A 60,948-nucleotide genomic window follows, 5' to 3' on the forward strand; every position below is an offset into this window, starting at 1 on the left:
CGTTGCTATATCAATCATGTTTGTCAATGTTAGTGATCAAAACTATAAGTCTTTATTTCTAGTCTATTATAGCTAAGTCTCGGACTAGGATAGTAAGTATAGTTGAGCTCAAGGACTTCATGGAGATTCATCATACAAGTGGAAGAACTACTCAAGGAACCGGTGGAATTTCTCGACAAAAAGGTATGTAAAGACTTGAACTTATCTGTCACTCAAAAGTCTATCCATTCTATCTCCTACTTCTTGAGACAAAAGTCGTATGCTATATACATATACTTAGATTATACACATTTGGTATTTCGAGCCGAGTATACCTCGCCTATCTATATCTCGAAATATGTGTTGGTAAGCGTTTCTCTTTGACCATGTTTTTCTTTACCTAGTGACGCAAGTCATGTATGTTTCGATCATCTTGAAAATTTCTTTGACAAGAAATAGTGTAACAACTGTATAACGTCCTCTAAGAATGTTTCAATGATTGTAATGAGAGTTTAGATTACATAACCATAGTGGACATAAGTATGTTGTGGAAACACATATGTGCATAAGTCCCATGCTGGAAATCGGCTAGTAGCCAAGTTCGCGACCTCAGTCCGCGAACTGCCGAAGTTCTCAAACCCGAGAATTTCTGATGAGTTATCAAACTATTATGCGTGAGCCAAGTCCGCGAACCAGCGAAGCACTCTAACCCAAGAATTTCTGCTGGAGTTTGAAAACTCTTTCCAGTACTTCAAGTCCGCGAACCTAGTCCGCGAACTTGTATAGGTTATATATCTAAAGATGATTTTTGAACTTAACTCATAAAGACTAAGGAATGATTTTTCAAACCGTGGCTATAAAGTTCATGAACCGATTCATGTGAATCAAATCATCTTTGCTTAAATTGTGTCTTGTGTAGTACATGAGATTTCCTTGCAATTGAACAACTCTCTAACTAGTTCACATGAGTTATTTTCTTGTATTATATTTTGTTTAATATAATAGAAATAATACAGGTTGTGCGTTTTATCTAATCAATTGGAAATCCGACCTTTAGTTGTTGATTGATATTGATTGATCCTTGGACATTGGTCTTTGGTATCGTCCAAGTTATTCCTTGTATTTGATTAGTACTCACAGTTTCTGTTTGAGGAAATCAAATAAGGATAGAGATATAAACTCGTTGATATACTTTTAATTGATTGAGTCTTGTTGATTCTCTTAAAAGTGTATTCGAGTTTGTCCATACAGATTCCTAAGCGAAATATTGGGTGGTGTTGTTAGACCCCCGCTTTTTCAGCACTTACAGACTGCATCATTAAGAGCGCTTCTTCGCGTTGATCAATAGCAATAGCCAATGCATAATCGACCTCATTAGTCAATTCGGCGAGTCTTTTTATTTCGCCGGGAGACTTCGATTTACAAGCAGCGGCTAGCATTTCCTCTCGATCATGATAGATCGTGCGCATTTTATCCGCGTGCACTACTCGCAAAGCCAACAACATATCTATCTCCCCTCTCAGAATGAGCAAGCGCCTCAATTCACCGGGAATATCAAAAGAGCGAACAAGCACGGAAACTGCCGCGAGGGTTATGCGTAAGTGAGGAAAGGCCTTCTAAGATATGGACAGACGACGGTCATCTATGGATTTATCTACACTCTCCATCATAAAAACAGATTCCTCAAAGTGCTGATGCGCAGCTTGACGAATCTCAACCGTCTCATTCAATGCGCGCCGAATCTGGACATACACGCGCCCGCTCGCCCGAACCCTTACGGCCATTTGGTATGTATCGTATTGATCAGAAAATTGGGCTCGTTTAGCATCCCGGTCGATCTCCCTCCGCGACTTAAGCGCTTCACTCTCTGGTTGTACCAACAATAGCCTCGTGAGTTCCTCCTCCTTGTACCGTAGGTCAACCAGCGAGGGTATTGGCGCTAACGAAAGAACGTAACCATGAAGAAGATATGTCATTAAGAACGAAAGAAAGAAACAGACAAGTTGGAACTCAAAGAAGCCAATATTGCATATATTTATAGAGAATCATGAAAGTACAAAATGATTATAGCGATCACAGAGACCATGGCTGACACGTAGACAGCATAAAAGGGAACCATATCCCGAGAAACCATGTCTTCGGAAAACCAGATACCTTCAGGATTTCAAACCCCAAAACTCTAAGAGAAATACTAAAAAAAAAACAGAATTATCATATGAAGAGTGAAGCAACGCTCGTTACAAACAACGAGTAATACATAGGAAAATTCAGTCCGCTAACAATGAACGACAACGAGAAATATCCACATCCAGAGCCTCCACCATCAAGTGATTGTCGTTGACTTGCGCGTCGGACAGGCGTAAGTCTTGATCAGCTTCATGAGCTAGTTTAGTAACGGCGTGAATGATCTTGTCCTCAGCCCAAGCCCCTTGGGCGAGTGAAAGAGTGTCCTCATGCTCATCATACTCTCTGCAGATTTTGTTCTAGTGGAACGAACGAAGAGTCCATAACATTCCCACCTCCTCTTTTATAAATAGCAGGCGAGCCAGATCGTCCTCAATATAAGGATGAGGTACGAAAAAAATGGTCGCAGCTAAGATTAAGATGTGATCGAGGAGTGGCCGCATCGCCTGGTTGGAAATCCAGAGGCGAAAATCCGAAATATCCCGATCTATAACAGCTATCATCACCAAGGAATCTGCATACAATTGATTAGCCGCGCCATGTGCGGTGGTAGCATCATCGAGGGCGCGTTGAATCTCTAACGACACACGACCTGATCGTTCCGTCTCTTGAGCGGCTTGATAGGCTTCTAACGCCTCCCTAAATTTAGTGTTCGCGTCATGCTTGTTGGTAACTCTTCGCTCCCGCAGCGCCTCGACTTAAGCCTTTACGAGCAGCAGACGTTTCAGTTCATCATGATTGAATATCACAGAGGTTAATACGGGAATAGGCGTTAGGGATAGCACATACCCATGAAGAGAGTCAGCCATGAGATTCAAGTAACTCACAAGGGGAAAAGGGAGAAAAGAAGAAAAGCCAAGAAACGAAATGAGAAGGCATAAGTTGTACACATATATGTATACGGAAGAGGGACACCATTTACGAGGCATTGACCGATGGTATTCTCCATGCGTAATGGAACGCGTGTATCGACTCGATCATGTAAGTATGACTATAAGGTTATCTTACGATTAACCTCATAGTCAGGGGACTAATGTTGATACATGAAAAATAGTTTCCTTAACTAGACTAGGGTGCCTCAAAGAGGGGAAAGGCCACACACAAAACATGGGGACTTGGGCCCAAATCCACTAAGGAAGTATCCATAAGATGGAAGGGATGATAAAGGAGTTAACAAGAAAGAAGAAGGTTATATTAGAGAAATGATGGCATTAGTAGTAATTAAGGAGGTTTAGGACACATGGCAAGATGCCATGAAAAGAAGGGGCTTTTGGAAAGCCTATATAAGAAAGGACAAGGTACAATGGAAAGACAACTCTCTCTAAAACTATTCTAAGAAAAATAAGGTCATCTTGGTGCACTAGGACGGGTAGGACCTAACGAGAATTCAGGTATTAACAGTAACTTAAATCAACATGAATAATAACAGAGATTCACCTAATACCCATTCTAAGAAAAAGCGCGATTACATAAACCTCATACTTTGTGGATATATTTTTTTAAGGAGAAATGATGCATTGGTTTCGCAGTGTAACCGGACCCCGTACTCCCAACTGTAGCACAATAATCTGGTGAGGGCACATGTCATCATCATTTTGTCTCCTTCGTCGCACTTGTGTTACATCTTTTGTACTTTAAAATATGTGCACACACAATTGATCACGTGAAATGTGGTGCAAAATACAATTTTCATCGTATATATTTTTTGCGCATAGTGGCTTAAATTAACATGAATAACAACATAGATTTACCTGATTCATATACTTGGCAGAAGCGCGATGATGTAATCATGAACCTCATACTTTGTGCATATATTATTTTTAAGCGAAATGTTGCATCGGTTTCGCAGTGTCACCGCATAGTATTCTCTCAACCGTCGCACAATAATCTGGTGAGGGCACACGTCATCATCATTTTGTAGCCTTCTTCTCCATGGAATTTTGTCAACCAACAGCTCTGGAAAAGACACATCTTGATTGGTACGTACATTTTAGAGTGACGTAAACCACTCATATGAGTGGATGTTTAAATCCTTAGTATATACTAGTCATTCCATATTCATTTATGGATGCATAAATAAGTAGGTGAGTTATTTACATGATGTATCTTAAAAGAAATTAGCCTAGATAGTATTAAAAAAAGGTAAAACGATTAGTAGAATACAACAAGGTCTATAATGAAACTCGAGACTAGATAGTAGTAAAAAGATTTAGTTTTTTGCTTGCTTCTAGCAAACTTCTTCAATATAATTTTTATTTCTAGTAAATAGAGATAGTATTAGTGAACAGAGGGACAAAATAATTTAAAAGGACCCTCAACGACGCTTCTTCTAGTCTTTCTAGACGTACTCATAATCTATAAAAGAAACGAAAATAATTTAAAAGGACCCTCAACGACGCTTCTTCTAGTTCCCCATTGGCTTTCTTCTAGGGATAGAAAGCTTTAGGACTGCCTTCAAATTTATCATTTATAACTTTTCTACATGATGCCTTTTCTTCATTCGCATACCTCCATATCCACTTTTCATGTAACGCTTTGTTCATCAACCTTAGCTTCTTAACTCCTACTACCCCACCTCTTTCTTTAGAAAAGGAAAGCTTGCTCCATCGCACCAATCCTTTCTTTTCCTTGTTAGAAGTACCCCGTAAAAATGCCTCAAAATTGTTTACGAGGAAACTTGCACTTTATTCACTATCATAATATTTCTCGAGTACCTATCATTCTAGCATGTTCGTGAAAAGTTGGAATATATGGGGTAATTTTTGGCATAATTCAGAAACCCGAAGGCAACTGTTAACCTATGCATCAATGCATAAGAAAACGGAGTATTACATGTTCTTGGGTTTCTAATTGTTTTGGAAACATAATTTCTCATCTAAAACAACAATACAAGGAACTAAGAGGGCTTGTGATCATTGTGTTGTTTTTCAAACTAAACAACCTATAACCTTTTGATTGGAGGCTATAGCCAAGAAATATAAATTTCTCACTTGATTAACCAAGCTTTGTTCTCTTCACCTTTGGAATTTGAGAACATTACACACTACCAAAAAATTTGAGATGCCTTACCAATGGTCTTCTCCCACTCCATGCTTCAAAAGGAGTTTTGTCCCATACAATATTTGTTGGACACCTATTCATCAAGTAGACGGCTTTTAAACTTCTTGAAGATACTAAAAACTTTGGACTTTTGTCTCATGAAGTATACTCAAGTCATACGAGTAAAGTCATCAATGAATAAAATGAAGTATCCATTACCTCCAATGAGTTGTGTCTTGATTGGTCCACACACATCGGTATGTACCAAACCAAGAAGTTCCTTTTCTCTCCATGCTACACCTTTTGGGAATGGTTGGTGATGTTGCTTCCTAAGTGCACAACCTTCACACACTCCATCTTTGTGGTTGATATTTTGTGGAAGTCCTTGCACCATGTTCTTTTTGGAAAGTATCTTTAGACTATTGAAATTCAAATGCCCAAGTCTTTTATACCACAACCATGTTTCATTAATGGTTCTCATCCTCATTGCTACATTCTTCTCTTTTTCAAACACAATTGGAAAGCTTCTATTCTTCTCCATCTTGATACTCTTAATTACCTGTCTCTTGTCCTTGTGTTTCTTGTCATAAATGGTGCAATATCCATCTTCAAAATGGACCGCGTACCCAAGATCCACCAGTTGCCCAACACAAAGAAAATTTTGTTCTAAGTCCGGAACATATAACACATCTCTAATGTATTTAGCTACATTCATAGTTTTCACACATATTGTACCTCTTCCGTTAGCTTGAACCATGTTTCCATCACCCATCTTCACAATAGAATTTATGGATGTATCCATATAGACAAACAAGATTTTTTCACCTTACATATAAGTTGTGCAACCATTATCCACAAACCAAAATTCACTTTTGGAAGTTACCATAGCACTTTGACAAGCATAAAACAAATTTTGCTCATCTTCTTTTTCTTCGGCTCCACCGGCTTGTTCTTCATCTTCTTTGTATCTACAATCTTTCTCCTCTTTGTATCAACAATCTTTCTCTAAATGTCCATATTTTTTACAATGTTTATTCCATTGGTTTCGCATTTTAACTGCACCCTATTCTCTTAACGGTCGCACAATTATCTGGTCAGGGCTCACGTCATCATTCTGGAAAAGACACTTCTTGATTGGTACATATATTTAGAGTGACGTAAACTACTTAAGTGAGTGTATGTTTCAAAAGAAAATAATTACACTCCTCGTTGGTTGTGGATATAATCTTTATCATACTAACTATGTAATCGTAAACCTAATTAATACTTCGTGGATATATTTGTTTAAGGAGAAATTATGCATTAGTTTCGCAGTGTAACCAGATCTCGTACTCCGAACTGTCGCAACATAATCTGGTGAGGGCACGTCGTCATCATTTTGTATCATTCGTTACACTTGTGTTACGTATTTTGTACTTTAAAATACGAAAATGATTGATACACCGAAGATGAGTACCGAGTTGAGCACCGTGTGAGAGGGAGGATGGGGCCCACTCCTGCCCCACTCCCTATCTCAATGCTCAGATCCATTCCAGGACCGTCGGATTTCCCTTAAGTGCAATTATCGGTCCTCCTCTTCGGTGTGTGTAGCAAAGTTGTTCAAAATATGGTGCACAGACAATTGATTACGTGAAATGCGGTGCAAAATACAATTTTCACCATATATAATTTTTTCTACACTGTAGTAAATTAAAATAACATAAATAATAAAATTGATTTACCTGATTCATATACTAAGCAGAAGCGTGATGATGTAATCATGAACCTCATACTTTGTGGATATATTTTTTCAAAGCGAAATGATGCTTTGGTCCGCAGTGTAACCACACTTTATTCCCTCAACGGTCGTATAATTATTTGGTGAGGGCATACGTCATCATCATTTTTTTTCTTCCTCCTTCGCGGCATGATTTAAAATTTATCTAGAATATTGCTTGTGTTTCACTTTCTCTAGTTAGTTAGTTCTTATTGATAGTGTCTAAATATAGCCATTGAGGCCTTCAGCACAAAAGGTTTCAGGGATATGATGTGGTGTTTACAAACCATAATCACGCATAAATATCTCCTTCGTCTCACTTGTATTACGTCTTTTACACTTTAAAAAATGGTTCACAAACAATTTATCACGTGAAATGTGGTGCAAACTACAATTTTCACTTTATTCACTTTAAAAACTATGATATTCAGACTTCTTCACAAATACAAAATTATCTTTGCATCCTTTATAAATGTTTTTGTATATATATGTGTATTCTGAATGTAATTAGGGAACTATGCAGAACAAGGTGGATATGTTCTATTTATTTCACTCGCAAAGTATATATATATACACACATCTTATAATGTTGATGTTATCCTAAGCACCACAATTACCAATGAAAGATCGTTTCATCATCTTTTGAAGTGAAGTTACTAAATTTTATTCATTCAACAAACACCATATCTTTTGACAAGCATAAAACAAATTTTGTTCATCTTCTTTTTCTTTGGCTCTACCGGCTTGTTCTTCATCTTCTTTGTATCTACAAACTTTCTCCCCTTTGGATCTACAATCTTTCTCCAAATGTCCATATTTCTTACAATGTTTATTCCACTGATTTCGCATTGTAACCGCACCCTATTCTCTAAACGGTCGCACAATTATATAGTGAGGGCTCACGTCATCATTCTGGAAAAGACACTTCTTGATTGGTACATACTCCCTCTGTCTTTTTTTATCTGTCCTAATTTCTACTTTAGTGTAAGAATGAATGTGTGAGGGGATCACTCCTCTTTTAAGGATAACGGTTAAGGATCGTTTAAGTTCCTTTTGTCCTATATGGATTGGTATAAATCGTGCTAATAAGAGCGTGTACCTACAAAGAGGAAAACTTAACGTGCACATCAGTTATTACGAAAGTACGAAGTGATTAGCTAACATTGGCCATGAAAATACAAAGTGTTATAGGCTTATTTTGCACATTAAACATCAAATACACATGTAAAATTGTAATGTAAGTGTGTATAACATTTCTCTTTCCGCCTTTTCTTTTTTTAACCCTGAAATGATGAACGTGGATCTTCGACTCTCCGAGTTCCAACTTACCATCATCCTTTGCAGCATTTTAAGGCACCGACGGAGGAGGCTTACATAATCATCCGTTATGAAGGATAAGATGTGAAGGCCTTTGATTCTCTCTCTAAAAGTCCGTCAAATCCTAGACGTAGTAGTTATTATCCATGTCCCAGAACCAAATACTACCACCATCTACTGAGGTTGACATCTCAGGGGATCCACTCACTCGGAAGCTGCTCCTAGGAAGTTGAAATCGTAAAAAAAAAGAGGGAAAAAAGCAAATGTCTTTTCTGATGATCATAGGGGGGCAGACTACGACCTCAGAATCTAATAAGTATTATGCTTGGAAGGGTCTTTTCGTGTCATCTAGAGAGAAGAGACCCTAGTATAGACCAGGGGAACGCAGACATCAATCTATGGGTCCAAATCCTTACCATGTCATGATGGATTTCTCACACCACATTGGTTGTTCTGGTTGTACATGTTGGATCTTAACATAATCAAAAGCAGAATTTACGTTGAGGAAACCCAGAATTTACGGAAATTTCAACTTGAAAAATCCATGTATCGAAAAGGAATTGCCTTATTTTATAATTTATCAAAAAGTCGTTACAGACCGAGAGTCATCGTTCTTAGCCCTTGATTCTTGGATTGAGATTAGCAGGGGGTCCCGTTATTATTGGACTTAACCAACAAATGCTTAACACATAGGCATGAGAAAGGAGTGGGGGAAGGGAGTGGGGGATGTGTATCATTTTCGAAAAAACCGCCACACACATTGCACCCCCTACACGTCTCCCGAGGGGCTGGGCTCACTGGGACCCATAAATAAAAACAGAAAAAACAAACCGTGAGAGGCGGTGTTTACCAGGTTTTATTTCTCGGTCTATAGAGAAGCACTGATAATTTATTTGTATGAGCAAATTGGCGCATGCTTATTATGATAAATAACGGAAAACTACATTTCTTGGGAGTACCCTAAATTAATGTAAGCAAAATCACCCATGATGATGAAGATTTTTTTTGTTTCTCACTACAGTAAAACCTCTCCAGAAGAATACTCCATGTAAGAATAAACTCCATATAAGAATAAAAAATTATGGTCCCAATTTGGGCCACCTACATTTAAGAATAAACACAATACTGGAATAAGTCATAAATTTTTCCGGTCCCGTCTTAAGAAACTTATCTTCATATAAGAATATTTGACATTATAATATAAATACTATAAGTATTGTCATGCATCAAAGTTTAAGATGAAGAGCTTCTTGTAACCATTTTACAAAATTATTTGGCTTCAAAGTAGATTCGTTGCTTTTTTTGTGCACGATATAGTTTCATTGGTCAATTTTCAGTACCATCTTTTACTTATATACTTCATTGGTCAATTTTAGGTCTCAAAGTTGAGTCCTTCACAATGTAATTGATCTCAGATTACGGTATGTCTCGGTCCCGAACGAGACACTGGTACAATGTTATTCCGGAAAGATTCCGTTTCCAAACCTCGGTATAATTTCGGTTCCAATTTACATATATAATTTTTATATATGTTAAAGATATAACGAAATGCTGTCAAATTTACCAATAACAAAAAAACAATATCATTAAGAAAACACAAATATGTATTAATAAAACAAATTTTATACTGTACAACAAACACCTGTATCCAATACTCCTTCACAAAGACTCGGTCCCACTTTTACACTGTAGCATCCCTACGAAGAGAGGTTTTTCATTATTCGTTCGATTCCCTCTCGGGAATAATCATGGGATAAACACCGGTAGGTGTAGAACAATTGAGTCCCATGGCGTTCAAATAATTTGTCGGTCTCTTAAATACAGATTTATCGGATCCTCCTGGATATGGTCCGTCCTTGGTTTATTGGGTACGAAATTTATTGATTTTCATAAATGTAGTAGTTAGAATTTTGTTATTTTATTTTGGGAGATTACTGATTCGGCTTTTCCTTTTTTTTTTTTTTCTTACTTCTTAAAATTCGTGGTTGTATGGTTAACCAACTTAACCTGCTTCACGATACGGCCCAGTTTGTTCAGTCAACAAATCGGACGGTCAAATCAACTCCTCCTTGCACTGTTCTGGTTACTATTCACAAAGGCTTGCTATAAATACTAGTTAAAAAAGCTTGTTGTTACTTGTTACTACCTCTCTATCTCTCTCTCTTCTCGATACTGATAAGATTCAAATGTAACGGCTAGTTTTTTAAAAGTTATGACCTTCTATATACTTTCCCCGTTATCTTGAAAAAATTGTACGAACGAAAATCATCCCAACACAAAACACACACAAAATTCTTTTCTCACGAACTAAAGTGTAGAACAACATATCAAGATTTACTTGCGATTGGGGATTCATCATCATTCCTATAAATACCACATTCCTATAAAAATCATATTCCTCTACCATTTTAACTCACACCTTCTTCCTATTTTCTTAGCAATGGCTCAAAACATGTCTATGTCTCATTTCATAGAAGAGCAACATGCGGCCGAAAATCAAAGAGTTGCACTTCGAGCTAGTGTGCAAAATGAAATGGGAAGAGAAAATAGTTGGATATGGGCACATCAGCGCAATTTTAGCACGTTAGAAGATGAATACATCTGCAGGAATGATGTTCACTAATCATCCAATCATTGATGGCGGAGCATTATGGTTAATTCCGTTTTGGGAGAGGGTTTTACTGAAATTTTAAGAAGAAAAAAATAACCTCTACAATCGTGATTCGAGGGTGTTGGGTGCTCGGTTCTCCGTAATTTCCAAGAATGTTAACAAGTATATTGGTATGATAGGGGAAGAGGCTCGAAACATGAGAAGTGGTGAAACCCTGCTGGAGATTGATCAAAGATATCGTGCAAAGTGGCTCCGTGACAACAGAGAGAAGTTCCGGTATGCAAGTTGTTATGAAATCTTAAAAGTGTTGCCCTACTTTAATATAGATTATCAATTCTAAGTTCTCAATTTTAAGTTGTGTAGAAAACTTAAAATGAAGATTATTATTTATCAAACAAAAGTGCAATTACATTAACGATTTACACGATTCATATAAACGACTAAACAAAACTCTCAAACTAACGATTACCACCAAATACATAATCCCCTAAGCCTGTTGGATCTTGTGAAAACTCATTATTTGTACTCTGAGATGGTGGTTGAGTAGCATCAGGTGATTCATAACCTTGAAATGGTACCGGAGCCATTGAAGGTGCTTGAAATCGGTGAAATGCTGAATTTCTTGGGGTATAAATTACGGACTGCCTAAATGCATCCAAATTGACGTGTCCACCACCTGGAGTAAGTACATGACCTTGAGGAATGAAACCAAGAGGAGACTGGAAATTCGTCTCCAAGTTTGCTGCTGTTGGTGGTAGCTAAGTCTCTTCCATATAGTCTCTTCCATCGGAGTGGAAGAAATAAAAATTAAACTATTGAATGGAAGAAATAGAACTTACCACACTCAAAATCCTTGAAATTGAACCCCATTTAGCCCAAGCGGGAGAGATTAGTGTCCTCGTATCAATATTCGTGAATCATAGGCTTCATAGCACACTATTTAACCTTTTTTTTAATGTCTACTAAAAATGCCTTTGAATTTTAGACCGTGGATGTTTACAGCACCGGGATCTGGAATATAGGCACCAACATTTTACACACCCAGGGCCATTTTTCTACTTTATCTAATTTGAGTTTTTGGATATACATAAAAAATATTAATGCAACGGTTCTATCTAACATCTCGGTTACCTATCAGTAACCAATGTTGTCTTCAATAAACACTACCCCTTATAATTATGGCTTGTCAAGTGAAGAGCATAAAATAACGAAACTAAAATATCAAAATAAAAAGCAGACTCATGTCATCATTCTGTAAAAGACACTTCTTGATTGGTACATACATTTTGGAGTGACATAAACTATTTAAGTGAGTGGATGTTTTAAAAGAAAATAATTACACCCCGTGTTGGTTGTGGATATAATCTTTATCATAGTGATTATATAATCGTAAACCTAATACTTCGTGGATATATTTTTGTAAGGAGAAATGATGCATTGGTTTTGCAGTGTAATCAGATCTCCTACTCCCAACTGTCGCACAATTATCTGGAGAGGGAACGTCATCATCATTTTGTCTCATTCGTCACACTTGTGTTACGTATTTTGAACTTCAAAATATGGTGCACAGACAATTGATCACGTGAAATGCGGTGCAAAATATAATTTTCATCATATATAATGTTACATATAGTAACTTAAATTAACATGAATAATAAATAGATTTACCTGATTCACATACTAAGCAGAAGCGAGATGATGTAATCATGAATCTCATTCTTTGTGGATATATTTTTTTAAAGCGAAATGACGCATTGGTTTCGCAGTGTAACCGCACCTTATTCTCTCGACGGTCGCATAAATATTTGGTGAGGGCATACGTCATCATCATTTTCTTACCTCCTCCTTCGCGGCATGACTAGAAATTAACCAATCTAGAATATTGCTTGTGTTTCACTTTCGCTAGTTAGTTAATTCTTATTGATAGTGTCTGAATATAGCCATTGAGGCCTTCAGTACAAAAGGTTTCAGAGATATGATGTGGTGTTTACAAACCACAATCGCACATAAATCTCCATCGTCTCACTTGTATTACGTCTCTTACACTTAAAAATATTGTGCACAAACAATTGATCACGTGTGCAAACTACAATTTTCACTTTATTCACTTTAAAAACTAAAATTATCTTTGCATCCTTTGTAAAAGCTTCTGTATATAGATTCTGAATATAATTAGGGAACTATGCAGAACAAGCTGGATATGTTATTTCTATTTCACTCACAATGTATATACATATATATACACACATCTTATAATGTTGATGTTATCCTAAGCACCACTATTACCAATGATAGCGCGTTTTCATCATCTTCTGAAAGAAACTTACTAAATTCTATTCATACAACAAACATCACATCTTTTGACAAGCATTAGACAAATTTTGTTCATCTTCTTTTTCTTCGGTTCTACCGGCTTGTTCTTCATCTTCTTTTTATCTACAAAATTTCTTCTCTTGGAATCTACAATCTTTCTCCAAATGTCCATATTTCTTACAAAATTTATTCCATTGATTTCTCATTGTAACCGCACCCTATTCTCTCAACGGTCGCACAATTATATGGTTAGGGCTCACGTCATCATTTTGGAAAAAACACTTCTTGATTGGTACATACATTTTAGAGAGACGTAAACTACTTAAGTTAGTGAATGTTTCAAAAGAAAATAATAACACCCCTCGTCGGCTGTGGATATAATCTTTATCATAGTGATTATATAATCGTAAACCTAATACTTCGTGGATATATTTTTTTAAGTAGAAATGATGCATTGGTTTTTCAGTGTAATCAGATCTCGTACTCCCAACCGTCGCACAATAATCTGGAGAGGGCACGTCATCGTCATTTTGTCTCCTTCGTCACACTTGTGTTACGTCTTTTGTACTATAAAATATGGTGCACAAACAATTGATCACGTGAAATGCGGTGCAAAATACAATTTTCACCATATATAATTTTGTGTATAATAACTTAAATTAACATGAATAATGATACTCCCTGATTCATATGCTAAGCAGAAGTACGATGATGTAATCATGAACCTCATACTTTGTGGATATATTTTTTTAAAGAGAAATGATGCATTGGTTTCGCAGTGTAACCGCACCTTATTCTCTCGACGGTTGCATAAATACTTGGTGAGGGCATACGTCATCATCATTTTCTTGCCTCCTACTTCGCGGCATGATTAGAAATTAACCGATCTAGAATATTGCTTGTTTTTCACTTTCGCTAGTTTGTTAATTCTTATTGATAGTGTCTGAATATATCCATTGAGGCCTTCAGCATAAAAGGTTTCAAAGATATGATGTGGTGTTTACAAACCACAATCGCACATAAATATCTCCTTCGTCTCAATTGTATTACCTCTTTTACACTTTAAAATATGGTGCACAAACAATTGATCACGTCAAATGTGGTGCGAATTAAAATTTTCACTTTAAAAACTAAGATATTCAGACCCATGGTTTTTTTTTTTTTTTTTTTTGCTAGGTCAAACAGACCCATGGCCAAGGTTTTCAAATCGTAAATCGAATCGTGACTTGTTTTTTTAAATTTGTGAATCGAATCATATGTTAATTCATGAATGAAGATTCATGGTTGATTATTAAATCGTAAACGTATGCCTATAAATATTATTGAACCATACAAAATATTACTAAGGTTTGATTTTTGACTAATAATTAGTATAAATATAAAATGTATTGATTTTTAACACTAACAACCAAGTTGGAACAATGGCTTAAGTGTTGCTTTGCCAGTTTTTGTCTTTTGAACAAAGTAAATAATAAAGAAAGTAAAAGAAATTGATTTGGAACAATAACAAGAAAGACGATTAAGGAATACTTTGCTGTCACTGAATAGAAACTTAATTAAAATACCCTTGTTCAATTTATATATTGTCACCAATCGTAGAATAGCGATATAAGCTCTGCTTTCACCAAGCGTAGAACAGTCAGTATGCATTCCAAGTTTGTCTTTCGCATCTTCTTTGTTCCTTCATCTCGAGCTTCCCCGAAACCCCTTGCTGCAGATCTTCCATAGGCTCAAAAACGGGAGTTAAGTGCAACTTAGGGGTGGCCTCCGCCCACCCTATTTTTTGTTAATTCATTAAACATCTCTTGATGTTTTTATTACTTGGACGAATAGATCCTAATCAACCCCCTCCCCCTAAAATATGTATTTTGTAATCTAGCTTCCCTTGGAAAAAATTTCTGGCTCCGTCCCCGCTTAGGTAGATTAATCTTCCCCTTTAATCATTTTCAACTCTTCGGTTACCTTTAGAATTGTGATTATACTACCTTTCCATTCTGCATATCAATTTCCTGACACGTGTTTTCCTTTAAATGAATCACTTTGTCGTCTTGTCTTCGCTTCCCTTATTTTATGATTATATTACCTTCTTCTGCTCAATCTCTTTTCTTCTTCCTTCCTCTAAATTTTAATATGGTTCGTCTTCCCGAAGGTCATTCAGTAATCCTGGGACAGTCCAGGGTCTAGTAATTACGAGTGATTTGGCGAAGGAAGCTCGTCGCTTACAACGGGTCCGGGAAGAAGTAGAATGTTTGGTTGCTCATCGCCTTTCTCTTCAGGCTCGACTCAGCACTCAGTGGGTGGAACAGTCAGAAACCTATGAGACGGCGCTTCAATCAAAGGCTAGATCTAGCATAGTAGATCGCACCTATCAACTTCTTTCTGAGACAGATATCGAATGTGCAGCTTCGCAGCGATCTTTGGATGAGGCTCGTGCTTTCTTAGAGGAGGTGGATCGTGCTATATATCGATGCCGTGACGACTAGCCCTTTAATTTTAACTTCAATTTTCCTTTTTAACCCGGTAGATTGTCATAATTAGGCCAATATTTTAGCTTCAATGTTTGAAGACATCAAACCAAATGAGCAGCAATTCAAAATCAGAATTAAGAAGATGGTGTTTGAAGGTGGATATAGAATGAAAGGTAACAAGTGGAAACCATTTAAGTCAGGTGATTGGAGTTTCATCTGGAGGTATAGGAATTGAGTACTACAGATTCTTCTAGGGAGGATTTAGCTTTCCTTTAAGTAGCCTTTACTTTAGTTGATTAATTGCAAAAATGTAATCTTTTCTGAATGTTGGGCCTGAGAAATTGGGCTCTTTATTGGGTTTTTCTTTTTAGAGCTGTGAATCTGTGATAACTTTTTCAATCTTAATAAAATCAATGTGATTGAAAAATAAAATAATTGCGGTTTGGTTTTAATTATTAGCCATTTGAAGCTAACATTTTGGAATATGCTTATCTTACCAAGTTCTACGTGCCTAACAAAAATGAGCACGTTCCGAAATATAAAATCTCACAATCTACCACGTTCCGAAATATAAAATATCACAATCTACCGGTCATAATTTCAATGGCTAAGAATCCATTAATCCTTAACGGCTCATTTTCATAGTAGTAAGTGATGTTGTTACACGTTTTGGAATGTCATTTTTCATAGTAGTAAGTGATGTTGTTACACGTTTCGGAATGTCATTTTTGGTACGCATGTATAACTTGTTAAGATGAACATATACCTAAATCATTAGATTCAAATTCTCCACAATTTGGTTTTTAATCATAAAAATTATGTTAACATGTAAGATAGTGTAAGAATAAATGCGTGAGGGGATCACTCCTAGGGATAACGGTTAAGGATCGCTTAAGATCCTTTTGTCGTATATGGATTGGTATGAATCGTGATAATAAGAGCCTATACCTACACAGAGGAAAACTTAACGTGCACATCAGTTATTACGAAAGTACGAAGTGATTAGCTAACATTGGCCATGAAAATACAAAGTGTTATAGGCTTATTTTTTGCACATTAAACATCAAATACACATGTAAAATTGTAATGTAAGTGTGTATAACATTTCTATTTCTGACCTTTCTTTTTTTAACCTTGAAATGATGAACGTGGATCTCCAACTCACCGAGTTCTAACTTCCCATCATCCTTTGCAACATTTTAAGGAACCGATGGAGGAGGCTTACATAATCATCCCTTAAGAATGCAGAGGATAAGATGTGAAGGCCTTTGATTCTCTCTAAGAGTCCGCCAAATCAAATACTACCACCATCTACTGAGGTTGACATCTTAAGGGCCCCACTCATTCGGAAGCTTCTCCTAGGAAGTAGAAATCGGGAAAAAAAAAAGAAAAAGAAAAGGGAGAAAAGCAAATTTCTTTCTGATGATCATAGGAGGCAGACTACGATCTCGAAATCTAATAAGTATTACGCCTGGAAGGGTCTTGTCGTGTCATTTTGAGAGAAGGGACCCCAGTATAGACCAGGGTGAAGCAGACATCAATCTATGGGTCCAAATCCTTGCTCTGTCATGTGTCATGATGGATTTCTACGCCAAGTTGGTTGTGCTAGTTGTACATGATGGATCTTAACGTAATCAAAGGCAGAATTTACGTTGAGGAAACCCAAAATTTATGGAAATTTCAACTTGAAAAATCCATGTATCCAAAAGGGATTGCCTTATTTTATAATAATTTATTTGTATTAGTAAATTGGCACATGCTTATTATGATAAATAACGGGAAACTACATTTATTGGGAGTGCCCTAAATTAATGTAAAGCAAAATCACCCATGATGATGTATATTTTTTTTTCTCACTACAGTAAACCGTTCCTGAAGAATACTCCATGTAAGAATAAATTTCATATAAACATAAAAAGTTATGGTCCCGACTTAGGCCAGTTATATTTAATAATAAATTCTATATTCGAATAAGTCATAAATTTTTTCCGGTCCCATCTTAAGGAACCTATCTCCGTATAATATAAATATTATAGGTCTTGTCATGCATCAAAGCTTAAGATGAAAAGTTTTTTATAACCATTTTATAATATCATTTGGCTTCAAAGTAGATTCGTTGCCTTTTTTGTGCTCAATTTATTGCAAATAACTTTCACTCATATAGTTTCATTGGTCAATTTTCAGCACTACTCCTTTCACAGAGACTCGATCCCACTTTGAAACTGTAGCATCCCTACGTAGAGAGGTTTTCCCTTATTCGTTCAATTTGATCGTGCACCTGCGGGTGCAAAACTGAACGAGCATCTTTACCACCCTTGGATGATTGAGATGTGACGTCGTCTAATTTTACACTTAACTATAGTTATGTTCTCGAGTTAAACTCTATTTTACCCATTTTTTCAAAATGTTTTATCTTAATTCAACTACCTATATTTTGTTCCCTCCTTATTCTGTGTAAGTAATCGCAACTTTTATTCCTTTGCTGACCCAAAGTTAATCTCTGCTTCGATCTAATATAAGAGCCTATGCCTAGTTGACGAACTTGCATCGCTGAATTAAAATCACGAAAGAGAAAATTCCCAAGATATCGCACGGACCAATATAGGCAATCATCTCCTTTTTGGTTTCAACGGTGATCATGTGTTCGTTGTTGTAGTGCTACTTTGTTAGTTAGATCTATGGACCCGCCATGTTCTATGGAATCTGTTCTCATTGTTCTATAAATTATTATTTTTTTAACAATCATTCGATATTGTCAGTTTGGTAGAAGATACAGTTAACTTCGATAACTATGGTTAAGTTTATCACTAGACGAGGTCATATTTCAGTCATCCAACAGTAGTAGAGATGCTCGTTCAATTTTGCACGCGCAGGTGCGCGATTAAATTTTTTCTCAAAAAATTATGACCTTCTATATAATTCCCCCTCATTATCTTGTACCAACTGAGATCATCCCTACACAAAACACACAAAAATTCTTTTCTCTGAACTAAAGTGTAGAACAACATATCAAGGTTTCATCATCAAGCTTTACTTAGGATGGAGGATTCATCAGCAAGCTCTAATTGCAAAGTAAGTTGATCTGCCGTTAGAGTAACTCAAAATACTATATATTTACAGTAAGGATATAACACTAAAAAGATCTTTTGTTTCAGAGTCATCATTGCAGTTGTCAAATTTGCAAGTCATCATCTCATTTAGCCGTGCATTGTTCATACCTATATTCAAATGCATAAAATGTGATGGGACACGCGGGTTTTGGGTAGCAAAAACTGATGATGCAGACGATAGAAGAAGGTTTCTAAGGTGCTTAAATCACCCAAAATGCGATGAGTTTCAATGGTTAGACGAAGCTGTTGTGGAATCAGAATTAAGAGACAAACAACACTACCAATGCAAGGCTATTGATGGATGTGATGGGTGTTTTATGAAGGGAAATAAAATTGATGAAACCATAGATGAACCAATGAAGATGATCCTTGATACGGAGATTTCGGACTCTCTCTTCGCAGAAATATGTGAAAGGTTCAAAGGTGCTGCAGTTTTAGAAAAGGAAAAAAAATAAGGGATCATCTTTTTTCATGCATCTTGCACTTTTGATTAGAGTGCAAAGCCTTTTTTCCTAGTTAGGACTTAGGATCCTAACTAAGAAAAGATGTAAATTCATGAATAATGACAAAAAAATTTACCTTGATGTATATAATACATGTATATATACAAAAAAAAAACCATCATTATATATAAATATATAAGAACACGGATTCCAACAGTTAAAATAGACGGGCATCCAACTCAAACCAACATATTATATTATTTAACTTAATTAAGGGGATATTAGCAATGTGGGACTAATGGAAACAGGCCCCAGAACTGCCTACTCCCCATCCCGATGTTGAGAAGCTTTAATCTCGTATGTCCATTTTACTATCGGGACATTGTGCGGGACAAATGGTCGGTTCGTTAAATGTAGCATTCCTCTTCTATTCATTACTTTTTTCTCCTACAACAGTAGATCCAAATTTGGGACATGAGGTGGCAGAATCTTAATGGTTAAGATGGGAATGATTTTAGCATCGGGATAAGTAGCGGGGTGAAGAGGGGAATGATTAAAGGTCCAGATTTTTTATCCCATATCTGCAAAATAACAATTGTCCCGGTTCTATAGTTTCCTCAAAAATATAACCCTGGAAAGAAGATAATCAAAATTGCTAGGTTCACCGAAGTTCTGCACTTCAGTTTCTCCCGTGCTCTAATAGAAGTGGCCCCCTGCTAAACTCCAGGGGGGCGGGGTCCATCTTCTCTATTAATGCTCGGTGCAGAACGAAGTAAAAAACTTTGATCAATATATATACGATAGTGCTATTTGGCTCTTACTTTTCCACCTCCTTATTCACCTCCCTACAATCTAAACTCCACATTTGGGGAATGGTGAACCCTATCAGTACCTGAATGTGAATCTAAATATGGATGTGTGGTTGAGATTGTAGGGAGGAGGAAAAGAGGGAGTGAAATAGCATTTCTGATCTAGAATGGTTGGATGATAATAGCGAAAAATCTGTTAGATAAGAAGGAAAATCTAAAAACCAGAAAAGTATCGCCATGTCAACGAGTGGGATTGACCGTGGGATATTTAGTGGGCTGAAAGAGTTATTGCTTTTCTGATGAATCTTATATGCCCTCACCTATGTTTTCTCGGTACAACATATGAGATTTTCTACCTGAATTGATTTTGATTATGAAGTTGATTGTATCACTTAGAAGTAGTTTAGAATACTCCTTGTGGGAACGACCCACATTTGCTACTGTGTACAATTTCGACACCGTGCACTTGCGGTAAAACAAAGTCGGTTTTCCGACTCATCACCCATACCTAACGGTATGAGACGATTTAAGGAAAACACTTAGAGAGGGACAATTCGTGTATGCTATTCCCACCTCTCTACCTTACAAATTATGCCAATCCGTGTCCCATGATTGGGATGAATTTAGGGGACGTATTCGTGGGATGTGTAGCATCTTTGGTCTTGCCAAAATAGAGGATTGGAGCTGGAGGTATTGTCTAATGGCTACTTTTCTAGGGTCTACGTATTGCTTAAAACTCATTTTTCATTAATTTTAGGGGATGTTTTTACCTCTCTATTTCGAGTAAAGAATCATTTTTCTCACATGTACGCAAACTAAATTATTAAAGTGCCAAGCAAGAGGAAAAAGAATGTTAAGGATTCAGGAATCCATTGTAGGTTAGGTTCACTTATGTTATCTTTACCAAGGACTCGGAATTACTCATGTATAGTGGAAAACCTAACAACTCATACATGGAAGATATGGCATTTAAGATTCATAGACAAGAATTCACAAAAAGATATATTTGTTCTCAGCCTAAAGTAGAACTTCTAACCACTAGGTATACATGGCATACAAAGTGAGAGAATGCTCATGAGGAAATTATTATCAAGGTTCAATGAGTTCTTCTAACAACCTAACAATGGACTGTACATGGCATAGAACATGAAAAATCATAATTAGAAGATAAAACATTGATAGAGAGACGAAACTTTAGCATTAAGTTCAATTGGTAAAAACCCTTGTTCAAAAACACAAGCAAATCAACCTACAAGTTCATCCTTTCACCCTAACAATGGTTTAGCAAATCATGGCTTTCTCAAAAGCTATAGAAAAATATAAAGGAAATAATAAACTCATCGAAAAACAAGTGGAAATGCTCAAACCCTATTTTCTTCCCTGTAGACGGCGTCCCTCTGAGTTCGCATCAATTGCAGTATATATGGGTGTTACGAAATCTTCTAAATGGACTGTAAATGTAGTATTGCCATGGCCCATTCAATCACTGACTCTGGCTACCAACTTCAGGCCACAACACCATCGACCACACCTCCCATTTCCCTCTTTTGTCCTCCAAAATCTCGGCCACAGCATTACTTACTTTCTCCCTCTCGGACCTTTATCCACTGCTTGAATTGTTGAGGCATTTTCTAGACTAACCAACAACACCATTCACTGAACCAGCTCAACCAACTAGCCAGCAGACAATTCAATCACCACTAACAACCAGCTCAGTCCATGCCCATCTCATTCTCGGTTACAACCCGTCCTTTCCTTGTATTTCAGTTCACATCCAACTATGGCAGACTTCAATCCATCACCATCAATACCATTTCAGATCAAGTACGAACCAAAATTGGGCAGCAAACCATCTTCTTTAATATCTCAACTCTTCTATATAACCACCATCATTAGTTCCAGAATTCAAACACATCTTGATTTCTTCTTCAGTTAGTTGGAAAGCTCAAAGCGATGGAATCAATTAAACCCATCGTTTCTATTGATTTCTCAATTGAGAAATTCAATTCAACTCATACTTCAGACCATATCAAACCCAAATAAAGTAACAAACTAATCATAAACACACAGCGGAGAACACAGGAATTACGTGGTTCAGCTCATAGCCTACATCCACAGGAGAAGAGAGACAGTTGTATTTCAGTGATGCAAAATACAATGGGAGATCCGGCACTAAATAGGAGCTTGAGGATATATTCTTGCCATAAACAAAAGACGTATTCAGAGCAAGAATATCACCCACAGTATATGACAGGGTGCACACTCTTAACCAGCATAATCAGCATCAGTGTACGCAGTTATGCAACTAGCCATTACAGAATTGTGGCCATTTTTTCGCATCCAAATACCTCTTCCTGGAGAACCTTTCAGATATTGGATAATTCGATCGACTGCATGCATATGACTGAATTTAGGAGCATGCATGTATCGGCTGACCAAACTCACTGCATACGAGATATCTGGGCGGGTGATGGTCAAATAGATAAGCTTACCGACCAGTCTCTGAAACAAACCAATATCTGACACTAACTCTCCATCATCACAAAGTTTGCTGCCACTATCAATAGGTGTGTCAGATGGTTTTATTCCCATCTTTCCACTCTCCTGTAGCATGTCTATAACATATTTCCTTTGGTTAAGAAATATACCCTTGTTTGAATAATCCACCTCTATGCCAAGAAAATACTTCAATATACCCAAGTCTTTAATGGCAAACTTTTTATGTAAGAATGCCTTTAACTTCAGGAATCCTTGTTGATCATCTCCAGTAATAACAATGTCGTCAACATAAACCAACACAATAATGGTACCTGCCATTCCTTTTCTAGTAAAGAGGGATGGGTCTGCAGTACTTGTTTTAAACCCACTAGTCTTGAGAACACCACTCAACTTCGCATACCAAGCTCGTGGCGACTGTTTAAGACCATAGATTTCCTTTTTAAGTTTACAAGCATATCCATACCGAGTCTCTTGAGGGTGACCAGGGGGTATACTCATATACACTTCTTCCTCTAAATCTCCATGTAAAAACGCATCTTTTACATCCATTTGAAACAATTTCCATCCTTGATTGACTGTCAAAGATAGAAGTACTCGAAATGTATTCATTTTTTCTACAGGTGCAAACGTTTCCGTGTAGTCAACTCCATAGGTCTGAGTAAATCCCTTAGCCACCAATCTAGATTTGTACCGTTCAATGGTTCCGTCGCTCTTATACTTGATCTTGTATATCCAACGACATCCAACTATTTTCTTTTCTACCGGCAATTTGACAATATCATATGTATCATTGTCATCAAGAGCTTGTAATTGTTCTTTCATGTATTTCCTCCAAATTGGTTTTGAGTTAGCCTCTCTGAAATTTGTGGGCTCACGTTCATTTGATAATGAACTCAAGAATGAAAGATGAGGTTGAGTGACATTATCATATGTCATATAATCTTCTATAGGGTAGGAAACTGTGTGATATGTGAGATAATATTTTAGCTTTTCTGGTGGGTGACTGTCTCTTCCTGAACGTCGTAAAACAGGAGGAACTGGCGCCGATGGTTCTGTAGATGATATCTCATAAGGAATTGTGTCACCATTATACACCTCTTCGGGTTCAGATACTAAGGGAGAGATCATGTTACTACCAACTGGAAATGTATCCTCATTATTTGAAGATACGGTTGGTTCACTTGTTTGCGGAGCACAACCAGTTGAAAGTGGTAAAACACTAACAGGTGTTAAATCACCTAAATACTCCCCCTGAGCGTGATTCTCGGAATCAAGTATTGGACGGAAGAATGATTCTGTTTCAACAAACCTAACATCACGAGAGACAACCAACTTTCGAGAAGTAACATTATAGCATATATATATATCCTTTCTTGGTCGATGAATAACCAAAAAATACACAACGCGTTGCTCGGGGGTCTAGCTTATCACGGTGAATTGCTTGGAGATGCACGTAACAAACACAACCAAAGACCCGCAGATGAGATGTAACATGCTTGTGACCCTTTAAGACTTCTAGTGGAGACTTGAATTCAATAATACGACTAGGTAGTCGATTAATTAGATAGGTAGCCATTAAAACCCCATGAGACCAGTATTTTTTTGGTACATTCATATGAAGCATAATGGCCCTGGCTGTTTCAAGAATGTGTCTAATTTTCTTTCGGCTACCCCATTTTGTTGGGGCGTTCCCACACAACTAGACTGATGGATAATCCCTTGATTTTTAAGAAAAATAGGAAGTGAACCTTTGACAAATTCTGTACCGTTATCCGATCTAAACACCTTAACTTTAGCACAAAATTGAGTAACCACCATAGCATGAAACTCCATAAAAGCAGAATACACTTCAGTTTTTGATTTCAATAAGTATAACCAAGTTGCTCGAGAAAAATCATCAATTAATACTAAGAAATACTTGTATCCATCATAGGAATCAATAGGTGCATCACCCCATAAATCCGAATGAACTAAAGCAAATGGCTCACTAGAAACAGATGTTGATTTAGGAAATGGTAAGCAAGCTTGTTTAGCATATTGACAAGCATCACAAACAGTTGATACACCTGACAAAGATGGAAAAAGACTCGACAAAATACGAGAAGACGGATGCCCCAAACGATAATGTAGAATCTGATTGTCCAATGAGCTGGTAATATGCAAAGTTTTGTTAACAAAATTGCAGGGATTAAATAGATAGAGCCCATGCGAATATATTCCTTCACCAATCAATTTCTTCGTCGTTCGATCCTGAAATATGACGGACGTAGGATTAAATAAAACATTACAATTCAATGAATTTGTAATTCTCCCAACCGATAACAGTTGAAAAGGGAATGATGGAACAACTAAAGCATCACCACTTGAAGAGTTTGGGAAAATATTAATTTTACCACTTCCTAAAATCGGTACATATTTTCCATCAGCAACAGAAAACGTTTTATTTTCACAATTAGAGTTAAAAGATTGGACTGAATCTGGATTGTTTGCCATATGATCAGTGGCTCCAGAGTCAACAATCCAGCTATTCATTTTATGATTCGAAGTAAGATAGGCTTGGAGAATACCTGAAGCATTAGTAGAAGGGTCTTCAGATGAGTTCTTTGTTGACTTACTATATTGTTGAAGAATGTGGTTTAACTGACTTAAAGTGATAGAAGTATCAGCTACAGCAGCTTGCTCCTTTTGTTCTTTCTTTTTATTGCTGTCAAACATGGGCTTTAAGTGCGGGTGAAGCTGCCAACAACGATCCTTTGTATGCCCGGTTTTATTGCAATGATCACAGCGGTAGATTTCTCGTTTCCCTTGACCCTTATTGCGATTACCATATGACTTCCCTCTTTCAACAGCAAGAGCACTGGATTCCTCTCTGACAGGAGCAATTTTGAAGTCTATGACTTCTTTTCGATTTTCTTCACGTTGAATAGTTGCACAAATGCTAGAAAGTGAAGGAACGGTCGAGTTCATCAATACATGACTCTTAAGAGCTTTATATTCAGGCTTTAAGCTGTGAAGTAATGAGAAAATTTTATCTTCTTCAGGGCGCTTAAGAAGTACTTTTGGATCTATAGTATGTAGTCGATAAATAGCTAGTTCATCCCACATTCGTTTCAAGTTACCATAATGCTCAATAAAGGGTTTATCTCCTTGAGTTGCTGCTGCAATTTCATGTTGCAGCTGGAATATCCTTGCGGCATTATTTTGATTACCATATAACTCGGCTACAGAATCCCACATGTCCTTTGAAGACTCAGAGAAATTAAAAACATTAGAAATAGTTGGTTCCATGGAATTGAGAAGCCAAGTCATAACAAGATGATCTTGAGAAATCCATTCTTCTAATTTCTTATCATCACTTGGCCGACTAATTTTGCCGTTAATGTAACAAGTTTTGATTTTCCACCAAGAGATAAAGTCACAGCTCTTGCCCATGCTACATAGTTGGTACCATTAAGAGAGGCATGAGATAGCTTTATGTTCGTAGTCGAATCAGACTCCGACATTATCAAACAGGATATATTGATTCAGATCAACAAAATAGAAGAACAATGACAGAAAAAAAGAATCCAGTAATAACAAGTTTCAGAAATCACTGACCAGATTTCTTATTCAGTTAGTTGGAAAGCTCAAAGCGATGGAATCAATTAAACCCATCGTTGCTATTGATTTCTCAATTGAGAAATTCAATTCAACTCATACTTCAGACCATATCAAACCCAAATAAAGTAACAAACTAATCATGATTTCCTTGCTCTTCATTTCCTTCTAGAACCAAAAAACCCCAAATCTGATCTGTTGCATTCACTGGTTCCCACCATTGTTAATCGACGCCTCGAATTCTAGCATTTTTCTTAACCCCCGAGAACAGATCCGAACAATTCAGGACTCTTCTCCATCTTCTGCTTGAACTCGAACACCAATCACTGTAGGTATCGAAGAACACCACTACCTCAATTCAACAGCAGCTGTGTGAATACGGAAATGAGAATTTCTTTGACGAGAGAATGCTGTAGTTTGCTGTTGATGCTTAAGAAATATCAACAAGAAATGTGGTTTAAAAGCTGCCACGTTGCACTTATTTCTTTAGCCAACATCCTAACAGCACCTTGACCTGTTAACCACTAAGGTCCATTTATCTCTCGGCTTAAAGTGGAATTGACGTGCCCCTGGTCATGTGTCCATTTAGTGAAGCTATCTCTTCTCAATGCTGCGAGGAACAATTACTCCCTTTTTGTCGCAAATGCTAATTAAGCTTCCACTTTAGCTGCTTTTCCTGCCGGTGATTGGAATTCCTTGTAATTCCTTGTAATTCCTATAATTGATTTAAAGCGATATTATTAGCTAGCTAAAGAGATCTAGCTAGTGTAAACATGGGTATAAAAGTGTCGCACTTTCGTGCTTATCAGATTCCCCCAGACTTACATTTTGCTAGTCCCGAACAAAGCAAGATAACATTTATATCCGCTACACAGCTGGATATGGAGAGACGTCTGCTAAACAGCTAGACGGATCCACTAAACAGTGGTATCGAGATGTCTGCTAAACAGCGGTACGAACCACTAAACAGTGGCTTAGAGAAGTCCGCTAAACAGCGAGACAGATATTCATAAAGACCCGCTCAAAAGCTGGTCATGTCGTTCAATTTTTTCTTAAAAGACCCGCTCAACAGCTGGTCAAATCATAAAAAATAAAGAAAAATTTGTTGCTTCTTCTTTTTTTTTAAAGAAAATTCATAACGAAAGTGACTGCCTACCATGAATCCATATATACTTAAGCACTCCCCCACACTTAAACTTTACATTGTCTTCAATGTAATTGAGTCATCCAACGTAAATTTAAGGTGGAAAATTCTAAAATGCGACATGCAACGGGCAGACGAAAATAGAAGATAGAGTAAAGGAAACAAAACTGATGGGTTGACTCCCACGAAGCGAATGATATTTGTTCCTTGCACAACAAGTAATCTCAAACAAACCGAAGATGATACACAACAGCAACCTGCCAAGCATATAAATAAAGTCTGAAAAGTTGGGAATCAACCCAACATATCAGGCTAGCTGCAAATAAGAACCTGCAATGGCAGTGATTAGTACCCAGAGAGATAGAAAAATCTAACTCAACCTTATAGTTCAAAAGAGCATTATTCCAACCTTCCCAATCACATAAACTCAAATGAAATAAATAAGATTCATGGATAACGAGCAAAGACATGTCAACACTTGTTGTGTATCCTAAATCTGGTTCTAGATCTCTTGTAATGATTTCTATATTTGAGTTATCGTTACTAATCATTGGAGGGCGCAATGCTTTGACAATTTTAATAAACATGGGGCAATCGGAGTCCGTAAAATGAGCTAGACAAGCTAAGATTGGTTCACAATCAGCAGTGTAGATTAGCTGACCAGTATCACTTTGTTCCACATCCATATGCACATATAGAGAACTATTACATGAATCAGTGAAAACATGACTTAATGCAGCAAACATATCCTGCATAATCAGATCTTTAGAATCAGCAAAATGAGATAAGTAGTCATCTAACAATTCAATTCCATCCAAATACTCACTCCCTGCAATGTTTTCAAATTTGTTTCCCAAATCCTCTCTACAATATTCATTCACACATTCAATCATGCAAACAGATTCACAGGTTTCAGAAATGGAAGATGAATTCGAAAGTTTAAACACATTCATCTTCATTCTCATGTTCCCAAAAGTAAGCTCCATGATTCCATTCCGACAATTGATAACTGCATTTGAGGTAGCCAAGAAAGGTCTACATAGGATGACAGGAATCTACCCACTAGGATTAGAAACAGGTCTAGTATCCAACACAATAAAGTCAACGGGATAAATAAAACTTTCAACCTGTATAAGAACATCCTCAACCACTCCTCTAGGAATTTTAGTGGACCTATCAGCCAATTGGAGGGTAACATTGGTGGGTTTCAAATTACCAAGTTCTAATTTCACATACACAGAATATGGCAAAAGATTTACACTGGCCCCTAAATCTAACAATGCATGTTCAATCCTATGCTTTCCTATTGTGCAAGCAGTCGTTGGACAACATGGATCTTTAAATTTGGGTGGATTTTTTTGTGTAAAATAATTGAGCTTACCTGTTCGGTAAGGAAAGCTTTCTTATGTACATTCAAATTTCGTTATACAGTGCACATATCTCTTAGAAACTTGGCATATGAAGGAATTTGTTTGATGACATCTAAGAGGCGAATGTTGACTTTAACCTGTTTAAACACTTCTAAGATGTCATTGGGGTTAAATCCCTTCTTACGAGGTAGTAATGCATGAGGAAAAGGAGCACGAGGAACATAAGGAGTTTCAGGTTTACCTTTCCCGATTTCATTGGTTTCTTTTTGTGTTGAAAGACTAACCTTTGTAATGGTAGGCGGGTTACTATCTTGCACATTCTCCTCATGATCAATAACATGGTTATCAATGACCCGTCCACTTCGTAGTGTAGAGAAGGCCTGGACATGATGAGTCGGCTTAGAACCAGATGTGTTTACCTCAAAAGAACCTTCAGGGTGAGGCTGTATTTGACTCGGCAACTGACCCTTGTCTCGCTCATTTAGCTGGCTGGCTAGATGATTTAGTTGTTACTGTAAGTTCTCCATATATCTTTGAGTAGCCTGCATAAACAAACTCATACTATCTTCCAAACAAGGAATTCTTGGGTTAGTACAATCACTAGGAATAGAAGATGTATGTGCAATAAACTCAACGGGCTTAATTTTAGCATTTCTTTCTAATGACTCAAGTCTTCGTGTCAAAACAGATAACTTGGCCTCAAAGTCGAATTCCTTGTCAACTCTGTGAACCCCATTACTACTAGCTACTGATCTTATGGGTTTTCTAGCCTCCCACTCTTGGTTTTTTTCAGCTACTTCATGCAAAAATTTATAACCTTCTTCAGCACTCTTATCAGGAAAATTACCACCATAAAATGATTCTACCATAGTCAATGTTTTGTAATCTAATCCCTCATAAAGGATCAAGGTGAGCCTAGGAATATCAAATCCGTGGTGTGGACATTGTAACAAGAGATCATGGAACCTCTCTAAATAGTCATAAAGAGATTCTCTTTCTTGTTGCGAAAAACAATACAGTTCTTGACGAATGGCAGTAGTTCTATGCCGAGGAAAGAATTTGTACAGGAATAAATTAATCATGTCATTCCAAGAACTAATTGATGAAGGGGCTAAAGCATTCAACCAAGATTTTGCCTTATCCTTTAAGGATAAAGGGAACAACTTAAGTTTAAGAAATTCATAAGCTAAGTCCTTAAATTTCATTGTACCACATAATTCTTCAAAATCTCGAATGTGGTAGTAAGGATTTTCATTCTCCTTCCCGTAGAAATTAGGAAGTGCTTGAATGCTGCTCGTTTTAATCTCATAGGTCGCTCTGGTGGTAGGAAAAACAATACATGAAAGTTGAGAGACTCTATTTGGGTACATATAGTCTCTCAAGGTCTTAAAAGGAGGTTCTACGTCCTTCTCTTCGCTTCCAGACATCTCTAAATGGTCTGCTGATCCCAATCAGTAGTGGGATTCTCTAGTACAGACTAGGCAGAAAATGACACAATTCAAATCCTAGGCACACAAGTGTGATGCACAGGTGGGATCCTATCAGTTCACTTACTGCTACGCACCATAACAGCAAGGAAGTTCAGCATACACAAGCAATTAACTTACTCATAAATGCTCCTTGTTTAGCTAACACGTCCAATGATAAGCTCCTAAGGTACCTGAAATAAAACAAACTAAACAGATAAAAATGGCCTAAAATTTGAAAATTACAAAATAAAACTACAACAAAAGCAAAAATATAAACTAAGACCAGAAAATATAAAAATACTAACTAGAGTAGATAACAACTACTCCCCGGCAGCGGCGCCAAAAACTTGATGAGTCGGAAAACCGACTTTGTTTTACCGCAAGTGCATGGTGTCGAAATTGTACACAGTAGCAAATGTGGTTCCTTCCCACAAGGAGTGTTCTAAACTATTTCTAACTGATACAATCAACTTCCTAATCAAAATCAATTCAGGTAGAAAATCTCATATGTTGTACTGAGAAAACAGAACGCAAACTAAATTATTAAAGTGCCAAGCAAGAGGAAAAAGAATGTTAAGGATTCAGGAATCCATTGTAGGTTAGGTTCACTTATGTTATCTTACCAAGGACTCGAAATTAATCATGTATAGTGTCAAACCTAACAACTCATACATGGAAGATATCGCATTTAAGATTCATAGACAAGAATTCACAAAAAGATATATTTGTTCTCAGCCTAAAGTAGAACTTCTAACCACTAGGTATACATGGCATACAAAGTGAGAGAATGCTCATAAGGAAATTATTATCAAGGTTCAATGAGTTCTTCTAACAACCTAACAATGGACTATACATGGCATAAAACATGAAAAATCATAATTAGAAGATAAAACATTGATAGAGAGACGAAACTTTATGTTGGGATACCAACACCGATTAGGAATATTAGTTATTTTAGGAATGAGTATGTGTTTCCTTATTTGTTATTTGGTTAGGATTCAAGCTAGGTTTTCTATATAAATTCATAGTTTGTTTTAGGGTTTATGGTATCAATCAAATCAATATAATTAATGAGCTTTGCTTAAACCCTTGACTAATCCCCAATTCAAAGGATTTCTATCTTTTTTCTATCGTTTTGGTCTCGAATCCTAACATCTGGTACAGAGCCAGCGATCTAAAACCACTCTTCCACCCCAATTTTTGTTTCCCCTAAACCATCTTCCGCTACTCCGTTCAAAAAAAAAATAAAAAATTACCGTGAAATTGTGAACAAAGTACGGTACCACCAAGAGGGCTTCACCAATTACTAGTCGGGTAAGTTTTGATTGTTGGACTATCTAAGATTTGTTGTTGTTCCTTTCATTAATTATCAAGCACAAACAATACAGTACCTCAGTTTCCGCGATAGTGGTTATTCAAGTTTTTGCCTCCTGTTAATTAGTTGCTCGTTATCCACTAATACCGGGTGAGTTTGGGTCCTTGTTCCTTCTGTCAAGCAAGTTTTTCTCTTGGACTCCGACAATGACGGTGAAAAACTTAGAAGAACAAATCGCTGTATTAAATAAGAATTTGGAATCAGTGCTTGCCGAGATGAAAGAAGATCGTCAAAAAGCTATTGAAGATCGGCAAAGGGCCACTGTAGCTTTGGAATCTATTGCAACCTTTTTCCAAACTCAACAACATAATATTGCTGAGAACATCGCGGAGAAGAATGGCGAGAAGGTTGACACACAAAATAAGAATGGTGAGAAGGATGACACACAAAATTCAAATGGTAATAATGGTCGAGTTGGTACTGCTCCTATCATTCGTGCAAGCCAGATTAATTTGAAATTTCCTGTATTCAATGGAACTGATCCGGAAGGATGGATTTTCAAGGCCGAACAATATTTTTCCTTGGTTGGTGTACAAGAGGCTAAAAAGGTAAGTATGGCTGCTGTCCATCTCGAGGGGGATTCTATATCTTGGTATCGTTGGATATCTAGCTCCTTAGGACAATTAACATGGGAACAGTTTTCTCATACAATTCGAGCACGTTTTAGTTCACGGAAATATACTGATCCATGTGCCAGCCTCTCTAAGTTAGGGCAAACAGGTTCAGCTCGTGAGTTCATTACTGAATTTGAAAAATTGCTTAACTTTGTGCCCGATATGCCAGAGTCACATCAAATTAGCATTTTTCTTTCGGGACTTCGTGAAGATATAAGTGCAGGTGTTCGTATGCTTCATCCTTCGAGCTTATCTGAAGCTTTTGATTTGGCAATTCGTCAAGAGGAAGCTATCGATGCAACATCAAGGTTCAAAGCTACAAAATCTATACAAGCTGCATCAAAACCTGTTACGACAACTACATCTACTACAGTTCCAGTACGTCGAATTTCTAAGTTCGAGCAGGAAGAAAGGAGAAAGCAGGGCTTATGCTTTCATTGTGATGAAGCTTATACACCTGGTCATTTATGCAAACGGGCAGCCCAAGTGTTACTGTTGGAAGCTGATGATGATGTTTTCATAGTAAACTATTCTAACGATCCAACTTGAGGACAAGTTTCGTTTCGAGGGGTTGGGGATGTTGGGAAACCAACTATATTTTTAGGCTAGATATATTTTAGCAAATTATTTATCTATGTTTTATTTTAGTTTTCATCCAACTTGAGGAAAAGTTGTGTCTCAAAGGGTTGGGGATGTTGGGATACCAACACTGATTAGGAATATTAGTTATTTTAGGAATGAGTATGTGTTTCATTATTTGTTATTTGCTTAGGATTCAAGCTAAGTTTTCTATATAAATTCATAGTTTGTTCTAGGGTTTATGGTATCAATCAAATCAATATAATTAATGAGCTTTGCTTAAACCCTTGGCTAATCCCAAATTCAAAGGATTTCTATCTTTTTTCTATCGTTTTGGTCTCGAATCCTAACACTTTAGCATTAAGTTCAATTGGTAAAAACCCTTGTTCGAAAACACAAGCAAATCAACCTACAAGTTCATCCTTTCACCCTAACAATGGTTTAGCAAATCATAGCTTTCTCAAAAGCTATAGAAAAATATAAAGGAAATAATAAACTCATCGAAAAACAAGTCGAAATGCTCAAACCCTATTTTCTTCCCTGTCGACGGCGTCCCTCTGAGTTCGCATCAACTGCAGTATCTATGGGTGTTACGAAATCTTATAAATGGACTGTGAATGTAGTATTGCCATGGCCCATTCAATCACTGACCCTGGCTACCAACTTCAGGCCACAGCACCACCGACCACACCTCCCATTTCCCTCTTTTGTCCTCCAAAATCTCGGCCACAGCATTACTTACTTTCTCCCTCTCGGACCTACATCCACTGCTTGAATTGTTGAGGCATTTTCTCGACTAACCAACAACACCATTCACTGAACCAGCTCAACCTACTAGCCAGCAGACAATTCAATCACCACCAACAACCAGCTCAGTCCATGCCCATCTCATTCTCGGTTACAACTCGTCCTTTCCTTGTATTTCAGTTCACATCCAACTATGGCAGACTTCAAGCCATCACCAGCAATACCATTTCAGATCGAGTACGAACCAAAATTGGGCAGCAACCCATCTTCTTTCATATCTCAACTCTTCTATACAGCCACCATCATTAGTTCCAGAATTCAAACACATCTTGATTTCTTCTTCAGTTAGTTGGAAAGCTCAAAGCGATGGAATCAATTAAATCCATCGTTGCTATTGATTTCTCAATTGAGAAATTCAATTCAACTCATACTTCAGACCATATCAAACCCAAATAAAGTAACAAACTAATCATGATTTCCTTGCTCTTTATTGCCTTCTAGAACCAAAAACCCCCAAATCTGATCTGTTGCATTCACTGGTTCCCACCATTGTTAATCGACGCCTCGAATTCTAGCATTTTTCTTAACCCCCGAGAACAGATCCGAACAATTCAGGACTTCTTCTCCATCTTCTGCTTGAACTCGAACACCAATCACTGTAGGTATCGAAGAACACCACAACCTCAATTCAACAGCAGTTGTGTGAATACGGAAATGAGAATTTCTTTGACGAGAGAATGCTGTAGTTTGCTGTTTGATGTTTAAGAAATATATCAACAAGAAATGTGGTTTAAAAGCTGCCACGTTGCACTTATTTCTTTAGCCAACATCCTAACAGCACCTTGACCTGTTAACCACTAAGGTCCATTTATCTCTCGGCTTAAAGTGGAATTGACGTGCCCCTGGTCATGTGTCCATTTAGCGGAGCTATCTCTTCTCAATGCTGCGAGTAACAATTACTGCTTTTTGTCGCAAATGCTAATTAAGCTTCCACTTTAGCTGCTTTTCCTGACGGTGATTGGAATTCTTTGTAATTCCTATAATTGATTTAAAGCAATATTATTAGCTAGCTAACGAGATCTACTTAGTGTAAACATGGGTATAAAAATGTCGCATTTTCGTGCTTATCAATGGATCCCATAATCCGTTCTTTTTTTTAAAAACTTCGACGCACAGTTGCTAGTTGTATCTACGGTCCACAACGCTCACTTATTAAAGAAAAGAAGAAGTCCACAACGGTCACATTAATTTAAAATTTTAAAAGACCAAATGCTTTTAACAGACATAGAGATTTAAAGGTTAATACTGGCAATTAGGGTATGGTGTATCCTACCTTCAATCCAATTCTTCTCGAAAGAAAAAAATTAATCGATCACTTTCGATTATTGAGATTTTTATTTTGGCGATCACCTTTTTCTTCCTTGAACCTGGAAATAGAAATCCGGAATCAGAAAGATGTCAAGAATTTCACAAATCCCATGGTTTAAAATTCTTGTACAGGTTCCAGCAAAAACAACCTTTGTATACAAGTGTGTCTGCAAATTGATGCGAGACATTATTTCTGCAAATGATTTTGCCGGATTTCGTACAAAGCATGTGATCCATAAAAACAAGCTGAAATTCCTTCATTTTGCGTTGGAACTAAATAAATTAATGTCTTATGGATTTTTGGCATAAAGTACAGTTTTCTCAGCAAGTTATGATACAATATTGGAATCGACAAGTGTACCGGAGTATACTGTTGTATCGGATGTCCCTTACAAATTTTCAGATTCTTATGTTACTTTGTTGGGTTCATCCAAAGGTCTGGTTTGTCTGTCGTATTATAAAGTCCCTTCTCAATTTTTCATCTGTCTTTGGAACCCCGCTACGACAGAGTACATCAAAGTGCCCGAATTACAAGCCCTAAATGAATACAGCCAATTCGATATCAAGATTCATAATTTTGATAACTATTGCAAGATCGACAGTTTCAAGCTTGTTATTGGTGCAGGCATTCGTTCCCCAGGTGATGGTTCAACCTTTCACATATTCAGGCTACGTGAAATGTTATGGATCACTCAAACCATATCTTATTATATCCATCCTTCCCAAGGTGAGGTATTTGTTAATGGTGCTTTCCATTGGGTATGTGATATGAGAGGGTTTGCCTCTCAGTTAATATTGTTGTGGGATATCAATTTAGAGGTATTCAAAGAACTAGGATTACCAAAAATAAACTGGGGTCAGAGACGTGTCTTGTTGGATATAGGAATCATGGATTTGTGCCTTTGTGCACTTGTATATGTTCCTAAGACTCAAATTGAAGCATGGGTGATGCAAGAATATGGAGATGGGAAATCATGGTGTCCAAATTATATCATTACCCACAATACCATAGTAAATCATCCTAGTTTCAGAGGTACGAATGCGTACTCTTACCCTATGAAGATGGCGCGTACTTTTAAAAACGGTGAAATTTTATTCTGGGTACTCGGGCAAAGTCTTTTATATGATTCCAAGTATCAAATACTTCGAGATTTAAGTGCCGGTAGCTGTTATTTGTTAACTCGGGTGCTGAGTTTTTATTTGGAAACCTTAGTCTCTCTCAAGCTCTGATACTTATGTTGTGAATCGGGGCGAATAAGTGAACATCACCCCGAAGAAAAGTAAGAAGCAACACGGCATTATAACAATAAAATAAAACTAAACTTAAGACACAACATGACAACAGAAAGAGTAAATTAAGTTAATATGCTGAGGGAAGTTGGCCCTATTTTTCTCACTGGTAATCTGTAAGCATGTGTTCATTTATTATTAGTATAAAATATATTCCAATAAATGCATGGATTGTGAAAATTGGCGTCCCCTTTCTTCCTTCCCATGGAAAGTCTTTGTGATATAAATCTGACGAGAAGAAAAAAGAAGGTGGATACTGGAGAGGAAAGATCTCCAGAAATTCTTATCTCATTCCATTCCAGCGGCTCGACCAGTAATTACTGGAGAAAACTCAAAAAACTAAGGTTCCCTTGTAGAACCCCATTTATCCCAAGTCGGAAAGATTAGTGTCCCCGTATCAATATTCGTGAATCATATGCTTTATAGCACACTATTTAACCTTTTTTTTTTAATGTCCGCTAAAAATGCCTCTGAATTTTTAGACCGTGGATGTTAATAGCACCGGGATCTTAAATACAAGCACGAACACTTTACACACGCAGGGCCATTTTTCTACTTTAGCTAATTTGAGCTTTTGGGTATACATAAAATTTAATGCAATATTTCTATATAACATCTCGGTCACATATCAGTAACCAATATTGTCTTCAATAAACACCACCCCAAAAAATTATGGCTTGTCAAGTGAAGATCAAACTACATATATCAGAATAAAAAGCATACTCCCTCCTAGAGGTGTGTAAAACGTGCCGGTCCGACACATCCCAGCCCACGAAATCACGTTCTTAGCATGCTACGTGTTGTGCTACGATATTCCAGACACTCAGACGTGTTGTGTTGTGCCGTCCTAAACGGCGTGTGCCAGAAAAATAATCGTGTTGTGCCGTGCCCATTTACTTTAAGTTTTCCAAAAGAAATATTTTTTTAAATATTTTAGTTAGCATATGTATTATTATAGAAATTAATCAGCATAATGAAAATAAAATGTCAAAAACTAGCTAAAATAAAGACTTTTTTTTTGTGAAATACCACATTATGTTGTATTTTATGAATGTATGATTTGGCGTGCTTTCTTCGCGTGCCGTATTGTGTTGTGCCGCGTGCTAACACGTGCCATGTACTTTGCCGTGCGGATGTGCCTATTTGTCTGGCACAACACAACACACTAAGCTAACGTGTTGTTCCCGTGTTGTGCCAGGTCACGTGTTGTGTCGTGCTGTGCTCGAATTTAAAACGTGCTGTGATATATCATAAACGTGCTGGCCTGACCCAATTTACACCTCTACTCCCTCCGTACCACAAATATAACAGGGGGTTAGTCAGTTGGAATTAGTAGAGACATTCAGAGACTTTTTATGCAAAAGATTCTGGGTGACTCTCTGTAAGTTTAGAGATTTTGAGATACTCTCTAAATGATTTTCAAGGAATTAAGTAGAGTGATTCACTGAGACAGTAAAACATATATGAATTTCAGCTTACACACATGAGAAAAACAATATATAGTATTTATTCGAAAGATTCTGGGTGACTCTCTGTGAGTTTAGATATTTTGAGATACTCTCTGAATGATTTTCAAGGACTTAAGTAGGGTGATTCATTGAGACAGTAAAACATATATGAATTTCAGCTTACACACATGAGACAAACAATATATAGTATTTATTCGAATCTCTAGAAATCTTTTTGGGTTTTGGAAAACAACAATTTTTTTTCTTCACTTTTTACGAATTTAATTGTAGCTTATTTGGTTATTGTTTTTAATATTTTGATGTTTATTCTTAAAGAAAAGATAAATAACAAAGTCTCTCAAAAGCATATTGATTTCAAATTCCAAATACAATAGCAGAGAATCATGAAGTTTTGACACTTATTAATTGAAAATCTTGATCAAGTTTAGTTTTTACATGTCCATTGTGGACGCTCAAATTGATATTTTATCCTGATAATCAAATCTCACTGGTTTTTATTTATTTTAAACTTAATAATCCTTAAAATCAAATCTTCATTGTTTTTACTATGTAGCTATGCTGAATATGCAAAAATAAAAATGTCTATTATAAAGTCCTAACTTGGGAGTTTCGCACCAATAAAGTCTTTGAGAAATGGCGTATTTAAATTGCAAAATTATTTTTTCATCTCTGAAATAATTATACTCCATCCGGTAGTTCAAATGGAAAAATCAATGCGATAATACAATCATACATAACAAAATACGTGAAACGAATTATTCACTCGAAATAGCGGTACATGAATAGAATCCTCTCCATCAACAAAAGCTTCAACACAGGAAGTGGTGAATAGAGAGTTTAACACCTTAAACACTTATGTAAAAAGGTCGCACAACCCCTATTGCATCGCAAACTCAAGACAACAATCATTAATAAAAAGATTGTTATAGAAGATTCTAGGTTCACCGATTTTCCATCCCGATAAAAATGTCGCCATTAATAAACAGCTGGGCCCCAGTTTTACCCATAATAATCTTAATGCTGGAGGGCGCCCATGAACCGTCCGATCCCCTTCTCGGGAATTTCCGCGGCAGAAATTGCGGTTTGTGTAACACTCCTCGATTGTTATTTGTTAGGGTTAAAGTTCAACGAGGTGTGTCAAACAATGTTTCAGAAAGAATCCATGTTTCATTTGAATTCCAAAAACATACTAAAGAGGATTGGGGATAATTTCAAAAACGATAACATTTGAAAATATGATACAATATTGCAATCCAATTACCAAGTCCTACTGAAGTTGCTAACACTAAGTACTCGAAAACACAAAATCAACAATTGCTCTAATTGTCAACAGTATCTTTAAATCACTGCATCATCCTCTGTTTCTCCTCGCCTTCCATCACAATCCACCTGGTTGATTCTTCTTTCCACCTCTTCTTCATCTTTTGCTCGATGTACCCAAAGAAAGTTTCCAGCTCTTTTTTGTTTGGATGTAATTATTGTGATAAATGGATTCTATATTCGACTACGCCTTTCATCTCCCCAATTAGGAAGTGATACACTTATCGTGCCTAAATCCCGCAATGTGTCCCGATTGGAAATCCAACGGCTTTCGGTAGCGCTCTAAACATTGAGATAGGAGCCATGTGATGTGGATCTCTAACTTCTCTATCTTGCGGGGTGAATCGTCGAGAGAGATTGTCGTTCAATTAATCATTTCCGATCAGAGAAATGAGAGGGTAAGCGACGTGTCGCTCATCCAAAGAAGCTTAGACCACCCCGACGCCAGACCCCTTCCACCGCCTACGCTCATGTTGGGGTTGGTCGAATCCCTTAAGGATGGGACCTCCCCTTTTTTTCCTTTCGGATCAGAACTGATAAAATCTAGGTCCTACATGGTGCTACCTAACTGAGGAGAGTGGAATGGGTTTGGGGTTCCCGAAAATTACGTGTAAGCATGGCAGAGACTGGGTAAAAAGCACTGAATAGGGGAAAAGGAAACGTCTTTTCTGGAACCAGACACATCCGGATGGGAGAAATGAATGAACACATATGTTCGGAAGGATCATGTTGTATACAGACTATAAAACGTACAGTAGAGCATACCTACTAACCTCTAGACTCTATAGTGGATAGACAAAAAAGTGAGTACATTATGTTCGACGTGTTCACTCCCAAATTTTTCAGAAAACGGTGGAGTTTAACATCAAAGAATACCACTCTTATGTGTTGCAAAGGACTATAAGAGTCGATTTTCAAAAATCTCTCTTAAAGTGTTACAAAGTTTTGGTCCATGTATCTAGACAACCGCAACCACGAAGGGTTCCTCATTTTCGTTCTCCGGAAGTGCTAGGCTTCCCCCACACCCACAGAAATCCCCCAAATCTGTCCACCATTAGGTGGCACCAATCTTGTCCATTCATTTGACAAGGGAAGTGGGGCTGGGGAAATGCAGGGCGGCCAATTTGGTGTAGTGTGTGAGGTGGGGATAATTATGTGGGATTTCTTTGGGGAAGCCTGATGGAGGGTTTCTCTTCGATCAATGTCATATTATGGGGGAAGAAAGTGGGATAGCAGACCTTACATACTAGCTGACCTAACTGTTATTATCCGCAATAGTCAAACGATCGCAATACAAATATTGACACCACCTTTTTGTGGTGCCACCAAGAACTTTCACTCTTTTATCTAGTATTTAATCAGAATAGACCATCATCAATGGAACATTTACTTGACTATCACCCTGTTGGGTTTATTAATTGTCGATCTTCTTCCAAATTAGAGAAATTGAGTTATGTTATCATATACATGGGTGCATAGGATAATATAATATTAATTATGCTCTTTTACCTTGAAATTTCCATATGTAGGGTTTGTTTGTAGGAGAAATTAATACTGTGACCGTCCGTGAATACCTTTAAGTTTGAAAAAATTATTTAATACAACTACTTCCCCTCACAGTAAAAAACTAAAATAACACTATAGCACTCTAACAATAGTTGTTCCTGCCATTTTCAATCATATAGTAGTATGAACCGTACATCTTTCTTCTTCCTTTCCTCCTCCCTTCTCAATAAAAAAAAGAAAAAAAATTAAGAGTTGTTTTATCTTTCTTGCTCAGATTTGGTCTTTTTAGATCAGATCTGAGCAAAGATTTCTTTTTCTTTTTCTAGTTTTAGGTAATAGTTATCGAATAAGATGTATCTACGTCATTTTTTGTGTCTTTCGACATGTTTCTTCGCCGTTTTGGGGCGATTTTTCTTCGTCGTTGTGGGACAAGTTCTTCAATCTTTGATGGTTGGTTCGTGGCTTGCTATCGTCGATTCAAAAACATCAACGATTCAGCACTTTTCCTTACAGGAGCATCTCTTATCATAGAAGAATACTATAAAATCAAATGGTCGGAATTATTTCCGGATTATACCATCATTTTTTCCTTATACATAATTAAAAATTGGGTATCTCTGATTTATCGCTCTTTCTCTTCACAATATACTTGTAGTTGGTATTCCTATTTGTATTAGGGTTTTGATTAGTCATAGGTGTAATAACGACAAGGGAAACCGATGCATTTCATTTGATCCAAATCAAGAATAAGATTAAGTGGGACCTTAAATATCATGTTTATTTGAATTGATTTTATTGACAGAGATGTGGGATTATACACGGAGAGGGAGGAAACGTAAATAAGATATGATGAAACCACCAAATAGATAAAAATGATGATTAAGCTTAAGGTTAAGTATGGAAATTCAGTCAATTTAATATTTAAATCAATGAGACAATTAATAAAGCTTAGACTATTATATTTTTCAATAAAATATATTAGAAGTCCTGGAATATTTAGTACATTTCATCCGAATACGAAGATTTTGTGACGCAATTTTACCTAGAATAACGGACAAATAGGGTAAACCGTAACCGCAGAAAATGGAACCCTGGGTTGTGTCAGTCTTCGGAGAAACCCACACAAATTTGGAACCGTATATAATGTATCCACAAGCACAAAGTGAAACTAGAGAATGTCGGTATAAGGTTCTGAACATATATAAATGTCCCTAATCAGCTGGATAAAAAAGAAATTACTATTTCTCAGTCTGCCTCCCGTCATGCAACAGTCGTCTGGTTTTTATGAAAACTGAAGTGACATTTGGTCGGCCTTGAATAGGATAAAAAATTTGATCTTCTCTCCGTCACGAATATATGGCGTGGAGCTAAACGGTAAACCTGGTAAATTTTAATGCAATGATATTAAGGTTTTATTTTTTCCTAAACTTTGATAAAGCATCTTTTTCATTTTTTTCCTGATTTATCCTTAAACAATTTCAGAATGACTAACTGAAACAGAAAAGTTAAGTTTTTATGAAACAAAATATTTTTGCTTATAATTTCTACTTCAGGAGAAGAAGCAGAAATCAAGAAGATTTGTACTCGAACACGCTGTAGTTAATTCTTATTATCTATTCTATCTATTATTACTACTATTACAAGGCCAACTCACCTTAGGCACTGTTCACCTACGGTAATTGAAGCTGCAAAAACAGAAAATCCAAGTTTGCCCTCGCTTTTGTGCTTTATGAATTATTCAAAAAATAATAATTTGAGGGTGTCATCGTAATTGAGCCTAATTATATACTTTAACTTTTAAAAATCTGAACTTTGCACACTGGGGAGAGAATAAAAAGGTCTGAACTTTGTTGCACTCTTTAATGCTAAGACTTCTCCATTAACTTAAGTTGGCACCAGCTATATTAAAATATCACTTTTTTGGGCTCGTGCAAAGCCCGTGCGTTAGGCTCTTTATCAAAATTTCCTTACCTGCCCCATGGACATCCTACCTCTGCGTTGATTTCTTTATGAGGCTACCGCAAAAGTTAAGCATCCATCCAATTTCAAAATTTCACTTCAGTTTCCATAAAATGAAATTGTTTAAGCAAAATTTCCTTACCTGCCCCATGGACATCCTACCTCTGCTCTTTATCAAAATTTCCTTACCTCCCGAGAGGGGAATCCAAACGTTTATGAATTCCCTCTACCCTCGAGATCAACAAAATGGGACCCATTGTTTTTCTCCAGGGGTTCCCACACAAATCAACGTTTTTAGGATGGTCAAAAGGACGGTCTGTCCAAAACCAGAATCATGGGTCCCAACTGAGCTGTGTTTATCGACTCCATTCCATCCATCCCTTTTCGGTGGATCTAGAATTAATGAATTATACTATTTTCTATGCACCGAGGAAAAACCAAACCGATATCACCGACAGAAAAAGAGCACGGGGTCAACACTGCCTCGCATAAATCCAAATTCTTAAAGGAAATCCAGACGGCCATTAGATCCATGTTGCTGGTTTTTGGTTTTGCGTTGTGTCTATGCACCACTGGTCATATATTAACAGCTGTGTTAGACATACATAACCAACTTTTCTTTTCTTTTCTTTTATCTGTTAGACTAACCAAATTTCAGACGGGATAAATCTCAGTAACCTTTTTTTGCAGTGAATCGATCATTTCTGTTTAAGAAAACTACTAGTAGATTCTCCATTTCACTCACAGTTATCGAGTAAAAGCAGATTGGACTCCTGGCCTGTTTTTGGTTTTCGGAATGAGGCTTTTGGATTTAAAAGGGAGAATGATCCTTAATTTAACAATTGATGGTTGAATTGTTGTCGAAGAATACGCTTTAATGCCTGATTAGTGATTACCATGCTTTACAAAATCTAACGGCTTACACTAGAGAGATGAGAGTCTAAAATGTTTTTTCAAAAACGACCAACGCGCTATATAAGAAGAATTCTATTGGAATCGGGAAAAAAGTTTGTTTCTCTGGTTTTCCCTAAACCTTGTAACAAGACTACTGCTTAAGTTTTTTAACTCAACCCTTCCGGTAGGAATGAACACTTAATCCAATATAATTTGATCCCGGCAGTAATTTAAAATTTTGGATACCATGGCATTTGCTTGAGTGTAGGCACTAGTATATTCGGTTGAGATTCAAGACGAGCCTATAGACTGGTAAATCAACACTTTTGCACGGATTTTCTCGGAGGTAGAAAGTATTGCCGTTGAGAGAAGCATCCATTTGATGCAAGGATAAGGTGAGTATCTTTCTGCACTTGATTTTCTTCTAATTAATAGCTAAATAAAGTGCAATAAATTAACTGATGGTAATTGTTTTGTTACCCACACTACGTTCTCCGCCCGCCCGCCCCTCGTCTATCTCACGGAGAAACCAGATCTAAAACCCTTTAAGATTCCAGCATATACTTTATTTGGATCTATAGGTTGCCTGCTTTATTTATATTTTAGATTAGTTTTTTCTCTCGGTAACTGTTACTACCCTTATGCAGGGTTTTTTTATTTCTAATCGTGCGCCCCCTGGTTTCTGTACTCCCTGTAATCTTAATTCTAACTTTGTTTTTGGTTTTTCACTAAAATAAATAATTGTTTTTGGATCGGTTTGATGGGGAGAAAAAGGGGCAGAGGAGATGTCGAAGAAACAACAGTTGAAATCTCCCAAATGAGGAAAACAAGAAAGAGAGAAGTTAAGCAGAGGAAAAAAGAAAAATTCGATGGAAGAGCACCACGTAAAGAACCAGAAACAGGTAAACAAATATTTTATTAAAATGATAGAATGTCACATAGTGAAGAAAGGTTATTCCACTTTTAATCCACTCAATAGGATTCGTTGCTTAAGAAATTAGAGCGGAGACAGAAATCTGCCTATGGTTAAGCAAAGATTTACTAGGGGAAGCAGGTATGTATAACCATAGACAGAAATCTGGCTATGGTTAAGCCCACCTGTATTCAAAATTTTAGTTTCATCAACTGGCTAGTGGTGTAGACCTAAGAAAACATTATGCACACTTGTAATATTTCATCTACAGAGGCGTGCAAAAATTATAGTCCGCCATCAAGTGTAAAAGTGCAATTTTGTTCTACAAAAATTCTTGACAGACAGTGGTTGAACTACACAAACTCCACAAATTGGACGGGCCCGAACCTTCCCAAAAATTCCCCTCCTCCCCACGCTCCCTACCCAACTTTGGGGAGTAGGGTCCCACTCCAGTGTGAATTTACTCTTGTAGTATTTATTTCTCTTCTTCATTCTTTTAGTTTTTACTTGTTATAGCAAGTCTATTTTGTTGCATCATTTGATACGATGCTATTATCTGGTTCTGGATTATTCTCATCATGTTTTTTTTCTTCTGTAGGCGAATTCATAACTGCATCTTAATCCCTAACTTTTGTCTTCCATGATGTGGTTGTCCATATCACCGAACACCACCACCGCCAACGCCACCTTCCATCACCGCCGCCGACCACCACCGCCACCGAGCACCACCGAGCACCACCGCCACCACCTCTGACCACCACCACCACCAACGCCACCTTCCACCACCGCCACCGACCACCGCCGCCACCTCCGACCACCACCACCATCGTCGCCACCTCCAACCACCACCGCCACTTCCGCTTCCGATCACCGCCGCCACCGCCGCCACTACCTCCGACCGCCACCACCTCCGACCACCGCCACCACCGTCGCCACCTTCCACCACCGCCGCCATCGACCACCGTCGCCACCTCCGACCACCACCACCTTCGTTGCCACCACTGCCACCGACCACCTCCGACCACCACCACCACTGATACTGCGCAATTGCACCACTACTTCCAGCCACATCTACCAGCCAGCACCACCACTGTCGACCACCACTGACCAAAACCAGCACCACCGCCAATACCCGTCGCACCGCCACCAGCACCACGACCTCCCACCACCACTACCGCCCAAAAATACGATGAAACCGATTTTGATTTCATCATAAATACGATGAAACCGATTTTGGTTTCATCATAAATAAGATGAAACCATAATTGGTTTCGTGAGAATTCAACTGCAAGAAAAATTATAAGAGGTATTATACATGTTCATTGATAGAAAGACATCGTTGAGATGTCAATATTGAGATGGTTTTGAATCCTCAGGACCAGCAAAGAGATATCCTAAAGAACTCTGACCTCCTCCATAACTGACTCCACGACCCATTTATCTGAAAACACCAACAAGATTGGTTTCATCGACATAAATCTAGAGAAAAAAATCACATATGAAATGAAATAAAAACTTCATTCAAACCTCAGCAACATCATTAGTTACAGCTAGAATTCAAACCACACAACTACCTAAACATTATCATAGGTAATTCAGTTTCATAACATTTTGTAAAGCACCCACCACCAACATTTTGTAACTTAATTTTTTTTTGTTTCAGACTTAACCTAAACACAAACACCACTTTTTTGATTCAAAGTACGTAATCTCCATCACAGCTAGCATTGTAAATCCTAATCCATAGATATCAAACACAACAACAATTCAAACTCATAAAAAAATCAATTTAAGTAAGGATAAGATTAGATGGAACCAAATTTGGCTTCATCATAAATACGATGAAACTATAATTGGTTTCGTCAGAATTCAACTGCAAGAAAAATTATAAACCATGATTCATTTTGGTTGACCACATCAATAGCAATAACCTGTGTTGGCTTATAAAAGAAATAACTTGAAACTCGCACAAATATTGTAAGGCATGGACACACAAAGGTCTCAATATTCAGAACAGTGTCATTAAATTCATTCATTATAGACAAAGCTCAAAGGTAATTCATATAGGAAAAGGAAGGTAAAGCTACCATGGTAATTCATTGTACTGCGGGGGTACGTAAGATTCTGACTTGTTAAGTTACAGTGTTGTTGTTGAGATCAGATCATCTTTATGCACGCAAAGAGAATTCCAACAAGTTACAAGAAAGCAAAATGAAAGTTCTGTAAACTAAAAGTAACAGGAAACGATATAGAGCGAGTGAACAATCTATCATAAACATGTTACATACCAAGTATCAGAACACTATTAGATACATCTCATCATTGAAGCTCACTTGGTGTTTTAATTTGCCTTTTCCAACACTTTCTGAACTCAATTTTTTTAAGAACTATTGTGATGGTGTATATATTTCATTTTTTCCTAGCTTGGAACCAAAACTTGTTCAAATGCAAGTTAAAACACTTGAGTATTGGACCCAACAACAATGGTTTCTTCCAAGAAAATAAATAAATAAATATGTCGACTTATTTCATATCGTTATCATCCTAACTCAACAACTGATAGTGGATGGCTTCTCGTTTGCAGAAAATGAATTGAAAATCAAATAAAAATTTAAGCGACGACATATAATTGCCTTTAAGGACAAGAGGCAATTAAACAAGCAAACAGGAAGAAATAATATTTACAAAAACTGATAAAAGTTAAAACAACTCGAATCAGTAAAATAAGTATATAAGTTATCTAAGCTTAAAAGTACCTCTGTTATGTGGATCAGTTCCATTATCTAGTAAAACAACAACACAAATTTCGCTTCCTTTAGCTGTCGCTATATGCTGGTGATAAACAAAAAAACACATAAAGTTAACAAGTCAATATCCTTTATCAGAAACACAACAAAATATATTGATCGAATTCAGATGAATCAAATACTTGTTTCAATAGAAAATTATTTATCACCAACAACGTTGGTTTCACCAATAAAAGTTCAAAAAAATAAAACAAAACTAGATGAAACCAAAATCAGTTTCACCAAATTTAGATGAAACCGAAATTGGTTTCACTATAGATTTATGAAACCAAAACTACTTTCAGCTCAAAATCGGTTTCTACACAAAAATAAGCAAAATTCAACATAAATAGTTGATAAACACTGGAATTTTCTAATGAGATTACAATTTAACACCCCTATAAGCTAAGGAAGAAAGAAGCCTGGAACCTAATTGTTCTTAATCCCTAATCAGTGGATGTAACCTCTTTATGCAACTAACACGTATGATTAGACCAACAACTATCACATGAACTATCTTACAACTACTCAAAACACCACCTGCCACCACCAAATACTTCCACCTCCTTAATAGTTGATTTCATAGAGATGAATATTTCTCAAGCATTTGTATTTTCTAATAATTTGATTTGTGCATTATAATTTGCTTAGTGCATTTGCTAGAGAACAATATATAAACATTAGATTTTCTAATAATTGTCACAACATTTATGTATCTTGATAACAAAATCAAACAAGCTTAAACTATACTCAGGTATCATAAATAAATGTCTTGGACATGAAAAAAACCTGCATGTTAGTAATACTTAGCATCACGAGTTCAACACGACTATATATTATGATTGTTAATAATATCCACACACTAGATAAGTTAAAAGATTAAAATAACAAGGCCATAATTTAACAAATACCGTCACATCTGGTCTTACAGTAGGCTGGCTAGTTCAAACCTTACACAAACAAATTTGGTGTATTCAAAAACTAGATTGAAGTTAAGCAAATAACTCTTACTTTGACGAGTCATTGGATGTCAAAAGTAACCAAGAATCATACCTCTCACTTCTCAGTAATGATACACGCATTGCCTGCAGTAACCGAAACATCAAATCATCTATAAATATACAATAAAATTTGCATCAATAAAATTTTAATTCCATTATCTTATCAAAGTCAAATAAGCAAAAATACTTCTTTATATGACTATAAGATCTACACACATGCCTAACATCTTTATTTTGTATCACTTATAATGTAGTACCAAATAAACATACAGTTGCACCCCTCCCTCCTCCACCCATTACCAACGTCACCATTTACATTAATAACAACTAGATTCACATACCGATGAACAAATCAACAGTGACAATTTAAAATTTACAGAGTATGGACTACAAGTAAACAATAATTTGACTTCTCATACTGTGAACCTCATATGACCATGCCAGTGATGCAGTTGTCCTTTCATCTGGAACCCAACCCATCTCCAATAACATTTACAACAAAACATTTCTCCTTGTATAAAAATTCATTTTTATTTACCTATAAAACCTAATTTAAATTCACTTCATTTTTCAAACTACAAATTAACAAGAAAACTGGTTACCTTCCATACATTAGGCCAATTTCCAGTACCATCAGGTACTCATTGTGATGTTAATCTTCCCAATTCACTTATTTTGACTAGTATCCTTGAAAGCTGAGACTCATAGATTAAAACCAAATTCAATAAATTCTTTAGAAATTACGTTCTAATTCGAAATTAGATATAAAATAAACCCTAAAATGAAACGCACCTCTTGTAATAGTTGAGGATGAGGTGAAATTTCTTCAAATTAAACAATATATAGGATGATATGATGATGTATCATCATTGTGATTCAACTTTTTCTACAGTGATTTTTGGAGGTGTTCAGGAATTGAAGTTTAGATCAGAGAAGGAGGAGGTATTTCAGTAAAATTCTATAATTTGGAGCACCACCACCTCCTTCATCATTGATACAAATCGGTTTACCACAAAACATAAATACCTAATCTTAATTGAATTGGTATTTCTATTTCGAATTTGGTGGAGAATCAAAACATAGCAGTGGGTTTGGTAATGGTGTAGGAGCAAGAAGAGAAGTTGTTGAGGCGGTGGATCAGGACACAGTGGTGGGTTTAGTGGTGGTGATGGAATACTAGGATGAGGTGTTGATACTGATGCTGATGGTGGGGAGGAGGAGGAGGAGGAGGTGGCGGCGAAGGAAGAACAATAATAAAAGGGAAACGGAGTTTCAGATTTTTAGATCTAGAATGGTAATCTATCTTACAAAAACAAATGTGTTTTTGCTAATCCGATGGTGGTGAATGGGTGTTTTATTGTGATCCACGGATGCCGTTTGCTCTCAAAAGTGAAAGACAAATCGTGGTTCAGAATTCTTTCCTCTTTTATGCTCGAATCATATGGATTGGAATGGCTGAGTGTGTATTGAGCATAATTTTATTCAATGGTAATCAATGTATTCTTTGACCGTCCTATTTTACGTTTTTCCTAGGATTTTATTTAAAGTTCTTCTCCTCCAGCTTTTCAATAGTATTTCCGCCATTAAATTCCTACCTCAAAAATCAAATCAATTAATCATACGTTACAAAAATAAATAACCCATTAACACCACCAATCCATTGAATTGTTCGACTACATATCAAGTAATATATTTAATAAGCATACCTTCTAATGTATTCTTTGTGACTGACCAAAAAAAAATCGACTGTTATGTTCTTTATGCACATGGATAATTATGACTTACAAAAAACTGATGGATATATTGTAGCAGATTTTTTTGTACATTGAGAAAAGGGATGCCATCCATCTCGAATTACCATCCGTATGAGGTCACTGTTATTGAAAGGTAATCTGGCTGAGTTTTCATTCTAGATGACTTTGTTGATGCATAATTTGTATTTGAATTAGTTTTTCTTCAATTTGGTTTTGGTTTTGTTGTACTGTTTTCTTAAATTGTTATTTAAAGTTCTTCTCTTCCAGCTTTTCAATAGTATTTCCGCCATTAAATTCCTACCTCAACAATCAAATCAATTATTCATACGTTACAAAAATAAATAACTCATTAACACCACCAATCCCTTGAATTGTTCGACTACATATCAAGTAATATATTTAATAAGCATACCTTCCAATGTATTCTTTGTGACTGACCAAAAAAAAATTGGACCGTTATGTTTTTTATGCACATGGATAATTATGACTTACAAAAAACTGATGGATATATTGTTGCAGATTTTTGTTTGTACATTGAGAAAAGGGATGTCATCCATCTCTAATTACCATCCGTATGAGGTCACTGTTATTGAAAGGTAATCTGGCTGAGTTTTCATTCTGGATGACTTTGTTGATGCATAATTTGTATTTGAATTAGTTTTTCTTGAATTTGGTTTTGGTTTTGTTGTACTGTTTTCTTAAGTTGTTTGTGCATATCAATTTTAGTTGCTTTTAAACAGACCATGCATAAGGATATCAGTAATTTCTTTGTTTACCTTCTTTTGTTTCTTTGAGATGAGTGTCAAATCTCAAAGCACTTTGTACATTTCAACCTTTTAAAAAGTTCTTTTGTTGTATGTTATCGAGTCTAGGCACGTCAGTACATGCGCCTACCATTTGTTATTTCTCATCAAATATTTTTACAGCCAATTGGAAGTAATTAATGGTTGATGATATGATCAAGTGCTACCTGAAAACTGCAGATAGGAGGAACTTATTCATACATCCACCATATGGATTTCAAATGTGATTTTCTCTTCTTCCTTTTGATTTCAGTGGCCTTATTGATTGTGGCATTCGCTTGGATCCAAGGTATAATGTTGTTTAAATTTGTACTTGGATGCTCAACATTTTGTCAGATTTCAAGCTCCTTCCTTTTTTGTTTGCGATACATATTACTTCCATGGTGCACCCTATTTCTAACGGGTACCATTAGATTTTGAGTCACTCCCAATTGTGATCCGATTCTTTATTGTTGGGAACTAAGAAATTTTTGTAATTGGTTGTTACATGTAAATATTAGCTCTGTACATTTCCCCTAAAGATATTGGGATATGCTTTGCGTTTTTTTTTTAAAAATTAATATATTTTATTCGAATTTCAAGGTTAGTGAGCACATATATAGAATTTCATAGAAAAACCATTTTAAGTGATTTGAAAGATCATTTGCAGGGGTGAACGACAGGGGTAAACGGAACGTATATAGATAATGCATCATCCAAGAGAATCCGCCTTAAACTTGGCACTTCTTTATGAGCTTGAAGTATTACCGTTGCATTTTTTTCTCCTAATTCTCAGTGGTGATTGGCATTAATCAGTAGTGGTGTCAGTTTCCATATAGTGCTAATTTTTAGATTGTACATTATGTGAACATATTTAATTGAAGTTTTTCCTTTTGAATGCAGCGCCCATGCAGTCGGACAATTTGATTTTTTGTGCGAGCTTATTTGTTTATGGGTTTGTAGGAAAATTTTCTTTTAGCAGTGCTATCAAACAACAATAATAAAAGCAAAGACAAATTTGGAATCATCGTCTGATCAAAAAAAAAATGGAACCAGCGGGGTGCTTCCGACACCAAAGCCAAATGTGTCGTCGACCTTTTATGTTCCTGTTCTACATTAGTGTGTCCGACCTTTTATCATACCCCATTTGTATAACGAAAGTATAACAAAACATTCGATTTATCTGCAATATTAAGGGAAGCTCTATAAAAACAAATCAATTTTTGAGCTCCTAAAAATGCGGCCAACAAAATCATGTTAGCACAAATTTCTTATCGGACTTGGAATCTGGGGATTTAAAGGTCCAGATTGCAAACTATCCCATCCACCTTCATACGACCGATACATCCATATGTTGTCCGGAGAAAAATATATATAAGAAAATGCTCCCAATATCACTTAAGAATGCTTAAATACATTACATGAGTTAATGTCGCATAATGATGTTACTTATTCGTTGCGAGTATGTTGTAAAATTCCTTATGGCTATAAGGATGTTTTGTAAATTGCTTTTGTTGTTTTTTTAGCCTTTTATTAAACAAAACTTTAAACATGAATGGGAACAACTATTGCTGGTGTATGTTCTGTTGTGTGTTAGAAGATGCCAGATGGTGTAGGTTGGGAATTTGAAGCGAGTAGCTGATGTCCGAGGTAGTGGTGATGGTGGTCAAAGTTAGGGAGAGGAGTTTTTCAAGGCCCACAAACAAGATTCTGCTTTGAGTCTAGAGAGAACTCCACTTTGAACTCGATGCCCTTCCTTGATGAGTTTCTGTCACCATACTTCAGATGCCAACCCATCAATGACATATGAATGGCACTACAATTTGCATAAGTTTTGATTGATACTACCTACCTAGACTACCGCCATAAATTAAATCATGGTCCATGGAACTCCATGGGACCAATGCATGGTTTGATTTTTTCTTCACTTCTTTAGGTAATCAAATATCAAGTTTGTAAGAATCCTTTTAGTTGCTCTGCTCTGCATTGCTTCAGTTTGATATATAGTCTAACAATTTACTTATCTAATTTTTTTTTTAATCATCTTTGAACTGATTAGTTGTTGCATTGATTATCTTCGGAATCATATTTTCTTTGTTTTTAGGCTGGTGTTTGGTGATTATTATGGTTACTTCCTTTTTGTACAAGGAACTAGTCAATGGTACAACCTCTTCTAATTTGAATGGGTTAGTATGTTTTTCCTTTAACTTTCCTTTTGCACCGTCAACTTGGGAGTTCAACCCCTAGCCAATTGGGCTAATCCCGGTTGGTTTCCGTCAACTCTTGCGCGGTAGTCCTAGATGTTTTTAGTCTAATCTCTTGCACATCCTCTCCGGCAACTTTTCTTTCTCTTATGCATGACTGTCTTCCTACACTAATTACATCATCAACAATTAGGCGTTCTCCCTGCTATTTTTATTTTCAAAAGACTTGCAAAAAAACTTTCAAAAGACTTGCCAAAAAAATAAAAAAATCATGTTGTTTGGGAACATAATTTAGAATATTCCTTTAACACCATTGTATCACTGGTTTGGCCGATAAAGTCGCTCCATTTTTAATTTTAACGGTGTTCAACACATGCACTTTGATTTAACTCATTCTTCGTATTTTTTTTAGCCAGTTAGTATGCGTATCTGGTTCTAACTTTATTTAGGGAAGCTACTCTATTGTGTATCACGGAGTAAACTTTTTTGGTGTGCGCACAATTTTTGACTTTCATTTTATCAATGAAATGTTTGCTTACTTATATTTATTACTAAATCATACCGTTTTACTACTACTCAACACTTTCATTAACCTTTGAGTGCGGTAGGCGTGGCGTGTCCCTTCCATAGAGGTTAGTTTAAGATACAAAATGGCAAGTTTGTAATTCAAGACAGCTCTGACCTTTGTGCCAGTAGTGGGAAACAAAGACTCCAGAAATTCTGTTTAGAGCAAGGGCAATGAGAACAGAGTGTTCTCATTCAATATGAATGAGTATCACTTGATTTGGTCGAATTATGTGCTATTATGTATTGAGAATACTCACTCATTCACCAATAATAATTCATACACTCATTGGAATGAAAGAGTGGGTGAAAGGGAAGACTAAACGGCTGTTTTTTAACTGTTTGGGAAAAAAAACATGTTGAGCGGCTGAAGATCTACATCTCAAACCTATTTTTAGAGTTTAATTAATTGAAAACTAACAAATTTTATTTGTAAAGAAATAAAATTTGCACCCTAACAAATTTTATTTCTGATGGGTATGACACCCTTCCTCATAAGGCAGCTACACAATCTCTCCGGTCGAAGTCTTTAGTGCTGGATTCAAATTTGTGCCTGTAGGTTTCATAAAAATGTAAAATGTCAATAATGAGATTGAGATATGAGATACCATGTTGCCAGAATTTGTAATGCTATTATACATTTATTTCTTGGAAATGTACTGCAGCTTTACGGCATATCAAAAACAGAAAGAATAGTAATTTTAAATCTGACAGTGCCTGCTTCTTTTATTTCAAGAAAAAAAAGGATTCAAGATGAATACAAGCTGAGTACTCCCACTTAAAACGTTATTATCATTACATGCTTTTGAATGGGATCTACTTTTACCCAAATAGATTCCACATTCAGTGGAGAAGGAAGTCTACTCCTTAGTGCGTGCATATAACAGCAGGGATGGTACGACAATTGCTTAGTTAGGATCAAATAAAATTAAATTATGATACTTAGGAATAAGTAACAAATTAATGACAAAATTAGTTTTATTTACTGATTCTGCGAAGGTGTATGAAATCATATCCATTATCTATGGACCGTACTCTCGATATAAAACACATCATTTCTAAAGACGGGTACCAAAATTAACAGGATACCGTTTGTATTATTTGATAGTCAGGATCAGTTTTAAACGGTATCCCTTGCTAATTTTAGTACTTACCTTTAGCAATCATGTAAGAATGGGCATGATTTCATGCCCCATTCTATACCACATTATTTAAAAAATAAATAAATTATAATTTCCTACAAAACTCCAAAATGCGGTTCGGATTATTCTACAAGTCGTTTGTAAATGCCATACATTTAAACATCATTTGGAAATTTAAACATCAGATAGAGTTGCAAGTGATTAGATAGAGTTGATTCTAGAATTTTGAAAAATGTAGAAGTGATTAGATAGAGTTGCTTCTAGAGAGTTGGTAGGTTACCCCAAACTCCAAAGAACTTAATTGCATATCATGGGTTAAAGACTAAGGTGGATATGTCCATCGAGAAATTTACCGTTTATTCATTTTGGTGGAGATAAATAGTATAATTGCAATATGTGACAACCTTTTGGTGGTTAGAGATAATTAGAAGGTTTCCCTATTTTTCAATTTTGGTGCACTCTACAACAACTAAATTCAATCCAGGCAATAAACAAGTACCAAATAATTTACTCATTGTAAGCTATCAAGATTGGTAACAAAAATTTTGATACAACTGTTTCTTACCATTTTGAAATGTTTAAATCTATTGTTGAAGCACTTCAACTTGGTTTAAAAAAATATCGAGACGAACTATTTATCACTTCTAAACTCTGGCCCTGTGATGCTCACTCAGAACGCCTCTTCTTTGCTCTCTTTGAGGTATCATATCCTATTTGCATATTACCGTAAGCGAAAATAAGACATATAATGGTAATATATACATGAGAATATTGGTAGGTTTTAGAGTGAGTTTGTTTATTTAAGAGTACGCCCATCTAAACAAGCACCATAAGTCAACAACAATAACAAAAGGGAACTATAGGTGTGTCATCTATGCGTAACACAAGAAAAAAGCCCGTGAAGACCACACCGGAAACTAGAAAGTATATATTTCCTCGGTCGAACCTCATTTCATGAAAAACCCTCAACGCCTCCTTGAAATAACCGCCCACCCCAAGAGACATCGTCTCTTTCAGGAGTTTCGATGGCATCCATTATGCATGAGTTTTGATGGCATAACCTCGAATCTTATGTGACCTGATTTTTTGAGCGAATTCACGAGATAAATCTCATACCTTACATATAACACTCTCTTGATTTTTAAGACTCACTATGTAGTACTTAAATCTCATAATGACGCACTAAATTGTAGTATCAACATTTTTCATATGAAGACAAAAAGCCGTGGAAGTACACACAAAAAATAAAAAGGGCTAAAATGAAAATCAAATTAGGCTGTAAAGCCAGGTACGCTGGATAGTCAATTGTATACCCACCCTTTCATACTGGGCTCAGCCCCAGCACTATCGCCTTTGCTACAGTTAGGCAGATATTTAGTTTCAGTGAGTACTAGGCGGAAACTGGGTTTCCACCAAACAAAATTGTGAGGTTGGATTTGATTTAACTGAAAACTCATGGCTTGAAACGTAAAACGGCAAAGAAAATAAAATAATACCAAGGGGAAACTGGATTTTCCCATATATGGGATACCTACTTTCCCATAACTAAGCCATGCCTGTGGAGTGTGGAGCACTACAGATCCAAGACTAAAGAATAATGCTTGCTGGAAGGCAAACTTTCAGGACCTGCATCCCTCCACGTTAGTCATGTAAGTCGAAACAAATACCAAGAAAAAGAATCTAGTGACCCATCTAAAATGAACATCAACTATCAACATTAGAAAATAGAAGGGGTGTTGCGTACCAGAAAAATGAATTCGACTAATTTTTTACAAAGAATAAAATCCGGGACCGTTACGGCACGAGTCATATGTCATATCCTAGTCGTTTGATAAAGGGAAATGAATACATATCACGAAGGAAGAACAGTAATAAAAGGGTATGACTGGAATTTTCAAATTTTGAAAAGATCTAATTTAAATTATTATATTGAATTTGGTGGTTTTTGTATTATTTTTGGGGAAAATGGAGTTCTTATAACTCTCGCGTATGAGTGGAGTTTTTGTACCATAAGTTTGTTCATCTTGGTGTTTTATGACTAGTTTTGTTATTTTAATTTATTTCCTCTTTCATTTTAATCCGTCTCTCTGTAAACCCCATTAACCCACTGTTGATTTGAGATTGAAAACTGAACCCTGAACAGAAACCCAATTCAGGGCAAAAATCACCGAATTTCAGAATTTTCTGCAATTCGGGGAGGAAACACAGAAGAGGTGAAGAATAAGGAAACCGAGAAAAGGTTTGATTTTTTGTTTCTATAATTTATTGCTTGATTGAATCACAATAAAGGTTTCACCTTGCATTTGGAATCCTTCCTAAGTTATATCTCAAAAAAAAAATAAAAAAATCCAAAGTTTGGTTAGTAGTAGTCTTCTATTTACTGGTTGATGAAATCAATATATAAAGGTTCCACCTTTGATTTGTAATCCAAGTTTAAGTAGTAGTCTGATTGATTCCCATACCAGTGTATAATAGTTGGGGTTTATAAGAATTTGTTAATGGTGCTGTCGTTTGCTAAGAAGAAATTTTGTCAGATCTAGTGTGTTTATAGGTATTTATTATACTTGTCACCCTATTCAAAAATTTGGTAAAGATATTGTAGTGATTATGGAGGGAGATAACGAAGCCGTATCTCCAATTGATCAATTGATGTACAGTGATGAATATAAAAACTAACTCAAGAAGTTGAAGATTTTATCAACTTTGTGTACTGTAGCTATATCGGAGAAACTAGTGATGGTGGCGGCGAAGAGGAGGGTCATGTTCGATACTCCTCGAGAGACATATATTACCGGGGCTCAAGGATATATTGAGGACTATTCCCAGATACAATATGAAGAAATCAATGGAGCAACTTCTTATCCTCGGCAACAGTGGTTTAACATTGCTTCTAGCTGAACTGCTGGATTCCCCAATTAAAGAAAATAAAGAGATAGCTAAGGAATGTGTTAGACTCTTTCTGATCGCCCTAAAACCAATTCTGGCTTCTTCTTTCCTAGGTCCATACAAAATCAGTGTGCTCCCATAGTTTTGACCTTTTGCGGATTGTTTCAGCATCCTTCCGATGAGGACGAGCAACAGCTGTACTACTCATGTCGTCAAACTCTTGTATCCATACTGAAATCCATTGCTTTCTCAAATAGAACTAAATACTTTGGAATTGCATCTCACTTAATTGTAGGCCTATACAAGTTTGTAAGTGAGATAGCGGATACCAAGTTGCGCGTACGTTTGAGATCCATTTATCAGTCACCAACATCTAAGAGAGGGATCTTCAGGAATCTAAAGAGGGATCTTCAGGAATTTGCATTGTTTTCACTCCATCTCCTCCAGGCAATCGAGGATCATCTAAGAGAGAAGGATCTATCACTTCCAGTGAATCTGGAAGACTTGCAGGAGGGGGATAACCCACATTATTTGGTTCAAATCTTTCTGTTTCATTGTGACTTATCTTGTTTGGTGACAAACCTTGACCAAGGCCTGCATTGCTTGGAGGAAGCTATTCGGGATGCCGGGGGTAAGTTGAAATTCAATACATGGTGGTCTCTCTTACTCTCTGTTTTCAAGGAGTTGCACAACATTTCGACACTTTACGGCGATGGAGAAGAACGTCTTTCAGCGGCTTTTCGAGAGCATCCCCTTGCAATAAATTATCTTATCAGACACTTAAAGAGGGTGATGAGCATCTATGGCTTCTCAAATATGACAGTGCAATAGATTTTGAGTCAAGAAGACATTTGATGCTGATGATGTTCCCTGAGGTCCAGGATGACAACGAAAAGTTGCACAAACTTCTCATTGACAGGTCGTCCTTATTCAAGGAATCATTTGAACTCATTGCTCATGTAAAACCCAAGTCCTTGCACAGTGGCCTTTTCGTGGAGTTCAAAGACGGCTATGGGTCATGGTGTCCTGCGGGAGTGGCTTCTACTGGTATGCCAAGCACTCTTTAGTCCAGAAAATTCCCTTTTTGTAGCATGCCCGGAGGACCGTCACAGATTCTTTCCCAACCCTGCACAACTCAAACCCGAGCAGCTTAATCTTTTTGGCTTCTGTGGTAGAGTTATTGCTTTAGCCTTGATGCATCAAGTGCAAGTAGGCATTGTGTTGGATCTTGTATTTTTCTTGCAATTAGCAGAGGAGGAATTATCTTTGGAAGACATACGATGCGCAGATCCAATCATGTACAAGAGTTGGAAAAGGATTCTGGAGATGGATGCTGACTTTGTTGATTCAGATGCTATGGGTTTGACATTTGTTAGGGAAATCGATGAGTCCGGATCCAGGAAAACCGTGGAGCTGTGCCCTGGAGGGGACAACATTGTTGTCAATAGTAAGAATAGAGAACAATATGTACATCTTTTAATTCAGCACTTATTCGTCAAATCAATCTCCGCAAAGGTTGCCTATTTTGCAAGAGGTTTTGCTGATATTCTTTGTAAGCGGAGGCTGGCGAAATGCTTTTTCCAAGCGATAGATCTGAAAGCTCTTGATTGTGCTTTAGTTGGAGGTGATATTCCTATTCTTTTAGAGGATTGGAAAGCACACACCAAGTATGAGGGCTACAGACAAACTGATGAACAGATTTGCTGGTTCTGGAAGGTACATAAGTTTATGAGTTCCATAAGTTTTTAATAGTGTTCTTTTTATGTTATGTCATGTGTTTTTTTTCGGTGTCACTTTTTTACGTTAGATTTCTCTTTTCATCTTTTGATGTTTGTTTGCTATGTGATTGTTTTGATGGTCTTGTAGTCGCAGTATCAGTTCCAATTGTCTTTTTCAATTACCTCTGAATGTACTGAATTCCGTTTTTTTTCAATTCGCTTTATTTAAGCCCTAAAATTTGGACTCCAGTTTAGCATATACTGAAATCTTATAGTTTTTTTTTTTTTTTTGAAGCATCTTATAGTTCGTTAAGTGTATGCAATAGCTAAGATGGCATTGATTAAAATTTGGACTTATCATGGATTTTGTGTGGTTTTTTGCTTACTTTTGGTTTCATTTTTCCTGCATTCTTGTTTTGTAAACTTTTGGTTTCTTTTTTCCTGCATTCTTGTTTTGTAAAATACCTAGTATCAACATATTGAATATGTCATTGCAGGTTGTAGAGGGTATGTCCATGGAGCAGCAGAGGGAACTTCTTTTCTTTTGGACCTCAGTGAAATACCTTCCAGTAATTGGTTTTTCTGGTTTGCCATATCCTTTGACCATCTACAAGACATCTGGTTCTGATGAGCGCCTGCCATCAGCCCACACATGCTTTTTCCGTTTGTCACTTCCACATTACGTATCTCTAGCCAGCATACAACGACATCTCTCTTTTATCTGCCAAAGACATGTAGGCTGTAGCTTTGGATTTGTGTGAAACACCACCGGCTACTGATTCTTAAGGCCGTTTGGTTCATCTTAAGGTCGATTTGTTCTTCTTGATTCAAGTGGAGGTTGACATCGATGTGTTTTTTTTTTCCTCTGTTCTCTTTTTTTACCTTATTGGGTTTGTATTCCGGAAAACTATGTTTTTTCCGTTTGTCTACAGTTTATTTATTTTTTATTTTTTCGACAAACTTCAACGAAGAATTTATTTATAAAAGGGAAAAAGAAAACAGAAATAGACGGGAACATAAGCTTGAAAAAGCAGCAGAATAGAATCGCCAGAACAGTTAATCTCATTGGTGAATATATATCAAAATGGGAGGATTCCACTGGTGAATATAGTGGTAATGGTGTCTACAGTAAGTGCGTTATCAATACAAGGGGGAGTTACGAGTCCTCGTACCAACTAGAAAGTAGAAACTGTATATCATACAAGGGGGAGGTACGAGTCCTTGGACCAACTACAAACAGGAAATATAACTACGTATATACTTGATACCGCCACATAGGTAGGTCCTTTACTGCCCAGATAAGATACTACCTGCAGCAACCTGTCCAATTACAAAATAAAAAATGTTGGTTACTGTTGGTTTCGATAAATTTATAGGCCAAAACTAACCTTCTTCTATAACGAACTACAAAAGCAGAATTACATTACCTCACATCCGGCCACAATCTCCACTCCTAGCTACATCCAAAAAAGATGCAGGAGTAGTGCCAGCACAAATAGGAATATCTCTTAACTGGGCCTCCAGGTTGCCCCTTTCTGCCTGAAGAACCTTGATTCTGTTAATAGCATCTTCAACAAGAGAAGTTTGCACCTATTCGAAAAAGAAATAAAAAGAAGTTATCAAACACTAGGATCATTCAGAACAAAAAATTCCGAGAAGTGCCATATATTGCTCCAAGATTTTTTTAAATCCATAGAAAATGACGAATTTCGTTGGCTTGTGAGTAGTTATAGTTCTGACCTATGACGTACCTCACCACCTTCTCATCGTTTAGGTATCTCTATTTACAACCCTTTAGCATTAACTACATCTATGTTTACTCATCATTTCTCCATTAACCCACCATTCCCCTAGATATACACCGCCCTCGTTACTCTTCTCTCTTCTCCTCAGCCTAAGTGCTTCGTATCTTTTACCTCTCTCTCTCTCTCTCTCTCTCTCTCTCAAGCGCTTCATATTCAGAATACAA

The 60,948-nt window shown here is 36.7% G+C and overlaps 1 protein-coding gene, 2 long non-coding RNA genes and 1 pseudogene across 3 annotated transcripts; 2 read left to right on the plus strand and 2 right to left on the minus strand.

The window, feature by feature from the left end:
• Window positions 1-24,369: 24,369 nt before the first annotated feature.
• Window positions 24,370-26,552, minus strand: LOC113303313. The gene is made up of 2 exons (XM_026552344.1): window positions 25,096-26,552; window positions 24,370-24,778 (listed from the first exon to the last, which is right to left on the minus strand). The coding sequence occupies exons 1-2, from the start codon at window positions 25,958-25,960 to the stop codon at window positions 24,750-24,752; spliced, it is 894 nt and encodes a 297-aa protein (XP_026408129.1). The 5' UTR covers window positions 25,961-26,552; the 3' UTR covers window positions 24,370-24,749.
• An 18,964-nt stretch (window positions 26,553-45,516) lies between these two features.
• On the minus strand, window positions 45,517-49,358 carry LOC113303314. The gene is made up of 5 exons (XR_003337398.1): window positions 48,722-49,358; window positions 48,532-48,624; window positions 47,982-48,013; window positions 46,899-46,974; window positions 45,517-45,583 (listed from the first exon to the last, which is right to left on the minus strand). It is a non-coding gene; the product is annotated as an uncharacterized LOC113303314 (long non-coding RNA).
• A 205-nt stretch (window positions 49,359-49,563) lies between these two features.
• On the plus strand, window positions 49,564-51,003 carry LOC113303315. Its single transcript, XR_003337399.1, has 3 exons — window positions 49,564-49,816; window positions 50,203-50,279; window positions 50,740-51,003. It is a non-coding gene; the product is annotated as an uncharacterized LOC113303315 (long non-coding RNA).
• A 6,108-nt stretch (window positions 51,004-57,111) lies between these two features.
• On the plus strand, window positions 57,112-59,952 carry LOC113306131 (annotated as a pseudogene).
• Window positions 59,953-60,948: the final 996 nt, after the last annotated feature.

This window comes from Papaver somniferum, chromosome 8 (assembly GCF_003573695.1).
Source record: "Papaver somniferum cultivar HN1 chromosome 8, ASM357369v1, whole genome shotgun sequence".
Taxonomy (NCBI): Eukaryota; Viridiplantae; Streptophyta; class Magnoliopsida; order Ranunculales; family Papaveraceae; genus Papaver; species Papaver somniferum.

Bases quoted from the DNA above. Each gene is read 5' to 3' on its own strand.
- LOC113303313 (XM_026552344.1), bottom strand. From the start codon at position 25,960: ATGGGCAAGAGCTGTGACTTTATCTCTTGGTGGAAAATCAAAACTTGT. The intron at 24,779-25,095 runs GTATTCTCCAAG...GTCATATTTCAG, and splicing joins CCCTTCTACTAATGCTTCAG to GATCGAACGACGAAGAAATT.